Source organism: Myripristis murdjan, chromosome 14 (assembly GCF_902150065.1).
Source record: "Myripristis murdjan chromosome 14, fMyrMur1.1, whole genome shotgun sequence".
NCBI classification, from domain to species: domain Eukaryota; kingdom Metazoa; phylum Chordata; class Actinopteri; order Holocentriformes; family Holocentridae; genus Myripristis; species Myripristis murdjan.
This window is the reverse complement of record NC_043993.1, coordinates 204,812-276,900: the sequence shown is the minus strand read 5'-3', so window position 1 is coordinate 276,900 and position 72,089 is coordinate 204,812. Positions and strand designations below refer to the sequence as shown.

At 42.3% G+C, this 72,089-nt stretch overlaps 1 protein-coding gene across 1 annotated transcript; it reads left to right on the top strand.

Moving 5' to 3' along the window:
• Positions 1–21,201: 21,201 nt before the first annotated feature.
• Positions 21,202–66,403, top strand: LOC115371560 (alpha-1B adrenergic receptor-like). Its single transcript, XM_030069002.1, has 5 exons — positions 21,202–21,868; positions 42,682–43,072; positions 58,635–58,770; positions 65,309–65,498; positions 66,323–66,403. The coding sequence occupies exons 1-5, from the start codon at positions 21,269–21,271 to the stop codon at positions 66,401–66,403; spliced, it is 1,398 nt and encodes a 465-aa protein (XP_029924862.1). The 5' UTR covers positions 21,202–21,268.
• Positions 66,404–72,089: the final 5,686 nt, after the last annotated feature.

The window sequence follows — 72,089 nt, the reverse complement described above, 5'->3', positions numbered from 1 at the left end:
CTGCAGGAGCCCAAGGGCCACCGGGATATAATGTCTTAAGTGTTAAGAGGGAAAATCTTTAGTGGAAACTTAAAAAATGCTTTAGTGCAAACTAGTTTCATCATGTAAGTTTGGACAGTTGCAAAAGCACCAGTTTTTTTACACTGATTTTGGGAGGGCAGGGGATCTTCAGGGGAAGATAAAAGGTAGAAGAGCAGTAGAAGTCAAATAGAAATGGTAAACATCATCTCAAAGCTATCAACCTGAATATTAATTTGAGATGTAGCTCAGCTCTGTGTATAAAGTTATTAGCCATGAATTTATAATGAATGTTTTTAGGTGCCTTTTTATTTTTTAAATTTATTTAGTGTATAAAAGTTAGAACATTATGATGCAAGTACAGTGCAGGCCAAAAGTTTGGACACACCTTCTCATTCAATGCGTTTTCTTTATTTTGATGACTATTTACATTGTAGATTCTCACTGAAGGCATCAAACCTATGAATGAACACATGTGGAGTTATGTACTTAACAAAAAAAGGTGAAATAACTGAAAACATGTCTTATATTCTAGTTTCTTCAAAATAGCCACCCTTTGCTCTGATTACTGCTTTGCACACTCTTGGCATTCTCTCCATGAGCTTCAAGAGGTAGTCACCTGAAATGGTTTTCACTTCACAGGTGTGCCTTATCAGGGTTAATTAGTGGAATTTCTTGCTTTATCAATGGGTTGGGACCATCAGTTGTGTTGTGCAGAAGTCAGGTTACTACACAGCCGACAACCCTATTGGACAACTGTTAAAATTCATATTATGGCAAGAACCAATCAGCTAACTAAAGAAAAACGAGTGGCCATCATTACTTTAAGAAATGAAGGTCAGTCAGTCCGGAAAATTGCAAAAACTTTAAATGTGTCCCCAAGTGGAGTCGCAAAAACCATCAACCGTTACAACGAAACTGGCACACATGAGGACCGACCCAGGAAAGGAAGACCAAGAGTCACCTCTGCTTCTGAGGATAAGTTCCTCCGAGTCACCAGCCTCAGAAATGGCAAGTTAACAGCAGCTCAGATCAGAGACCAGATAAATGCCACACAGAGTTCTAGCAGCAGACCCATCTCTAGAACAACTGTTAAGAGGAGACTGCGTGAATCAGGCCTTCATGGTCAAATAGCTGCTAGGAAACCACTGCTAAGGAGAGGCAACAAGCAGAAGAGATTTGTTTGGGCCAAGAAACACAAGGAATGGACATTAGACCAGTGGAAATCTGTGCTTTGGTCTGGTGAGTCCAAATTTGAGATCTTTGGTTCCAACCGCCGTGTCTTTGTGAGACGCAGAAAAGGTGAACGGATGGATTCCACATGCCTGGTTCCCACTGTGAAGCATGGAGGAGGAGGTGTGATCGTGTGGGGGTGTTTTGCTGGTGACACTGTTGGGGATTTATTCAAAATTGAAGGCACACTGAACCTGCATGGCTACCACAGCATCCTGCAGCGACATGCCATCCCATCCGGTTTGCGTTTAGTTGGACCATCATTTATTTTTCAACAGGACAATGACCCCAAACACACCTCCAGGCTGTGAAAGGGCTATTTGACCAAGAAGGAGAGTGATGGAGTGCTGCGGCAGATGACCTGGTCTCCACAGTCACCGGACCTGAACCCAATCGAGATGGTTTGGTGTGAGCTGGACCGCAGAGTGAAGGCAAAGGGGCCAACAAGTGCTAAACAACCTCTGGGAACTCCTTCAAGACTGTTGGAAAACCATTTCAGGTGACTACCTCTTGAAGCTCATGGAGAGAATGCCAAGAGTGTGCAAAGCAGTAATCAGAGCAAAGGGTGGCTATTTTTTGAAGAAACTAGAATATAAGATAGATAGATAGATAGATATACTTTATTGATCCCAACCAGGGAAATTCTGGTGTTCCAGCAGCAACAGTAGAAACATACAATAAAGTTAACTAAGAAAAAGAATAAAGGCTAAAAATATACAATAGAGACTATAAAGACTAAAGACTCAAAAAATACAATAAGGGCTAACCTAAGGAAAGGAGATACGAGATGTGAAAATATACATATGGAATGAGTATGACAATATACAGATGGCGCTGAAGTATATACATGATTGTATAGATTGTATAGATAAGGAGAGTTAGTATGAAACCAGGAGACTAAGAACCAAGTGGCAGAACCTGACGCCCGGGACTGGGACAAGGAACTAACTGCCTTGATTCAGCCTCTTAAGGAATCCACTTCCCCTCCAGTCTGAAAAACAGTGTGAGTGTATATTAACTTAGGCTGTAATATACAGATAATAAATAATAAATAAAAAATAAACAGTTAAGGTGCTGAGTGATGGATAATAAATACACAGTTAAGGTGCTGGGTGATGCACAATAAGTACAGAAACAGTTAAGGTGCTGGGTGATGGATAGTAAATACACAAGTTAAGGTGCTGGTAATGCAGTGTTAAGAACAGAACTATACAGCAGACAGTTGCAAGTCTCTGTCTGACAGATGTGATTTGTTGTACAGTGTGATGGCTTGTGGTAGGAATGATTTCCTGTATCTGTCCCTTCGACAGCGGAGCTGTAACAATCTGTTGGAGAAGGAGCTCCGCTGTCTGTCCAGTGTGTGGTGGAGAGGGTGGTCAGGGTTATCCATGATGGTTAACAGTTTGTTCAGTGTCCTCCTCTCCACCACAGCCTCCAAAGTGTCCAGTTTGCAGCCAATCACGGAGCCAGCCCTCCTGATCAGTTTATTGAGTCTGTTGGTGTCGCTGGCTCCGATGCTGCTCCCCCAACAAACCACGGCGAAGAGCTGCTCCCCCAACAAACCACGGCGAAGATGTCCGAAGAAATCCGACCGAGGAAGAGAGGTAGAGAGGTTGTGCCTCCAGGCCCAAATAACGAGTTGGCATAATGGATAGCGGGTAGCGTGGGCGCAAGATACCGTTTAGGGATAGCAGAAGTTCCTAAATCCGCAATTTGCGGGTAATGGGTAGTGGCAGCGGGTAGCGGGTGGCACAAGATAGGGCCTCCAGAGTCTGAGGGGACGCTTGGTCAGAGGATGCCATTATACAATTGCAGGGTTCACTTGGTTGCACAGATTGGGATGTTTTTCAGGCTGATCTGGATCACAGGGTGTCATTGATCACAGACTACATTAATTTTTGCATTTCATGCACCAACTCCAAACCCTGGATCACCTACCATATCAAAAACAGTTTGAGGGAAAAGCACAAGGCTTTTCAATGCAAGGACTGTACTGCTGTCAACCTACTCAACAGACAAATAAAAATTGACATCATCAAGGCCAAACACAAATACAAGGACAGACTGGAGCAGGAATTCAGCACTATGAACACTAAACAAGCCTTCCATAAAGTAAAGATTCTCACCAGTCAATTACCCAGTCAGGCTCGCTCCACAATCAGAGATCCCACCACCTTTGCTGCCACCTTGAACTCCTTCTTCACACGGTTTGACACCCAAAACCACTCTGTCACATGTGAGGAGCTGCTCGATGGCTTAACCCTAACCCTAATCCACACTGTCATGACCTCCTGATGGCAAAGGCAAAAAAGCTTTCTTGTTAATCACCTCAAAAATTCGTTTTGGCATGCTTTGATGCTTGATGCAGAAACCTTCTTAACCTTTTTATTTACACCTAAACTTAAACCATTGATTGCTGAGCTGGACAGCCATTTTGTCTGCTCAAAAAATCCCCCCCTTCCCCCCTTCGGTGGCCATTTTGAGCACCCGGTGGCCATTTTGTGCATTTGGACGGCAGCCATTTTGTTTTTTGTAAAACAGCACCCCCACCCCTTGCGCGTATAGCATGGAGGACACAACTCCCCCCATTCCTGCCATTATTATAACACAAACAGTTACCGGACCTTTGCGATAGCTGGGGAATTTGGAGGGACAGGAGCCTGTAACAACAGGACCCATCCCCCAACTGACCCCATGAAGCGCTCCTAGCCGTAGATTTATTATTAGGACTAGGGCCCCAATTTGTTGCAACACGTAACGATTTGAGGGGAAGGGGTGACTCCATAAGGCTGGACCAAGTCTGACAGTTCCTGAATCCCAGTACCAGGCGTCAGGTTCTGCCACATGGTTTCACACTAACCCTGAACCTCAGTCAAGGCGAGTTGTTCTTCAGGGTTTTGGCAGTTCAGTAACAGACGTGGGTCAGTGCCTTTTCACGCGAAAACTCATAACCAAAGCCGCTCGTACTACCGAAATTGGAGATGGAGTGTGCGTGAGATATCGAGTGTATTGTTCCCCTAACCTAACCCTGCCAGAGCCCCGGAATTCTGGCTGCCGTCTAAGCCCAGTGAAGAAGAAATTCACTCCCAGGTCCGGTAACAAAGCAGGGATAAATTGCAAAATTATTATTATTATTATTATCATTATTATTATTATTATTAATATCAGTACTAGTATTAATATTTAGCCAAAGTCTCCCAGTTTGCAGATGATTTATGTTACTGGTCCAGCTCCAAAACCCCACAACTCGCAGCCAAAAAACTTCAAACATGCATCACCGAAATAGAAGACGGGTCAAACCTCTGGAGAATCAAACTCAACCCCGCCAAGACACAATGCATCCTCTTCACCAAAAACCAACACCTGCAGCCCAACATCACCCTGCAACTATACAACCAACATCCCCCCTTCTTCATCAGTAACCACTACATCCACACAATAACAGGCATCCAGACCATAAAACAACGACACAAAGCCATAGCCCTGAAATACCTCCAGACTGCATCAACCAACCCCGCCCTGCAGAAGACCATCAAGGAAGCCCAGGACACAATCAACACTCCCCTGTCATTCATCGTCCACCTGGTAACCCACCCATCACCCTAATCCTGAGTAATTAAGCACACAACACAAACACAAACACTCACATGAACACACATCACTTATGACACACTAACACACAAGCTTGCACTAGACACACGTAGCACTTTTAATTTATTATTCCTATTTATTTTATGACACACAAACACACAAGTCTACACTACACACACATAGCACTTTATTTATTCCTCATTAACACAAATAAATCACGTATGAAACACACACCACGTATGACACAAACACACAAGCCTGCACCAGACACACATAGCACTGTTTTTTTTCTCTCTCTCTCTCTCTCTCTCTCTCTCTCTCTCTCTCTCACTCTCTCTCTCTCTCTCTCCCCTGCCTTGGTCCACTCACGTCCTCCTCCAGAGTCCTGCTCCTCCCACCCTCTTGTCGCTCCACCCACCCACAACAACCAGGCACAAGATCTCTCGTACTCGTACCCAAAAATCACTTCTCTCCTGAAGACCCTACCAGCAAGAGCTCTCCACCTGAAGAACTGAAGACCACTAGAACTGAAGAAGAAGAAGAAGAAGAAGAAGCCTAGAAGAAATCTCCTAGACCTTCAACCTCAATTTAAAACAACAGTAATTTTAATTGCTAAATAAAAGCGAAATCCTTTGCTCTCTTTCTCCCTGCACCTTCCCTCCAGGGTGACCACTGTCCACCAGGGGAGAACAGCCGGAGCAGACAAAAAACAACGGAGGACCCGCAAAATAGTTCTGGGTAGACTCTGGAATACTTCACGGTGACAACAAGAGTCCTACTTGTGCTATAACCAGTAAGTATACAACCCCCCTGGGTCTCACTTGGAGACAGTACGCAGGAAGGGCGGCCTCAGGGTGTCAAAGGCCTTAATTGTGACCCAGTGTTTTACCGGAGGTTAGCTCCAACACACACCACAGACCATATTGCACCACACACGTCTAATCTGACCTACCCCCTAACCAATTGGGCTCTTTCAACCGATCACCTCCCCCCAAATTAACAACCTCTAGTCCAAACTTAGAGGACTAGCAAGGTTGCACCGGGACCACAGGCGTTTCACCTCCCAAAACTTTTTCAATTAAAACCTAAAACCAAATCAAATTTGTAAAAATGGCGACGGACAAGTTCAAAACCCTTAGCAAAAATCTGAAAAAGTATCTGAAGTACTTGCACCACCAGGGTGAAGTACAGCAGGCAGAGTACCGGGACCTTCTCCGGAGTAACCCCAAGCAAATTGCAGGATTACTGCAACCTTTTGGCCTCCAGTTGTCTGACACGGCAACAACAAATTGGCTCCAAACCTCTCTCCTTAAAATTTCTAACCACTTCCTCCAATTGGCCCAAGAAACAGAATGGGAAATCACCCAGACTAATACAACTAGATGGAGAGAGGCCTGGACTGTAGCAGTCCGTTGGGTACAAAAAGAAATTAAAAAGCTGGACAGCTCGACCATCATCAAGGCACAGCAAAGACTTACTGCTTTATTAGAGACCAACACGGTGCCGACCACAATTGGGAACCAAAAGAGTCTCCTTAAGAGGCATGAACATCATGGCAATAAATTACAAAATTGGCAACTCAATCCGAGCTGTCCCTTATTAATTATTGGAGATTCAAACATCTCCAGACTAACAAACAATTTGGGCCCCCAAATTCAAATGGATTCCTATCCAGGAGCCAAGATTTTCCACGCCATAAACATTCTTAAAAGGAAAACCCCCACAACGAAGAAGGTCAACAAAGTAATCTTATCCTTTGACATAAATGACAAAAACACAGCGGTCCCACGGCAAACAATTGAAGAAGTGGGACAGCTGTATGAAATTGCGCAAAGTACGTTCCCGCGAGCAGAAATTAAATGGGCACTAATCAACTATAGTGACTAACCATTCAGGAGAGAGACATGCTCAAAAGTATTAACCTAGAAATCAAAAAATACCCGCATGTCATCCCTCTAAAACAAACAGAGTTTCAGACAGGGGCAGACAAAGTACACTAAACACCCAACACGGTGCAAAAAAGAGCAAAACATTGGCAAGACATCTTAAAGTAACTTAAAACCTGGAACATTAGCTGGGACTTGATCACCCCAGCTGGCCTCCACGGAGGAGAGGGTCTAGTGTGTAAACAGCTGAAACCCTCGATGATTCTGTGGTGACACTACTGATGAAATGTTCCATAGTCAACCCAAATTTAGGAACTAAAATGAGAGGAAGTATGGGTGCATTGATGTCACACATATACACAAACACAGACTTATGTGTGAGTGGGGGTGTGTGCGTGGGTACAAACATACAGCCCCCTACTTAAAAGCAAGCGTCAAAATACTCTGCCAACCAAAACTAAATCCGGCCCAAAACAAACCAAAAGCAATTTAGTCCAAATTTTGACCGTGTCCGGAGTAGCCTGAATCCCAGTACCGGGCGTCAGGCGCTGACACATGGTCTAACCTTAACCTTTTAAACTACACCTAAACCTAACCTTATCCTGACCCTAACCTTAACCTTTTAAACTACACCTAAACCCAACCAACTCCTATCCTAAACCTAACCTTAACCTTTTAAACTACACCTAAACCTAACCTTATCCTAAACCTAACCATAACCTTTTAGACTACACCTAAACCTAAACTTATCCTAAACCTAACCTTAACCTTTTTATTTACACCTAAACTTAAACCATTGATTACTGAGCTGGACAGCCACTTTGTCTGCAGAAAAAATCCCCCCCTTCCCCCCTTCGACGGCCATTTTGAGCACCTGGCGGCCATTTTGTGCATTTGGACGGCAGCCGTTTTGTTTTTTGTAAAACAGTGTGCATGAGATATCGAGTGTATTGTTCCCCTAACATAACCCTAATCCACACTGTCATGACCTCCTGATGGCAAAGGCAAAAAAGCTTTCTTGTTAATCACCTCAAAAATTCGTTTTGGCATGCTTGATCCTTGATGCAGAAACCTTCTTAAGATCCAACAGTGCAAAATGTAAATTCTTGCAATTTCTCAACTAGTCTTAAAATTATGATCAGGAGTGTATGTCCCATTTGGTGCGTGCGAAGCAGTCCTGTAGCTATGCAAGAGCCCCCCACTGGCCAGGTTTTAACAGTCTTTACATCACGCCTTATTCTCCTCCTGAGGGGAGTGTATGCTGGAACAAGGAGCAATGAGAGATGGTCTGATGCCCCTTTTCCACCAAAAAGAACCTGGTGCTAGTTTGGTGCTGGTGCTAGAGCCAGTGCTTAACTGGTTCCAACAAAGAGCCGGTTTGCTTTTCCATCGTCCAAGAGCCAAGCAGAGCCAAGTCAGACCCACGTCATTACGTCAGCATAAAGCATGAGCATGTGACTGTATGTGTGGGTGTGGGTGTGCATGCGAGGCCGGTGCTTGTGTGGTGGAAAAACAAAGAAGCGGTTCTAAGTCAGGCACTGGCTCCGAACCAGCCCTAGAACCTCTTTGGTGGAAAAGGGGTATGAGAATCCCAGGTGTGGAAGGGGAACTGCTCTGTATGCATGCTTAATGATTGAATAAACATGGTCCAGTGTATAGCCTCTTATGACCAAGATGGTGGCGCATGGAGACGCAGCGACTCGGCGCTCTTCCTTAGTTAGCAACTACTCAGTGAGAAGGACTTACACCTGAACCGAAATGATCAGCCTGGAACAACACTGGACCGGCTGGACCCCGGAAGGGTTCGACTCGTTCCTGGTGAGCATACGCCGACAAGAACGGACCGAGAGGAGGCGACAATGCTGCTGCGAAAGACACCAGAAGCGGGGAAAGTGTGCCAGCATCAGAGCTAGGCTAACCGCAGCCCCGCATAATCCCTGTTGTGAATTCCCTGCTGTGAGGAGAGCACGTTACAGCAGGCTGCTACGTGCAGAGACTGAGAGACTGTTTGCGCATGCGCAGTATGTTCAGTGATAAAGTTTTGTGCAGTTGACTGGAAGTTTCCACCGATCGTCAGCATCATTATTTTTGTACAAAGTGTGCGTCGGTGATGATGTAAGTTTTCTGATTGATGGATGAATGTTACTAGTTATAATTCTGTTATGTCAGCTGTTAATACTACTTAATAATATGTTCATTTGCCTCAGCTAGCTTACCGTATAGCATAATTATCCAGGTGAAATGTGATTAACACGATGTGTAACTTTGTTAATCATAGATTTTATTATTTCACTCATTATGTGCTTGCCTTGAAAAGGCAACACATCTTAAAATCTTGCATATTTCTTCTTTTTATTATTATGTGCTTGCCTTGAAAAGGCAACACATCTTATTATCCTGCATACTTATTATTATGTGCTTGCCTTGAAAAGGCAACACATCTTAAAATCTTGCATACTTTTTATTATGTGCTTGCCTTGAAAAGGCAACACATCTTAAAATCTTGCATACTTTTTATTATGTGCTTGCCTTGAAAAGGCAACACATCTTAAAATCTTGCATATTTATGTGCTTGCCTTGAAAAGGCAACACATCTTAAAATCCTGCATACTTATTATTATGTGCTTGCCTTGAAAAGGCAACACATCTTAAAATCTTGCATATTTAATCTTTTTAATATTATTATTATTCCACCTTTTTTTCGGCGCGCTACTCCTCCTACAGCTTTGGTTTTAGGCCCCCACAATGAATTGGGAAAATGTGCGGCCCCATTGGGAGAAGTGTGCTATTACTTTTATAAGGAATCCGACCCACGGAATTCTCAAAATTCCAATTTTCCTGAAAATTTCGGCCATCCGAAATGAATGGCCAAAACTTCAGAAGGCTCCAGGGCCCAGAGCTTTGGACCTGCGTCCACGCACCAAATACGAAAAATGTGCGTCTTGTGGAGAAGAAGAGGTGTGTCAATTTTCAAACCGATCGGACCTTGCGATTTCTCATAATTCAATTTTAAAATCGCGATTTTGCCCTCATAGAAAAATAATGGGAAATCGGCAGACACTCATGCATTTTCAAAGCCTCACAGCTCCCTCATTCTTTGGCTCACAGACTCCATTCAAAGCTTAAATGACTCAGCAGATGTTCAACTTTATGTGTGTCACCTTCAATTTATCATGTCTGCTTTAGTTTGCCATAAAACACAGTTTAAGTTTGGAGTTATTTTTGAGCCGCCTCTGACTTTTGAATGAGTGTGTATTGCGTGAGCTAGAGTGGCATTCCTGAGGGCTAGAGTGGAGCAGCCCTGAAAAAACGCCTAAAACTTTTGTCTTAAACTTGCTCTCCTGGCCACAATTTTCACTGCACATGCATAATTTTTTGGAAGGTAGTAGGAAAACTAGTTCTGCTTTGAAAAATGTAAATACAAAAGCAAAGTACCTTCAACTTTTTAAACTGTGACCCTTAACGAGGCAGGAGTGCCAGCTCTCTCCCCCATAGACTCCCATTATATCTGGAATGCAAAGTCTCGGGAGAGAAGCAGAAAGACACACTTTTCCAACTCGCTCTAGGGTGGGCATTTTTGGGAGTTGGAAAATAATTTTGACACAGTTTGAAAGCCCAAAGCCTTACCTTTCTCATGGTACATTTTATTTTCTGCTCGGACTTACTATCATTGACAAAAAAGCATTTTGTTTGACCACTACGTTTAGGTGATTTTTCACAGAAGCAGCACTGTCACTCATGCTGTGTGCTTCATAGAGCCTCATTTCTGGCTCCGCCCACACAAGCCCCAGTGGCACAGTGGATAGTGTCTCTGCCTGCCATGCAGGAGACCAGGGTTCAACTCCCCGCCTGGGCAAGAGCGACAACACTACACAACCCACAAACAGCATAGGGCTGGCGGTTTAGCGCATGTCCAGGCGGTCGCAAGGCAAGCACATCAAAGTTTCTTCAGAAACTTTATAAAGTCTAGTTTTTATTATTATTATGTGCTTGCCTTGAAAAGGCAACACATCTTATTATCTTGCATACTTATTATTATGTGCTTGCCTTGAAAAGGCAACACATCTTATTATCTTGCATACTTATTATTTTTCTTTTTATTATAGTTTATTTTTCTGCAAATCCTTCGGCGTGCTACTCCTCCTACAGCTTTCATTTTAGACCCACACAATGAATTGGGAAAATGTGCGGCCCCATTGGGAGAAGTGTGCTATTACTTTTATAAGGAATCCGACTTACGGAATTCTCAAAATTCCAATTTTCCCGAAAATTTCGGCCATAGGAAATGAATGGGCAAAACTTCAGAAGGCTCCAGAGCTCAGAGCTTTGGACCTGCGTCCACGCACCAAATACGAAAAATGTGCATCATGTGGAGAAGAAGCTGCTTGCGAATTTTCAAACCAATCCGACATTCAGTTTTTTCGCAATTTTGACGAAATACAAAAAACGGCAAAAGGCTCCGGGAGGTACGTAGGAAACTAGAGGATTGTGCAGTTTCTGGGGAAACTGCGTGGGCAAGCTGGAAGAGTAACCGCGGCGTGCGGTTTCCGAGCAGAAAATAAAATGTATCATGAGAAAGGTAACGCTTTCGGCTTTCAAATGGTGTCCAAATTATTTTCCAACTCCCAAAAATGCCCACCCTGGAGCGAGTTGAAAAAGTGTGTGAGCACACAGCATGAGTAACAGTGGCACTTGCTAGGCTAAGGAAACAACTGCACAAACCACCGCTACCAAGCATATTCCTCTCCAGTGCCAGGTCCCTTTTCAAAAAAATGGACGAGATGGAACTGCAGCTGGCAAAAAACAACTGTGTGCTAGTAATAAACTAGACTTTGTAAAGTTTCTGAAGAAACTTTGATGTGTTTGCCACCCTTGCGACCGTCTGGACATGTGCTTAAACCACCAGGCCTATGCTGTTGTGTCGCTCTTGCCCTGGTGGGGAGTTGAACCGTGGTCTCCTGCATGGCAGGCAGAGACACTATCCACTGTGCCATTGGGGCTTGTGTGACCTGAGTCAGAAATGAGGCTCTATAAAGCACACTGCATGAGTGACAGTGGTGCTTGGGAAAGAATCGCCTAAAAGTAGTGGTCAAACTCCTGCTTTTTTCTCAATGACAGTAAGTCCGAGCGGAAAATAAAAGATATCATGAGAAAGGTAAGGCTTTGGGCTTTCAAACTGTGTCAAAATTATTTTCCAACTCCCAAAAATGCCCACCCTGGAGCGAGTTGAAAAAGTGTGTGAGCACACTGCATGAGTGACAGTGGCACTTGGCAGAAAATCGCCTAAAAGTAGTGGTCAAACTAATGCATTTTAATCAATGACAGGAAGTCCGACTGGAAAGTGAAAATTGTGGCCAGCAGAGCAAGTTTAAGACAAAAGTTTTTGGCGATTTTTCAGGGCTGCTCCACTCTAGCCGCTCAGGAATGCCAAGAATGCCACTCTAGCTCAACTCCATTAGTGTGTATTGCATCTGGAATTCCGACTTCAAACTGGAATTGCAGAAAAACGGAATGTCGGATCGGTCTGCTTCTTCTCCACAAGACACACGTTTTTCGTATTTGGTGCGTGGACGCAGGTCCAAAGCTCTGAGCTCTGGAGCCTTCCGAAATTTTGGCCATTCATTTCCTATGGCCGAAATTTTCAGGAAAATTGGAATTTTGAGAATTCCATGAGTCGGATTCCTTATAAAAGTAATAGCACACTATTCCCAATGGGGCCGCACATTTTCCCAATTCATTGTGTGGGCCTAAAACGAAAGCTGTAGGAGGAGTTACGGTCCAAAAAAACGGACCTATAAATAAAGAAATAAAGAAAAAATAAAGAAAGAAATAGTAGGAAGAACATGAGTGTGCAAGCTGCAGCTTGCCCACTAATAACAAGCTGCAGCTTGCCCACTAATAACAAGCTGCAGCTTGCCCACTAACTACAGTGGCATTCCTGAGCGACTAGAGTGAAGCAGCCCTGAAAATTCACCTACAAATTTAACTTGCTCTCCTGGCCACAATTTTCACTCCACATAAATTTGGGATCAAATTGTAGGAAAAATAGTTGTGCTTTGAAAAATGTAAATACAAAAGCAAAGTAGCTTCAACTTTTTTAATTGTGACTCTTAACGAGGCGGGAGTGCCAGCTTTCTCCCCCATTCACTCCCATTATATCTGGAATGCAAAGTCGCAGGAGAAAAGCAGAAACACACACTTTTTCAACTCGCCGTATGGGCATTTGGAAAATGCCCAAGATACGGGAGTTGGAAAATAATTTCACCATGGCTTAAAAGCCCAAAGCCTTACCTTTGTCATGGTGCAATCCATTTTCTGCTCGGACTTAGTATCGCGGAGATAAAAGCGGTTGTTTGACCAGTAGTTTTAGGCGATCTTCTCCACAGCTCCAGTGTCACTGCTGCTGTGTGCTTCATAGAGACTAATTTCTGGCTCCACCTGCAGCAGCCTCCGTAGTCTAGCGGTAAGTGAGGCTGCCTGTGATGCAGGAGAGCGGTGGTTCAAATCCCGGGCTAGGCATGAGCCATGACTTTTCACAACCCACAAACAGCATTGGGCTGGCGATTTCGCGTGGAACCCAACGTGTGCAAGGCAAGCACATCAAAGTTTCTTCAGAAACTTTTTATCCTCTAGTTATTATTAATATTATTTGATTATTGTTGTGTTCACAGATATCACAAACCACATACTGTGCCGAAGTACAATTCCATTGATGTGCTGAAATAAATATCATCAAAGAGAGAAGTTGCTGTGTCTTCTCTGACCGGAGGATTAGGCCAGTTACAGACAGCCAGCGTATCATCACCGAGCTGTTCCCTCACACAGCGGTTCCAAGCGTTTTTCTCGCCAACATCCGTTCCCTGATCAACAAGATGGACGAGATGAAACTTTGGGACGTTAACAACCGGATGGACAGCTGTATCATGGTGATAACGGAGACCTGGCTGCACGAAAACATCCCGGACCTAGCTGTGGAGCTGGCAGGCCGTACGATCTTCTGGACAGACCGCACATCAGACTCCGGTAAGACGAGAGGAGGGGGTGTGTGCATCTACATTAACAATAATTGGTGCACGGATACTGCCGTTACTGCTGTCCAGACCTGGAGTTTCTGCCCAGGGAAATCACACAAGTGTTTGTAGCTGCTGTGTACATCCACCCACGGGCTAATGCTAATGTAGCTATAAGCAGGCCGCATGACAGCATCAGCAAGCAACGGAGAAATGTTAAATAGCTGGGACTTTCTCTAACGGGGGGAGGGAGGCTGTTCCATAACGTACTACCTCTGTACGATAGAACATTTTGGCCAAACGTGGTTCGTCTAAAAGGCACCTCACAGTCCCCTCTATTGGTGGCTCTGGTGGCTTGGGAGATGGAGTGGCTGACTGCCCTCTGTTTGATGAAGTCATTTAGTGGCGGCGGTGCCAACCCATGCAAGATTTTAAACATCAAACAGGCTAATTTAAAATTCCTAAAATTTTCAAAACGTAACAACTTATACTTAGGGAGAATACTACAGTAATGATATGAAATTTTTTTTTTTATCTAGGATTTTAACCGCTTTTTTATACAGTGATTCAATTGATTTGAGTGCCATGACTCCAGTAAAGGACCAGCTAGTTATACAGTAATCTATGTGTGAGAATATCATTGAGTGAAGGAACATTAAAGCAGCACTATTATTAAAAGATGTCCTTATCTGTTTAAAATGACTCAGGTTAAATTTAATAGTATTCAGTATTTTTTTGGTGTGGCTCCTGAAAGATAGTGTCGAGTCCAAGGTGACCCCAAGGTATTTGAACTCGTTTTAGCACTGTGCTAATGTTAGCATCTGAGAGCATGTATACAGTTGTAACAGTCACCACAGTTAGCTCTCTAGGTAGATTAAATGGTCTGCACATGACTGACAGGGCCTCTATGTTAGGAGAACAGTGACTGTGTATAATCCTGCTGTTTAAACACCAGATGTTGTGCACATATACACAAAGTCCTCCACCCCAGGTCTTACCGAGTCTTTGCTGTAGTCCTGTCAGTGAATGGTGTGGCCTGCTAGCTGTACTGTAGTGTAAGGAATAGCCAGCTGAAGCCAGGTTTCATTATGTGCTTGCCTTGAAAAGGCAACACATCTTATTATCTTGCATATTTCTTCTTATTATTATTATTTGCTTGCCTTGAAAAGGCAACACATCTTAATGTTGTGCATATTTAGTGGGCAAGCTGGCAGCTTGCACACTCATGTTCTTCCTATTATTTCTTTGTTTGTTTCTTTCTTTATTAGTGGGAAAGCTGGCAGCTTGCACACTCACGTTCTTCCTACTATTTCTTTCTTTGTTTCTTTCTTTCTTTATTAGTGGGCAAGCTGGCAGCTTGCACACTCACGTTCTTCCTACTATTTCTATTTCTTTCTTTCTTTCTTTCTTTATTCCGTACGTTTTTTTGGACCGTAACTCCTCCTACAGCTTTCAGTTTAGGCCTACACAATGAATTGGGAAAATGTGCGTCCATTTTCAAGGCACTCCGACTTTCCGTTTTTCCCCCAATTCCAGTTTGAAGTCGGAATTTCAAACGCAATACACACTAATGGTGGAATGTTTGGAGTGCCAGAGTGAGTGACATCACGGCTAGAGTGCGGCAGCCCTGAAAATTCGTCTAAAAATTTTGTCTTTTACTTGCTCCCTCGGCCACAATTTTCACTCCACATGCATAAATTCAGGTAAAGTAGTAAGAAAACTAGTTTTGCTTTGAAAAATGTGAATACAAACGCAAAGTAGCTTCAATTTTTTAAACGCTGACTCTTAACGAGGCAGAAGTGCCAGCTCTCTCCCCCATAGACTCCCATTATATCTGGAACCCGAATTCTGCGGAGAGAAACACACACTTTTTAAACTCACTCTATGGCAGGAATTTTTGGGAGTTGGAAAATAATAAGTTTGAAAGCCCAAAGCCTTACCTTTCTCATGATACCTTATATTTTCCGCTCTGACTTACTATCACTGAGAAAAAAAGGCATTTGTTTGACCACTACTTTTAGGCGATTCTTTCCCAAGCACCACTGTCACTCATGCAGTGTGCTTTATAGAGCCTCATTTCTGACTCAGGTCACACAAGCCCCAATGGCACAGTGGACAGTGTCTCTGCCTGCCATGCAGGAGACCACGGTTCAACTCCCCACCAGGGCAAGAGCGACACAACAGCATAGGCCTGGTGGTTTAAGCACATGTCCAGACGGTCGCAAGGGTGGCAAACACATCAAAGTTTCTTCAGAAACTTTACAAAGTCTAGTTTATTACTAGCACACAGTTGTTTTTTGCCAGCTGCAGTTCCATCTCGTCCATTTTTTTGAAAAGGGACCTGGCACTGGAGAGGAATATGCTTGGTAGCGGTGGTTTGTGCAGTTGTTTCCTTAGCCTAGCAAGTAAGCCCGTTCTGCAGCCCCACTTCTGCTTCCTCTCTCTGTGCCGCCTCCGCCAACAGCAATCCAAGGAGAGCCCGGGGTCTCGCTATGGCTGCGGGATGTTATTAGCCCAGTGGAAGTACTCAATTACAGCTCCACTGAACAGCAATCCACAATTTATAAACTCTTGTCGGCTGTAGACTGTTACGGGTGTGGTTATGACCCAATAGCAGCACAGCAGACCACAGGTATTGTTGGAAGTGACTTTTAATCAAGGTTGTAGTTGTTACAGATAAATGCAGAGACAAAGTAAACAGTTCAGTGTACAAGGAACGTTTCTGATGTGGAAGTGAGTCCAGAGCCAGGCGAGGGATCAGGAAACCAGCCAGTAAAAAATCCATACAGTGCACACTCCGAGAAAAGTGTGGCCACACAATCAAAGTCACAGTCCAGGGAGTAACAGGCAAGTCAAACAGAAAACTCACACTGTTGCAATGAAGCAGAAACTTGCCCAATAGCCACAGGGACAGGCAGACAGAGGCCAGGAGGGCGAAGGCAGAACTTGTGGTCAGAGACAGAAGGCTAAGACAGTTTCCAGGGTTCAGGCACGGTAGGCTGGTGAAAGGCAGGCAAGGTCGGCAACAGGTAATCAGTCCGGGGAAAAGTGCTGGAGAGTCTTGCATGTGGAGAGCGAAGAACAATCTGGCAGTGAGTGTGTGGAAAGCAGGAGTCTTTATACTGAGCCAGTCAGTGACTGAAAGCAGGTGAGTGCAGTTGGGCTGATGAGGTGGCAGGCTGAGTGGAGCAGGTGAGCAGAGTTGCCTTGATGAGATGGGTGTGGCTGGCAGTCAGAGTGGAGCAGAGGTGCGGTGAGTGGAAAAGTACTGCATGAGATGAGCAGAGGAGTAGAACTGTAACAGTAGACATGCCTTGCCTGTCAAGTCTCCAGCAATTGTTTTTATTGAGCAATGATTTTACTATGCAATTAATTATTACATGCCCATGTGCGTTATTGTTTCCTTGACAGTGATGGTTGTATGAGCTGCATGTAGAAAAACTGCATATGAATTTCCCTGTTGGCATAAATAAAGTTTTCTGAACTGAGCTGAACTGAGCAAATATACCACAAGAAACAAGAAAAAACACCATACTAAACAAAACATTCAACATTGGCTCATCCTCCCTGGCTATGCTAACCATCAACAGCCAGTTTTCATTTTCTAGAAAAGCAATGGAATGAAATGTAGAACATTCAGTTACTGCCCTAGGAAAAAAATTTGGCCCACCAGCACTAGGGGTGGGTACGATTACTCGAGTACTCGTTGTTGGCGTTAATATTCGAGTAACGTCTATTCAAGCACCTGCGTAGTGTGTTGGTATTGGCTACAATTCATTTGACGTTAAATGCACCATGTCAGCCGTGACCAGGAAGAGTGATGTCTGGAAATACTTTGACAAAAAGGACAATGATAACGTGCAGTTCAACATAAATGGTTAAGTTTGATGTAAGAATGTTCTCTGACAGCCATAAACCTGCTGTTTAGTAAACAACAGGCCATGTTGTTGCAACACTAGTGGAACCAATGTTAAGTACGGACCTCCCGTGTTTATTTTTTACAGTAAAATATATTATTCGCAAGTAATCGATTACTCGTACATAATGTAATTGCGGTACTCAAATATTGAAATCACTGAAGATGCCCATCCCTAACCAGCACCTCCTTTTCCAACAGACAACAGGAACTTCAGCACGTCGCTCTTCTTCCTCATCCTCTCCCTCAGTGTTCACCAGGAGGTGAGCGCCAACCCTAGATTCAGTCTTGTGGAACAAGCCTAGTCCACTTGTTTCTCCTCGTTAGATTTCCTTTTTCATGCGTCTGTAATTTTTGCAGCTTCCTATCAGATGTGGAATAAATGCCAGAACAGATATTTAAACAGTGAATTAAACGGTTACTATATATATCGTAACCTTGAATTAAAAGGTTACTATATAACAATTAATTAGTGCATATCAAATCAGATAATGTGTGATATGCATGTGTAAACAGAATAATTCAAAGAACTTGTAATTGACTTTTTTTCTTGTCTTTTTGTGTGTAATCAACTTGTGAATTTTTATAGTGATATCTGAAAGTAAAATTTTGAACCCCTTTCACCTGTGTGTTAAAAAGGGTGTTTTTTGGTATTATATGGTTATATGGTTACTTTCCACCAATGCGATTCCTTGGGACTTTTTTCCCCTTCACTCAGGACAAACTGAGGATCCAAAATCAATTGAGTTTGCTTCTCTTGTAATTTGTCCTAGGTTTTCTCATAAAATGACTGGACTAATTAGTGTCTGGGCCCCCATTTCTCCAGATTTCTCATCATCATCATCATCATCATCATCAGCTTTATTTATATAGCACATTTAAAAAATCACAGGGGTAGCCAAAGTGCTGTACATTGAGACATAAACAATAGTTAAAAGCAAAAAACACAAGCATAAAACACTTAGGAAGAAAAAAGAAGAACAAAGCAATGAGCTCACAGCAAGTGTTTTTTATTTTTATTTTATTTTATTTTTTTTTAGAGAATGCCAAACAAAGTGAAAATAAGTTATATTAAGCTTCACATTCACATATTCACGATTGGCCATGATTGGTTTTACATGACTATACTTGTATTTTTAACTCAAACACAATGAGTCAGTCCCATCTCAACCCCTACATGAATAACTGAAGCTAACAAGGCCATCATTTTTTTACAGCTCTAAAAAAGCAGATAGGTCCAGAAAATATATAGCAGCTCCTGAGACAGAAGCAGATATTGAGAGGGATTAATTAGGTGGTTAATTCTCCATCTCTCCCCCCTCCCACTCCCATCTCTCTTTCTCTCTTTCTCTCTTTCCACACACACACACACACACACTCATACCCACACACACCCACACATAGTCTCAAAAAACAGTTGCTGGCATCAGAGTTCCCAAAAAACTCGATATCCTTGGCACAAAAGCCAGCTGAAGCTGAAGTTACATAAGCTGTCGTGAGGCCCTTGCTTACAAAACAGTGAACATTTCAGGGGATGCAGCAATCTGCAGTTTGGAGGTAGCTGAGGAAAAGTTGTGTTGTGGCATTTTAATACAACATTTCTCTCAGTTTCACCTCAAGGCCATGGTCTTACTTAATGCACGTGAATCAGTGCTTTGTTTAGCTGTCAGCCAGGCTACTGAGTCAATACAACATCACAAGTTATTGTTGCGGCCCGCCGGCCGCATGGTGCACATTTCCTATGGATCTGAAAATAGATCAGAGTGGGTGTGATGTGTCCCCTGCACGCATCTGCCCCTGCTGGGTCGCTTTTATGCTGCCTGAAACTGGCCAACCCTGGCCAGCAACAGCTTTATAACCACTTCAGTCTCTCTTTCTCTCATGCTCCCCCTCTCTCTGTCTGTCTGTCTGTCTCTCTCTCTCTCTCTCTCTCTCACTCTCTCTCTCTCACTCACACACACACACACTCACACACACACACACACACACACACACACACACACACACTTTATTAACCATACACGCACGCACGCACCCATGCTCCTTTAATTCTGTCTCCCTCACATATAAATACACACACAAACATGCATTTAATTCTCTCCCTCTCTTTCTGTGTCCCCCTCCCCTCTCTCTCCAGTACACACAGAGGTCTACAGTCACCTGGAAAAATGAAAATGTGCAGTATTTTGATAGCTGGTGACAGGTGTATGTTCATTTAAATCTGACTAATGTCAAGTAGAATAAAATAAAGACAATTTTCCACCTTGGTGGACAATAAAGATTTATTCTATTCTATTCTATTCTATTCTAATGTCAAGTAGCACACACACACACACACACACACACACACACACACACACACATACATACACATAGACACAGATTCAAAGGTAAGAGCAGGGATTAACTGTTCCATTATTATGCTGTATCTTTTATTATACTGTCCACAATTATACTGTTTTTTTTTTATCTTATCATATCTATCTGTCTATCTATCTATCTAGATAGATAGATAACAGCAATTCTTCTGTTTAATGTTATTTTAATGTTTTGTTTATTGTTTTTATTTCACACTTGCTTTGGCAATGTAAACGTCTGTTTCCCCAAGTCCCTTTGAATTGAATTCAACAGACAGACAGACAGAGAGATAGATAGATAGATAGATAGAGATCAAGAGACAGACAGGCATGAACTGGGAGAGGGGGATAGATAGAGAGGGGGGAATAGGTAGAGAGGGGGAGAGAGAGAAGGAGAGAGAGGGAGGGGGAACTCACGGTCTCAGTAGGAGTAATGAGTGGGACTCTGAAAGAAAGATGTCTCTCTTTCTCTCTCTCTCTCGCTCTCTCTCCCTCCCTCTCTCTCTTTCTTTCTCTCTCTCTCTGTCTCTGTGTTTTTTTTTCCTCTTTACTCTGAACTTTCCCAGCTAAAGACATGGACCAAACCATAAAAGGACATGGCGGTTTTTTCTCACAGTCCTTGATGCACATTATGACTACTGGACGTCTAATTTTAAGCCCATGGACCTACTGCAAAGTGTGCTGCTCTCTCTCTCTCTCTCTCTCTCTCTCTCTCTCTCTCTCTCTCTCTCTCTCTCTCTCTCTCTCTCTCTCTCTCACTGTATGTGTGTCTCTCTTTCTCTCTCACTGTGTGTGTGTGTGTGTGTGTGTGTGTGTGTACGTGTTTGTGTTGTTGACCTACTGCTACTGATGATCACCGAGCCGGCAATTCCTGCTGTGTAGTCTGATCTGTTGCGGAGGACAAAACAGGTACGGCTGTGGCGAAGTGCCTGCATCTGGCATCATTCACTAGCAAAACTTATACCCTGCTTCCATTCGATCACTTTATGCGGACAAACACTGACTGCACTCGGTATCGGGTCAGAGTGATTTATTATTATAGTATAAGAGTAGAGGATTGGTCCTGAATGCTCCCTGCTGTGATTTATCTTAGATAAAGCTTCCAAATATATATTTATGGCATTGTATTGTTTTATTTATTTTTACCTTGATGTTTGCGTTGCATTATAGTGCTAAAAAGCAAACAAACTAGACCTAACAAGACTCACTTAGGCTAAATCATGGCAAGTATTCTCCACAGCTGACAACCTTCTCAATATGAGTTTTGACGCCGCGGATGTTGTGTGGACTAACGGGAGCTCCCCGACTCTTTACGCGGAGACTCCGCCGTCGCGTGCTGGCTTCAACTCCTCTAACCTCACGGCCGTCCCGGACAACCACACGCACACCAACCACACCGCCCCTCTGGACCTGAGCCGGGCGGTGCCGGTGGGCATGGTACTGGCGTTCTTCATCATGTTCGCCATCGTCGGGAACATCCTAGTCATTCTGTCAGTGGTGTGCAACCGGCACCTGCGCATCCCGACCAACTACTTCATCATCAACCTGGCCATCGCAGACCTGTTGCTGGGCACGACGGTGCTGCCGGTGTCGGCCACCCTTGAGGTTCTGGACTACTGGGTGTTCGGGAGGATCTTCTGTGACATCTGGGCGGCCGTAGACGTCCTGTGTTGTACGGCGTCCATCATGTCCCTGTGCGTCATCTCCATCGACCGCTATATTGGTGTGCGCTACCCGCTGCAGTACCCGATGATCGTCACGGAGAAGCGGGCCCTCCTGGCCATGCTGGGCGTCTGGATACTGGCAATAGTCATATCCATCGGCCCGCTCCTCGGATGGAAGCAGCCCCCATCTCAGGTACATCTGTTAGAATAATCACCCAATATGTTGTTTTTTAAACGATTTTTAAACATATATATATATATATGTGTGTGTGTGTGTGTGTGTGTGTGTGTGTGTGTCTAAAAATTATTGTCCAGTAGGGCAACAGAAAGACATAACATCTGTTATTACAAATCTAATACATTTATGTGACCCCCACCTCCCCCCATCATTATGTCCTCAGTTGGAAAAAAAAATGTAATACTGTAAAACAAATAAATAAATTAAACAAATGATTAAATGAAAAGTAAAATTAAAAGAAAAGCCCCGGCATGTCTCCCTTAATAAACATAAATAAAATGCACCATTTCCAAGGAAGAAAAAAAAAATCAGTCAATATAGATTTTTTCACACAGCCTACTTTTTTTACTTTTTAAAATTATTGCCCAGTAGGGCAACAGAAAGACATCTGTCATCTTATCACAGACCTGATACATATATCAACATTTTCTTATTGTACTAAGTTATCCTCTTCATGCCTGAGATTGACCCCCTACCCTAACCATTCCCCCTCTATTACTCTCAGTTGAAAGAACATTTAATATTGTACATACATGAGTAATTAAATTTCTAAATAAATAAATAAAAATCAATAATACTGCAAAAGTAAAATTAGAAAAGAATTCTGTCATGTCTACCATAATAAACATAAATAAAATATTTCATTCCCAGTGAAGAAAACAAATGAGCCAGTATGTTTAAAATAAATCCAATTTTATACCCAGTGCATTTGCTGTACCACAGGGTAGGGGCTCTGTATGGTATCTTTTTTTCATTTCTTCAGTTTATCTCCCAGGGACAGTGCAAATTAATAAATATTACTGTAAATATGTCAGAATCAGCCATTATGCCAGTGTTTTAGGGGTTTGTTTGCTATTGTGCTTTGGTCATTGTGTAATTTACACGTGGGTTGTTTTTGCTGTTAATGCCTTGTTAACTAGAGAGACTGTAAACTTCGGTTTACTCGTTTTGTTGAGGGATTGTTTGTCAATGGACATTTAAGAGGATGCCTTTGTTTTGTTAGTTTTCGAACTTTTTGGCATCAGAGTTTATTTGTTTTTTTGGCCACTAATCTTGTATTTTATTTGGCTGTATCACGGTTTTGAGTGGTGGCCTATTGTAAATTTGTTTTATGCAGGTAAGTGTAGAGTAGCCTAGGTAGGCTCTTTTTGTTTGGACCGGGTGGGGTAGTATTTCTTTTTGTTATAGAGCAGGCTAGTGTTGTGTGTGTATTTTGCACTGTGTTGTGTATCCACTGCCTTGTTTTTCATTTTTGTGGTTTTTTATTACCCCAACTCACTACAAATAAACGGCTGTACATGCCTGTACAACCATTTTTGTTGCGTCCCTGATATCCCTAGATATTTCCCATCTTTAGGGTTGTAACAGCAGAAATTCATCCTTTGCTTTTCCTCTTGTCATCTATAAAATCAAAAGATATTGACCTGACCCCCTGGCACAAGGTAGTGCTTATCACACAGGGCACATAAAATGTTTATTAAATGTCAAAACAAAACAACATATATATATATATATATATATATATATATATATACACACACAAATATTACTTCCATGCATACTATCCTACATGTATGCACTTTAGTTAATGGTAAGCAAATGTTTAGTTAGTTAGTTAATAAAAGAACAATCATATCCATCTGGAAGTGATTTGGGCCTAAATGAGATGGCGTAGATATTTCTGAGGGAGATAGCGCAAGCAACAGAGAGATAGAGATAAGTGTGTTTGTGTGTGTGTGTGTGTGTGTGTGTGTGTGTGTCTTCTTATGTGCTGACCAAAGTGGAAATCAAACCAGTCATGTAAGAGAGAGAGGAAGATGCAGAAAAAGATGAGAAGTGGAAATGCAGGGAGTCACACTTTCATCTCGCATTAATAATATCTAAAAATAGTGATATTCTGATATTTTATTGAAGCTTCTGGTGATATAGTCTTTCAGTGCAGTGAGAGGTCAGGTTCAGGTGCACAGCAGCATCCCTGGAACTTAGCAGGGATTCAGTGTTTTGCTGAAAGATACTTGAGGAGGGTGGGATAGGGGTTTGATTCCAGGTTCTTTATCCACCCAGTTACCATCTAGATTGTGTCCAGTTGTTAATTATCTGTATTTCATATAGCTGATGTAATAAATGTGTCTGTTATACCTTTATCTGGATAAAATCTGTGCCCTTGGCGCATATAAATGTCAGAGAGAAAATGGTAATAATGAGAGAGACAGAAGAGGGGAAAGAGACAGGATGTGTATGATTTATAGAGACATTTTGTTGTGCCAGTGGACTAGACTGCATCACAGTATACAAAAAGCCCTCATGTGGTTTGGTGAAAGTTTTATGTTTCATTCTCATTGCACTGTGTTGATCTGAGCATTTTCATAACAGTGTTTCACTATGTTATGTTCTGTTTCCTGTCAGTCATCTGATGCCCACGGAGACAAGTCCACTCCAGGAAAAAAATACCTCAAAAACAAAACATGTTGCCTCATACAGTTTACTATATATATATATATGTATATACACTACTCACAAAAAGTTAGGGATATTTGGCTTTCGGGTGAAATTTACGGAAAATGTCAAAAGTTCACGCTACAGTGATATTATATCATGAAAGTAGGGCATTTAAGTAGAAGCATGCACTGGTGATTTCCTCATCTCAAACAATTTCTTGAAACAAAAGCCAACAACAGTGGTGGGTATACCACAACAAAAAATGTCAGTGTCTCAATAACTTGTCATGTGCCCTTGAGCATCGATTACAGCTTGACAGCGACGTCTCATGCTGTTCACGACTTATTGACTTAAGTCGACTTATTGTCTGCTGAGGCATGGCATCCCACTCTTCTTGAAGGGTGGCCCTCAGGACATTGAGGTTCTGGGGTACAGAGCTCCGAGCCTCTACACAGCGACACAGCTGATCCCATAGGTTTTCTATGGGATTCAGGTCTAGAGAAAGTGCAGGCCACTCCATTTGAGGTACCCCAGTCTCCAGCAGCCGTTCCCTAATGATGTGACCTCAATGAGCTGGAGCATTGTCGTCCATGAAGATGAAATTAGGCCTGTGTTGTTCATGCAGGGGCACAATGACTGGATTAATGATGTTATTCAGGTAGTATGGGCTTGTCACTGTACCATTCACAAAGTGTAGAGCAGTTCTGTACTGACTAGACACACCTGCCCACACTGTAACACCACCACCACCAAAGGCTCGTCTGGTGACAACAGTGGCTGATGCATAGGGCTCTCCTTGACGTCTCCAACATCGTTGGCGGCCATCATTTCTGCTCAACATGAATCGGCTTTCATCAGAGAACAGCACTGAGGCCCACTGGTCCCTCGTCCAGCGTAAATGCTCTCTGGCCCATGCAAGACGATGACACCAGTGCCTGGTGGTGTGGTCAGGTACCCTTGCAGGTCGTCTAGCACGCAGACCATGCTGATGTAAACGGTTTCGAATGGTCTGACGTGACACTTGGGTGCCTCTCACCTCCCTTAAACGTGCCTAGAGTTGAGTGGCATTCATCATCCGGTTCCGTAGGGCACTGTTCACAATGAAGCGGTCATCAGTGTGGGATGTGGCCAAAGGATGTCCACTTCTATGCCTTTCTGTGACTCTTCCAGTCTCTTTGTATCTCTGTTGCAACCTGCTGATGACACTCTGTGACACTCTAAGCTCAGTGGCCACTTCCGTCTGAGAACATCCTGTTTGAAGCCTCGCAATGGCGAGGTGCTGCTGATCAATTGTTAGGTGTCGTCTTGGTCTCATGATGTCAAAATGTGAACAGCATAATGAGGAGGACTGTTTAAATACCAATTCTAATTGAACCAGGAAATCTATTGGTCGATTCATGGATCAAACACCTGATGTGAATTTTGTTTGGTTAAACTCCTTGTTAGAGAACAGCAACTTGTGCAAAAAGTACTGAAACACTGAACAGTTGGACATGTGCATTCAAAAGTTTACAGAAGGTCACATTAAGTTCACCTGTAAAGGTTATAATGCATTTTAGGTTCATCCAGAAATTTAACCTGAAAGCCGAATATCCCTAACTTTTTGTGAGTAGTGTATAGATATATATATATATACAGTACAGGCCAAAAGTTTGGACACACCTTCTCATTCAATGCGTTTTCTTTATTTTCATGACTATTTACATTGTAGATTCTCACTGAAGGAATCAAAACTATGAATGAACACATGTGGTGTTATGTACTTAACAAAAAAAGGTGAAATAACTGACAACATGTTTTATATTCTAGTTTCTTCAAAATAGCCACCCTTTGCTCTGATTACTGCTTTGCACACTCTTGGCATTCTCTCCATGAGCTTCAAGAGGCAGTCACCTGAAATGGTTTTCCAACAGTCTTAAAGGAGTTCCCAGAGGTGTTTAGCACTTGTTGGCCCCTTTGCCTTCACTCTGCGGTCCAGCTCACCCCAAACCGTCTCGATTGGGTTCAGGTCCGGTGACTGTGGAGGCCAGGTCATCTGCCGCAGCACTCCATCACTCTCCTTCTTGGTCAAATAGCCCTTACACAGCCTGGAGGTGTGTTCGGGGTCATTGTCCTGTTGAAAAATAAATGATGGTCCAACTAAACGCAAACCGGATGGGATGGCATGTCACGGCAGGATGCTGTGGTAGCCATGCTGGTTCAGTGTGCCTTCAATTTTGAATAAATCCCCAACAGTGTCACCAGCAAAACACCCCGACACCATCACACCTCCTCCTCCATGCTTCACAGTTGGAACCAGGCATGTGGAATCCATCCGTTCACCTTTTCTGCGTCTCACAAAGACACGGCGGTTGGAACCAAAGATCTCAAATTTGGACTCATCAGACCAAAGCACAGATTTCCACTGGTCTAATGTCCATTCCTTGTGTTTCTTGGCTCAAACAAATCTCTTCTGCTTGTTGCCTCTCCTTAGCAGTGGTTTCCTAGCAGCTATTTGACCATGAAGGCCTGATTGGCGCCGTCTCCTCTTAACAGTTGTTCTAGAGATGGGTCTGCTGCTAGAACTCTGTGTGACATTTATCTGGTCTCTGATCTGAGCTGCTGTTAACTTGCGATTTTCTGAAGCTGGTGACTCGGATGAACTTGTCCTGAGAAGCAGAGGTGACTCTTGGTCTTCCTTTCCTGGGTCGGTCCTCATGTATGCCAGTTTCGTTGTAGCGCTTGATGGTTTTTGCGACTCCACTTGGGGACACATTTAAAGTTTTTGCAATTTTCCGGACTGACTGACCTTCATTTCTTAAAGTAATGATGGCCACTCGTTTTTCTTTACTTAGCTGATTGGTTCTTGCCATAATTTGAATTTTAACAGTTGTCCAATAGGGCTGTCGGCTGTGTAGTAACCTGACTTCTGCACAACACAACTGATGGTCCCAACCCCATTGATAAAGCAAGAAATTCCACTAATTAACCCTGATTAGGCACACCTGTGAAGTGAAAACCATTTCAGGTGACTACCTCTTGAAGCTCATCAAGAGAATGCCAAGAGTGTGCAAAGCAGTAATCAGACCAAATGGTGGCTATTTTGAAGAAACTAGAATATAAAACATGTTTTCAGTTATTTCACCTTTTTTTGTTAAGTACGTAACTCCACATGTGTTCATTCATAGTTTTGATTCCTTCAGTGAGAATCTACAATGTAAATAGTCATGAAAATAAAGAAAATGCATTGAATGAGAAGGTGTGTCCAAACTTTTGGCCTGTACTGTATATATATATATATGTGTGTGTGTGTGTGTGTGTGTGTGTGTGTGTGTGTGTGTGTGTGTGTGTGTGTATACACACACAGTCAGGTCCATCGGTATTTGGACAGTGACACAATATTCATAATTTTGTCCTTGTACACCACCACAGTGGATTTGAAATGGAGTAATCAATATCACCTTTAATTCAAGGGGTTGAACAAAAATATGGCATTAACCTTTTAGGAATTACTGCCAGTTTTATACATTGTCACCCCTTTTTCAGAGGCTCAAAAGTAATTGGACAAACTATACATAACATATGTCACTATAATTATAAGGATTATATTCAATATTTGGAGGAAAATCCTTTGCAGTCTATGACTGCCTGAAGTCTGGAGCCCATGGACAACATCACCAGATTCTGAGTTTCCACCCTTGAGATGCTCTGCCTTTACTGCCTTTACTGCAGCCTTTACAAGCTGCTGCTTGTTTGTGGGTCTTTAAGACTTCAGTTTGGTCTTCAGCAGGTGAAAAGCAGCTCAGTTTGTCATGTCCAAAAAATTATGTTGAGTTTTGTTCTTGTGTATGTTGTCTCGTGGCTTCCTGTTTTATTTTGAAATCCTACTCTCCTCTCATTTCTGGTCACTTGCCCTTCCTCTCGTGTGTTTCCCTCTGGTCTGATTGTCTGCACCGCCCTGATTGTTTCCACCTGTTTCTCATTACTTTGTGTATTTAAGTTCCGTGTTCAGTTCTGTTGGTTGTCTGTTCATTGTGTTGTATCTTGTTGTTGCTGCATGTCATGTTTGGAGTTTCCTGTGTTTGTAGAGATCCCTGTGTTTCTGTGTTATTATTAAATGTTTTGGTTTTCCGTTGAGCATATTTGCCTGCATGATCCTGCATTTGGGTCCTCTACCAACCACCTGCCGTGACACAGTCGGGTTGAGATCTGGGCACTGACTTGGCCGTTGAAGAATATTCCACTTCACTGCTTTCAGTAACTCTTGAGTTGCTTTTGTAGTATGTTTTGTGTCATTGTCCATCTGCACTGTGAAGCACTGTCCTATTAGTTTTGTGGCATTTGGCTGAATCTGAGCAGATAGCATAGCCCTATAAACATCAGAATTCATCCTGCTACTTCCACCAGCAGTCACATCATCAACAAACACACTGGTTTCTGAATGTTGAGGACTTTGTTAGCACAGCAGCAGAACATTATAAAATGGCTGTTTCAACTCAAAATTCACATTTTGATTATATGTTGTGGAATCTTTGCACTGTACAAAAACATTTTCGTTTCAACAAGTTAGTGTCTGGGCTGCCTTAAATTTTTAAGGTGACTGAATTTTAGAAAAGTTTGAGTGTTTTTTTTAATGACTCAAAACAGGTTTTACTTTATAGTTAAATAAATAAGTGCAAATAAATACTTGTTAGTGTGTAATGAACCTAGAATATATGAAAGTTTCACTTTCTGAAGTAAATTATGGAAAAAAGGAACTTTTCCATGATATTTAAATTTTTTGAGATGCACCTGTGGATGCATTTATGACTCACTTTTAGATGAGTCGATATGTCATCAAATAAAGCACCAAGCCAACTCATATCTTCTTTCGTCATGAAACAGCCTACCTAGCTGCTCCTTTCTTAATCGAATGTCACTGACTCATTCAGCATAAGGAAAAAAAAAATCAAGCTTACCTGTTATTCTGTCAAAGACACGATCATACCATTGACACTGCCCTAAAAAGTTCTTTATACACGCTGAGAGGTAATGCAAATGACATCTCACATGCTAGGATTTCTAGTGTAGTAATATCAGCTGTGGCATCGGCCAAACTAGACATCACCATTAACATAATTGAGAGAGTACTGGCCAAAATGTATCGCTGACTGATACTTTGGTGCATCCCTAAGCTAAGATATTTACATCATCATAAGCATGCCTTGGAGATTTTTCAGCTCTGGAAAGCTGCCTTTCCTGGCCCTGTAGAGCTGCAGTAATCGAGGCAAATGCTTGTCCAGCCTCGAAAAGCGTCCTCTCAGGTCAGATGAAGTGATTTGAGTGAATCCAGCTTGAATCTATAGGAAATGAAACAAAAAACAAAGGAAAAACTTCTTTCAGCTTCATCCATGCAGAAAGATGAGCCGCACAGCCATAGGAAATAACAGCATTTCGCGTGGCTCATTTCCCAGCCAAACTGCAGTTCTTCTTCACAACAGATGGCTTAATATTTTTGTTGTTATTGAGTAGGACTGAATGAATACATTATTTCAATATCATATTTAAAGAAAATTATATGTTTATAATGCTGTCTGTTGAGGGCCTTTGAAGGAGATTGCCATGAGTTTGACTACTCAACAAGTTGAACCTTCTTATACGTTCATTATACTTATTTAAGTGCATTCATAATCTGCTCTAAGACAAATTGGATTGGGACTCTGTATCAGCAGATATTAAATACTGAACATATGATCAGATCGAGGGCAAAAAAAAGGTGATCAGGATATCACTACCATTTGATCCCAGGCTTCAGTAACTTTGGTTTGGTTGCTTTTTAACATACTGAGTTTATTCTAGCTAGAACTTATTCTGCAATTAATAAAAAAGAATTTTGATTTAACTGACCATTGTATATTGAGGTCAGTTAAATCCTTTTTTTCTTCAGTCACGAATAAGGGTACATGAAGGTAACAGTTTCTCCTCTGTACTTGAGACCAGACATGTAAATTCTTTCAGGTCAGAAAGGTGACAGGGCAGATGGGTGTTCTGAGGGGATAATAATAAAAGTATTCACATATTTCTCTACCCATGCATTATTTTAATATACTGAAGAGCTGTTATTAATGCAAAGAGTGCTTTTATAATGGTTTATTTATTTATTTAACCAATAAACTCATATAAATAAACCCCCGCCACCCAGCCTGCACCCTTAACTTCAAATCCTTACCTGTTCCTTCGTTAACAAAGCTGGCCAACTGGTCATCACTGGTGCCACTGTCACAGGTGGCTCTTATTCCACAATTTGCTTTCATCTCAGGGAAAAGGTGCTGGCCATCATTTCACTTACTTTATTCATATCAGCTTTCTTCCTCTTCATCTCTCCAATAATGGCTAATTTCTCTTCTTCCATAACATTTTGAGTTCTTCCCTCCGGGAAGTCAGAAAGAAAAATGACTTCAGATATGTTAGCTTTCTTGAGCTTCTGTTTTGGTCCTATGGAGCAGCAATTAATTTGGAGTTCAGAGCTCACAAAGGTTGTTCCTGAAGCTTCCCATTTTGAATATTAAGCTGAATTTCCAGCAGAGCCAACCCTTAGGGGGGTAAGGATATTTCTTTATGAGACTGTGGGCCACAATGTCATATTCTTCTCATGATGGGTAGGCAGTGTATATGTACATTGCCACTGCAAATTTGTCAAGGATCTCAGATGTTGTTTCTTTTCTTACATTAGGCAAAGATCCATTCTCCTGGTAGGCTTCATTACTCCTTATAAGCTGCAACTCTCTCATACAAAAATGTAGGAAGCTCAAACGGGTCAGGCCAAGGCCAATGGTGAGTGGAAATGTCCTCACGAGAAGGCAAAGGGGTTGAGGAGTTCAAGTTGCAGAGCTCATCATCAAACTCTGGATCATACTGGACGACCAAGTCCCCTTCCATCCCAAGCTTACATTGCAAGAATGAATAAAAAATGAATATATTTGAATAAAAAGTGAATTGAAGCAAGATACTGAGGGGGTTGGGGCAAAAAAATCCCAAATGCCCTACAATGCAATCCATTCCAGTAGCCATACAGTTAAATAGTCATAATGTTGTGTGTTTAGGTGAAACTGTAGGAGAGGTACTGATTTCACTATGCTGTCAACCCATCTCAATGAAGCAGAAATGCTGTATGAGATCAGAAGTCTGTCTTGAACCATCTTTGCTAAAAGGGTGAAGAAGTCATTCAGCTCCTCTGGCTGGACTACAAGCAGTTTTGCAGAGTGATTTTTGCAGATCTCATAACAGTGCTCCATGTACCAAGCTTTGTTGTGGTTCCATAACAGAGCTTGTTTTCAACAAATAGGACATTAAGAATTTTCCCAAAATCAGGCAGTCCATTTGTGCTTTGAGTTGATAAAGACATTCCTTGTGTGTACCGAGTTCCATGTAAGAATACAGTTTTTGCAAGAGAAACTGCAGTCACACTTCTGAATTTTCCCTTGACAGTGTCTTTTACAGAGAGGCCCAAAATCACAGCTAGTGCTGGTTTGAAAACATTAGGCAATGCCAACATGAGTTGGTGCCTGGAGGCTAAAGTTAGTAGTATATTTTTAAAACTATTATCATCATTAACAACCCTCTTAAAAAATGTTTGGCCTCAAATCTAATGGTTCAAAAGTCCAGCAAAGGACCAAGACAACTATCTAGATAGGAATAATGCTCTAAATAATGATGTTTTGGTTTCAAGTTAAACTCGGGAAAAACCTCCTGCAGGAGTTGCCGGTGTTCAAAAATTCTTGCTGCAAGATAAAGCAGCTTTTCCTCACTTAAAGTGGGTGATGCTAGAATTTCTATAGTGTCTTTCATGTCTTTTTTTTTTTTTTTAGATTTTTTTTTTTTTGGCATTTCTGCTTTATTTGACAGTCAAAGTGGAGATAGACATGAAGGGCAGGGGAGAGAGGAGGGATAACATGCAGCAAAGGACCTGAGGTCGGATTTGAACCCTGGTTGCTGCGATCGGGCCCTTGCACATGGTACACGCTTTTAACCAGCGAGCCACCGGTGCGCCCCATGTCTTTCATATCTAATATGATACCCCAAGTCAGGTCATTTTCAGGTATTTCATTGCCAGTAAGCAAGGGCAACAGCCTCAAAAGTTAATGGCTGCTCCAACCAACCGTTCCTTTTAATCTGAAAGTGTTAGCTATTGTTTGTGGCCTATTTGTCCTATCTGAGAATTTATAGGGAAAATACTGAATGTCAGTATTAAGTTCCTCTAAGGAAAAGTCATTATTGTCAGTCAGTGTCTTTAAACACAAACAACTCCACAGGTACTGTTCCTTCAAAAAAGTCATGTAGGAAATCCAGTGGAAATAAGCTAATTTGTTTAGGACACAGTCCCTTTTTACTCCATCCACAACAAGAACCTCGTTCTCTTTTACTCTCTGAACAGGTTCAATGTGCAATATTTTTGTTTTGAGTTGAAACAAACCATCCCTCACAGAAACACTCTGGATAGCATCATGGCTGGCTAAGCAGAATCTACAAAATTTATCAACACGAAATTACTCTTGAAACCCAGCCAAAGAATGGGCTCCTAAATTGTTTGATGACACATACAGGACTGTGCCTTTGATGCAGATACCCAACCTATCAATGTAAAATCCCTGGTTTTCAAGTATACCCCTTCTGTCGTCTTCAGGTCAAAATGACCCACTACTACGTTTAACAGCAGAGAAAAATTCCCTAAATAATATTTTTTCAATAATTTGATAATAATAATTTGACGACTTTTCCTAGATTGATCCCTACAAAAAGTGAAGTGTTGTCTTTATTCATATTTCATCTATTTTTTAAAATTATTTTTATTGCTTTCATCAAGAAATAATACATATAGCATACTGTATACTTTTGTACTCAAAACAAAATACAATTCCTACCAGTAACAGTATTCCTCTACTCCACAGGATCAAAGACCATACTCACGCTCATACACATAAACATAGATTAGCCCATACATATACCAATCCCCATAGTCTCCACACTTCCACTCATCCACAAACCATTCGCTTCCACTCATCCACATATACCATTCACCCTTTCCCAGACACACATACACGATTACACACATACTTCCACACACACTTGATTCCCATTCTTTAGTCATCATATCCAGTCTTTATTCCACAGCCAATATGATCACAAGGCTTCATAGACATCCTGCCATAATTTGCTAAATTGTTGCCTTTTGTTCCGGTCTTTGTACATTGATTTTTCGGTAACACTTTACAATAAGAGTACAACAATTAACGTTAGTTAATGCCGTAATGGTTAATTAACTGTTAGTTAATAGTTATTATGGCATTTACTAATGTTAATAATATCTACAATAACCCTTAAATAACATAAATTAATACCTTAGCATGAACAGCATTAGTACATGATTCTCGGAGACAGTAGTTAACGGTTAGTTAACTGTTACTCAGTGTTTATTACCTGTTACTTAATGTTTATTACGACATTAACTAACGTTAATTGTTGTACTCTTAATGTAAAGTGTTACCAATTTTTCTATGTTTAAATAGTATTTCATTAGTCCCTTCCATTCTTGTAGTGATGGGGCCTGTGTATCCTTGCAATACTTTAAAATAATTTTTTTAGATACCAAAGAGGAGAAAAGGACCTTCTATCCTATAGGGTATTTCAGATTGTCTCTCCTTTGGAAGATACCGTTCAGGGCTGTCAATCTGATTCTGATTTTACAAGCATTGGTCATACATTTCTGAATTTCTAAACAGCCATTACAAACTTTCTCACATTCCCAGAAAGCAAGTATTATTGTCTCCTCTTGTGTGCCACATTTTACACAGTGGGGGGAGGAAGAGACATCAAATTTATTTATTTTAGATTTAGGGCCCTATCTTGTACCACCCGCTACCCATTGCCACTACCTGCTACCCGTGAATTGCGCATTTAGGAGCTTCCGCTATCCCTAAACGGTATTTTGCGCCCGCGCAACCCGCTATACATTATGCAGACTCCGTTATTTGCGCCTGGAGGTGTGTTCATGGGCGTGTTTTATGCGCTATCCCTAAAATTGCTATCTTAAGCACACACTTTTGGGCTTTTACAAAAGCCGGTGGCTTCAATGCGTGCCCCAACGGAGCCACACCACGCACACGGTCGGACTGATACCAGGACGCCGCCGGAATGGACTGAGTATATTACTCATATAGACTGTTTAGAGGAAAGACTGTTTTAACTTGGACACTTACACCAGTGTGTTTTATTGTTTTATCATAAGCCAGCAGCTGTGCTATATTTTTATTCTTAAAATTTTATTTGCCCAATCTACCTTGTCAATAAATGAGTTTACACGTAGTTACACCTCTGCCTCTTGTGTCTGTGTGGTGTGGCCCAGGGATTTTACTCAATCAGTACAACCTTGTGACACATCCACTTGGACACATGTGGACGTGCACATGCGGCTCCACCTCCCGAATTAACTCGCCTATAATATAATATATAATATATAAAAAAAGCCACCTTGCTTTAGCCTCAGTTGAACCCCTGAGAAAATCTACCTTCCTCTCTCCATCACGGGTTTCGGTTTGCAGATTTAGGATAGTGCAGCCTGCCCTTAAAGGCAATGGCACCTGGCACACTGATTGGTGTAATTGGCCCAAAACACGCCTATGCATAATATAGCAGGTAGCGCAAGTGTTTTACGGATAACGACAGGTGCGCAAGATAGCAACTTTTGCGGGGGAACGCCTCTTGCGCAATGCTAAATCCCTAAATAACGGGTTTAGGGACTCTGGCGCAAGATAGCGCCCTTAGTGTAGTATATTCTTGTCATGAGCTTGTATTGTATGAGGTGCAAATTCTCATTAGTGGTAATGGTGTTAGTTAAATTCATATTTCCATCTAAACTGTACTAATATTGTCTTCGCGTCAAAATGACCCAACAGTTGAAATCACAGTCACATAGTCAGTTACATACCACAAAAATGTGAGAATACTTCAGTTTTTATTGGGATAAATAAAAATGCTTCAAAAGTACTTGTGCACTTTTCTGCTACTTTCTTAGGCTATAGAAATACTATACAAATACTCCAGTAAAAAAAAATACTACAGTAAAAAATAACATACAGAGAAAACAGTTGACAGTGTCATAGAAATGCATGGTGTATCCTGAATAAATGCAGTCTTTCTGCCATGTGAAGAGGGAAAACTCAGATATTCACAAAATTTGTGGTGAATGACAAGTTGTTTCTTCAAGCAAAATGGATTTGGTGTTTAATGTGAAATGATACAGATGAAATCTGTTAAATATACACAAATTGAAAGTTTGACCTGATGGTGGCGCTAGATGAAAGGTCATGCGGTTACCGACTTTAGTAGGTTTTATCCAATAGGGGTCATTAATGTCTCCAGAAAATTCAAAAAGATTTGGATGAAAGCTGTCCAAGATACACTTATGCTAAGTTGAGACTTTGAGCTGGTGGTTGCACCGGAGGAAAGGTCACAGGGCCACCAAAATCAATAGGGTTCATCCACGAGGTGTCATAAATGTGTCCAGAAATTTTTAAACGATTTGGATGAAAGCTGCCCAAGATACACGAATGCTAAGTTGAGACTTTGACCTGGTGGTGGCACTAGAGGAAAGGTCATAGGGCCATCAAAATTAATAGGGTTCATCCTCAAGGTGTCATTAATGTGTCCAGCAAATTTGAAAAAATTCAGATAAAAATTTTTCGAAATGCACTAATGCTAATTCAAAAGTTTGACCTAATGGTGGCGCTAGAGAGAACATCACATCATTAGTATTGCTCAGTACTGCAAGGTATATACTGGATAAGGCTGATCTGTATCTGACAAACAAATCTGCAAATACTCAACAAATAGCAGTAACTATGTTTTTTCCTTTTTTAACAATCAGCCTTATAATCAAAGCCTAGTTGGCGCACGCTCTGCTGCGACAGCACACACTGTACTGTTAGACACCATGTTTTGCTTGTGTTTTTGTCTAATTTGTGGGTTCGGTTTGTCTCCGTTAAGTGTCTTATGTCAAGCGTAACACTCGGCTGACCTAATATGATCAGAAACTACAAAGCGATCATCATTGTATTCACCATCTTATGGCTGATCTGCGACACCTCTGCACTGCTGTTGAACACCGGCAACAGCTTACTCACCTATGGCCGTGATGAACTCCTGCTCCACCGAACCTCGCCGCTGAGTAACATCAAGCCTGAGGTGGATCTACCTCCAGAGCTCCGGCCAAGAAAAAGGGGAAGACGCGGCGGCATCCGCAGCAGAGTAAGGAAGCGTCCATTTAAGCCACCTCTTCCCTCCATTATCCTGTCCAATGTCCGCTCACTCCGGAATAAAATGGACCTACTTCACGCCCGTTGCCGACTGGAAAGGGCCTTCAGGGACACCTGTATCATCGCTTTGACCGAGACCTGGCTCGACGGGTCGGTACCTGATGCCGATGTCATCCTGGACAACTTTACCATCGTCAGGTCTGACAGGACACGCCAGTCGGGGAAGACGCGGGGCGGGGCGGCGGAGTCTGTCTCTACATCAATAACAGGTGGTGTAACAACATCAAGGTGCACCGAAAGGTGTGCACACCCAACCTTGAGATGCTGACCGTGTCCCTGCGTCCATATTATCTCCCACGGGAATTCCCAACTGTTGTGGTCAGCTGTGTTTACATCGCCCCCAGTGCAAACGACAAGGCAGCCGCGGAGCTTGTAGCCGAGGAGGCTAACACGATGCTAGCCAAATACCCGGGAGCTCCGGTGTTCTTCTTGGGGGACTTCAACACCTGTAAACTTGACAGCGTACTGCCATCATTCCAGCAGTACGTGGATATTCCCACCAGGCGAGGAAACATTCTGGACATTCTGTACAAACAAGTACTGAAGAGTCACAAGCCACAACGCTACAGCGTCGCACAGTGGTCGGAGGCTGCCATCACTCAACTCCAAGGCTCCCTGGCATGCACCATCTGGAGTGTTTTTGATGGGCAGCTGAATGACAAGGTTGATGTCATCACAGACTACATCAAATTCTGTATGCACACCTCCATTCCAGTTAAGGTAATAAAAAAAATACCCCAACTCTAAACCCTGGATCACACCCCAAATTAAACAGTGCCTGAGGGAAAAACACATAGCCTTCAGCCTCAGAGACTGGACTGGCCTCAAATTGGCAAACCGAAAGGTTAAAAACGAGGTGTTTAAGGCTAAACTGGCATTCAGGAATAAAATGGAGCAGGAGTTCAGCAACATGAACACTAGGCAGGCATTCCAGAAAGTCAAAACTTCTCTGCAGCAAGTGAGAAATGGCTGAGAAGTCTTCCTCCTCTAGATCCTGCGGAGCCGGACCCCTTCTCAGTGGAGGAGGTACAGCAACAACTCAACCGGTGTAAAGCAGGCAAAGCCCCAGGTCCTGACGGCATCCCAGCCAGGGTGGTAAAGTCCTGCGCGATGGAACTTGCCCCCATTCTTCACTCACTCTTCTGTGAATCTTATCACACAGCCACAATACCCACCCTCTGAAAAACTGCCACAATCATCCCAGTACCCAAAAAACCCCGACCTAAGGAACCCAACCACTACCGCCCTGTTGCCCTCACCTCTATAATAATGAAGTGCCTAGAGAAACTACTGCTCACCATCCTTCTCCCAGTTGTCACCCCACAACTGGACCCCCTCCAATTTGCTTACAAAGCTAAGAGGGGCACTGAGGACGCTGTGGCCTGCCTGCTGCACCTCCTCCTACAGCACCTAGACTCTCCAGGCACCTTCGCCAGGATCCTGTTCGTGGACTTCAGCAGTGCCTTTAACACCATCCAGAGGCACCTAATGATCAAGAAATTACACCACCTGAACATTCCATCACATCTGATCCGTCTCCTGCACAGCTTCCTCAGCGACAGACGGCAAGCTGTGCGGGTGGGCAACATCACATCACCCACACTCACCATCAACACCGGAGCACCGCAAGGTTGTGTACTGAGCCCATTCCTATACACACTCTACACTAATGACTGCACCAGCCCTTCACCCTCCATCACTTACCTCAAGTACTCAGATGACACAGCTATTCTTGCCCTCCTCACAGACAGCCACTCCATCATGGACTACCACAGCACCATCACACACTTCACCAAGTGGGGGGAGGACAATCATCTCCACCTCAATGTCTCCAAGACAAAAGTACTCATCATTGGCCCACCCACACCCCAGCACCCCGTCACCATCAATAACCAAACTGTTGAAATAGTTGACAGTTTTAAGTACCTTGGCGTAACTCTGGACAACAAACTCAGTTTCGACCAACACACCACTGACATCTTCAAAAGGGGCCAGCAGAGACTGTCTGTCATCCGGAAACTTAAAGGACTTTATGTTTCACCCCATCTCCTCCTGCTACTGTACCAAAGCATCATCCAGCCCATCCTCATGTACTGCTCCTGCTGCTTTTTCAACATTTTGACTGTTGCCAACCGGGCCAAACTCACTCGCATCACCAACACCGCTGCCAAAATAATCGGTCTCCCTACATCCCACCTGTCTGCACTCAACAACAGGGCCATCTCACGCATGGCAAACACAATAGAACAGGACATTACTCACCCACTTAATCAGTACCTCATCCCACTGCCTTCAGGGCGGAGGTACAGGACATTACAGTGCAAAAAAGCTCGCCTTGGAAAAAGCCTGATCCCTGCGGCCATTGCTGCCTTAAACAGCTGGCCACGCTGAGAGCACAAGCTTTACACACCTGTCCTGTGTTACTGTGTGATGTGATGTGCTGTGGTGATGGGATGCTGTTGCCTAAGTGTGATGTATTGCTGTTGGTGTATATATGTATTGTATTGCTGTTGTGTACATATGTACAGTGTTGTGAAAAGGAATTTCCCCTGGGGGACAATAAATCTAAATCTAATCTAATCTAGTTCCACAAAAGTTCAGGACACAACTATAAATTTCTAGTGTTAGGTTAAAAGACTAGATCATATGTTCACTCTCAATCTTAATGCACTAAAAGATTTGCTTTTAATAAACAGATTTATTAAATCAATGGGACCAGTTTGCACTTAATTAAATTTTTAGTGTTTCTCATAATGTCCATAATGTCCATAAAGAAACTGAAATATTCACATCCATCTCAAAAATCCTTTATATCAGTCCCCAGGCAAAAATCCCTTTCCAAATGCAAAAATATAACTCAAAAACAGCAATGCATTGCACAAAAGGAAAGCAAATAAAAAAAGTCTCAATCTCACCAGCAGATATCCAGGGAATAGAGGAGTGGGTGAAAGTCCATACAGATGCTGAAGAATGCAGCTTTTGTTCTTACTTTGAGGTATTCAACACAGGGGAACCTTTCCCTTGGACATGGCTGGTCTTCTCAGACTAAGAGTCATTCTATTAATGTAACATTTTTAAATCAGATCTCCTCTCTCTGCTCCCTCTTTTTCCTTCTCTCATGCCCCAAACATTTCATACCTCCCTCTCTTTGTTCATCTGGCCCCACCCACATAGGAAACTACCAATAATCACTTGCACGACCATATATGAACAGTAGGTATACCTTCTCTGTGGGCCAGGATTACACGAGACTCACACCAGTTAGATCTAACCCTGCAAAGCTTTATCATTTAGATTAACCCATTAAACAACTGATCTCATGCCGGTGGTGATGCCACAGGTCAGTGATTTGCATTTAAAGCAAATCTTTTGGTCCATTAGGTTTTGAGAGTGAACATATGATTTAGTCTTTTAATCTAACACTGACAGTCAAGAAATTTACAGTAATGTCCCGAACCTTTATGGAACTAGGCTTTGAATATAAGGCTGACTGTTACATCTTCAAGTTCCCAAAGGGTTGCATATTTCTCATTCATCAACATATAATCCTGGGGAAATACCTAACTCTTTCCCTGAAAGAAGTGAAATATCTTTGAAATATAGCCCATTATGAAATGATTTGTACTGACCCGACTGAGAATTTACATTCGACTGTTCTAGGATTTTGTCAATCATGTCATCCCTATTCAATATTTTTGGCAATGCAATTGAAATTGGGACATACAGTGGTGGAAAAAAGTTTTCGGACACCCTTAAAATTTTACACAATCTCAAATATTATCATGAAATATTTGTGGAAAAATCTTGTTGGTGTTTCAAAAAGTGTGGTTGCATTAGACAGATACAAACAAATACAAATTATAATTTTTGTTTATTGTTTACAAGAAAAACTAACAAAACGTTGGAAACGTACAGTGCGGGTGGAACACTGGACACCAGTTTGGTTTGACCACCGCTGCTGAAGCTCCTGTGATGTCATTCGGCGGTTTTGCCTGCACATGCTGATCAGGATGTGGTCATTTTTTGCTGAAGAAACCCTTGGACGCCCAGATCTTGGTTTGTCTTCCAAGCTGTTGGTTCGTCTGTATTTCTGCAGAGTGTATCCAACCACTGAAGGACTGCATCTGCACTTCCTGGCTATCTGGCGGCAGCTGTACCCTTCCTGGCTGAGAATCTTTATCTTCAGGCATGTTTCCTGCGTTAGATTCCTTGTTTTAGCCATTTTTGTGTCTGAAGAACTTTCAAATGTGCTGGTTTTATATCGGCATGAAGCTTGGTAACAAAAATTGTCTTTTAATAAAAAGAACGACCTTCATCACTGGTACCAAAATTACCCAATACTCAAAATTTCTTATGTATTTTTATGGCTTTTTTAGGATTTGTTTAGTATTTTGGTTGTGACTGTTCTTATGTATTTTTATGGCTTTTTTAGGATTTGTTTAGTATTTTGGCTGTGACTGTACTAAAAGAAATTGCACTTGAGTGATTCTTAATGCAATATTTCACAAATGCATGGGGTGTCCGGAAACTTTTTTCCACCACTGTATACAAACGTTTCTAGTGCAGACCATCTATGACATATTCAACTGGCTCAATAACGAATAATGAATTTTTACTTGTAAAATGACAGTTTTTTGTATTCAGTTCCAAGAGGACCATTCTCTGAACGACAGCTAGATTAGAAATTAGAATATCTGTAATTTCTCTTAAATAGACAGAGATTGGAGTGATTACCTGAAGCCGTCAGTACAGTCACCCACCTCATCAGCTTGTGATGCTATTCTCCCTCTTGTCTCTTTTTTTTAACGTCTGATGGCAGACTCCTAGCAGGCGAACTGAAAGGTGTTGTTAGGCATGCAGTGTACACCTGTTCAAATATTCAAATAGCAGCAGTGTGTGTGAGCAGTTTTCAGCAGTGTGTACAGACGTTTAAAAAAACTCACGTTACTGTGCTAAGGAGGAATTCACAGTACAAATATACAAAAAACGGGACTTAAGGTCCCTGATTGCTGGACAAAACTTATGAGGAAACCCCCATCTTTTAAAATCTGTATACATGTTTCTATTCAAATGAGATTACACTTAGCAGTGGACCTTTGAGTTTGAGGAAAAAAATGTTTGTGTCTTGCTCTGTAATTATCACCGAACCAATCGCAAAAAACACACGATCAATTCAGACTGGATCAAAATCACAGGCGACGTCTGTGATGCACAAAATTATTTGATGCCCTCCTGCCCATGTTAATGCTAACTTGGTAAGTTAGAAAAGAAAGACAGAAGTCAATTTCAGATTATTTAGCCTAAAACCTCAATTAAAAGCACACTCCCAGTCGAGTCAGTCTCTTGTATTGGCCAGGTATGGGTACACATGTTGATAATTAAATGTAGAACCCTAAGAGATTAAAACATTCACATCAAAACTTGAGATGGGTTTTCCCGTCACATCCAGTTCATTTACCGGGTACACAAACAACACACCAGCTAAAGTACCAGTGTGTTTAAGAGTTTACACTTTTGAGACCAGGCCATATCAACCTCTTGATATGTAGGCTTATTTATTCCGGAAGGTACGGATAGTAGGCAGCTCATCCTCAGTGGTGCAGACAGGCAGGCAGGCAGTTTCCAAAGTTTGAAAACTTTTCATTAGTTGAGACAACAAGAATACAAATTATTTAGCTGTCACAGCAACGTCAATAATTTGTAGTCATACTGATACTAAATTCTAAGTTATGACTTTTTCCCCTGCATGATTTGATAAATGGTTTGTTGACATGGAAAAAATGTCAGATGTGTGGAGATTGTAGTCCAGGGGCCAAGCATTCAAAATCACTGCGATAGTGCTTTAACAGGTGCCTCGCTTTTGCAGAAGTGTTACACCTTCATTTCCCCATAATTTTGTTGTGCTGACCTGTAATTACCCCATAATTACCAAATAGTTACACAGTAATTTAAATAAAGTGCTACCCTAAATTGACCTGGCCATAACTCTGTCCCATGCAGGATGACACAGAGTGCCTTATCACTGAGGAGCCCTTCTATGCTCTCTTCTCCTCGCTCGGCTCCTTCTACATCCCTCTGGCGGTGATCCTGGCCATGTACTGCCGGGTCTACGTCGTGGCCAAGCGCACCACTAAGAACTTGGAGGCCGGCGTGATGAAGGAGCGTGTGGAGGACTCCAATGAGCTTACCATGAGGATCCACTGCAAGAACCAAGATATGTCTGCCTCTGGAGGTGGGGGGTCGAAGGGTGGAGGAGGTGCAGCAGGTCGCAGCACATTAACAGTGAAGCTGCTGAAGTTTTCCCGAGAGAAGAAAGCGGCCAAGACACTAGGCGTGGTGGTGGGCATGTTCATCCTCTGCTGGCTGCCCTTCTTCCTGGCGCTGCCCATTGGTAAGTGTGAAGAGCTCTTAATGCTTAGATCACACTACAGGCGCACAACAAGGGAGTACTTTTTATTACGGATCTTTTGTAGCACAGAGGAGATATGTTGCTCAAACACTCGGTATGTAGTGTTAGTGTATGTTTATGAGTTGTAGAACATAATAAATTATCTTGAAGGAGTAGATGTTTACCAGTAAGCTCGACTCCAATAATTTAACAATATGTTAAATTATTATTTGTTTTAAAAATGTAAATTACTTATCAAACAGACCTAACAATTCAACTATCAATGCATGAGCAGGAGTATGCCTGAAAAATAAGCCGAAGTGATACCGCTTCTCTGAATAGACAAGCTAAGCTGTCAGTGTGCTGCTGTTAGCCAGTGAAAATAGAGCGGAGTGGCAACTCTTCACTTTGTTAGAGAATCCATGTCAGTGCGCTGCTGTAGCCTGGAAAATGTCTTTGCATTTTGGACTCGTACGGTGCTGGTGCAGTTGTTTTTTTTCTTGGTGGTGCAGGTGCAGGTGAAACGACTGGAGGGGTTGTGCCACCCAGATTTGCTTCCCTCCATGTAATTTTTCCCAGACATACATTCATTTTCCACACAAAAACAGCATTTCATTCAAATTATGTCAAATTTCGCGTTAAAAATAGATTCTGTTTTATTTGGCTAATTCTGCGATTCCGTCCGCGATTCTGTGTTCGCGGAAATTATAGGGCCCTAGTTAAATTGAGAGAGTTTCACTGTTTGCATCCCTGATCCTAATTCTCCTAAATATCAAACATGTTTGAAAAAGATCAGAGCCTCAATGAGTCTGCAATCTGTTGGCAGATGTAAAATTAGATCTGTAAACCCCTAACATTATCAGATAATCTGGATCTGTAAACCCCTCACATTACCAGATGATCTGGATCTGTATACCCCTTCACATTACCAGATAATCTGGGCCAAACACTGGTCCCAACCAAGGTCCCAGACCAGGTTTTTGTTCTGATTGTCAGGAGGGTTGAATTGGGGTTAAAATGGCCCAAAACTCCTGTAGTCTGACTGATATTACTGTGTGGGTGCTTTCTTGTATTTATGTATTCATGGGGTCCATACAAATAATGAAAGATGTTCTCTGTAAATGGATGTGATTTAAAATGTGGTGAAGTAAAATAAATAAATAAATAAATAAAGCAAAAATGTACTCTCAAAAGTCCTGATTAAACAAAAACAAAAACAAAAAACTCAAAAGCACAATTACACAAAAAAGCTACTAAATTACTGTAACTTTCTCTACTACAGGACAGGAAAATAAAAGTGAACATAAAATTAAGACAATAAAAATGTCTGTCAAGCTGCCTTGTGGAAGAAGTCCACATGTGAGAATCCGTCCAAAAATCAGAGGCACTCTTATTGCAAAAAAGTAAAATAATAATAATAATAATAATTAATTAATTAATAAATAAAATTATATGTGTGTGTGTGTGTGAGTGTGCATATATTTATTTATTTATTTATCCAACATGTTTTGTCTATATCATCTTCATCAAACATGCTGGATAAAGGATTTTTACTCTCACAATCACAGTGCCTCAAATTTTTTGAATGTTTCTCCTCTTCCTGAAAGAGCAGCAGATTATTTTACTTTCCCTTAATTTTTTCAGTGCAGTACTCCGAATCACTTATTCATATAAATGTGTTTTAGAAAATTTTTATTTGTCATGTATTGTAGTCATTTACCTGACAGCCTTATCCCGGACGACTTATGAGTAGTAGAGGCTTCAAGTCCTAAATCACCAACCAGCCAAGTAGTAATGATTTCTGGGAACAAAGCCACAGCATCCAGAAAAAATCCTGTTTCACTGCTACATTCACAGTGATAATGAGGTGCAAGGCACAGAAATAACAGGCACGGAGTGAAAAAGTTTAATGTTTTTTTTTTATATTTTCCTGTGTGTTTCCCACAACATTGACCTCTCATGGAGCATCTGCAGACATTCTCACTTGGTGACATCAGAGATTAGAGCCAAGCATCCTTGAATTGTCAAGTCGAAAGGGGAATTGTTTATGTTTGTAAATACTGACTGGACTGTGTCAGAGCGCATGAATAACACAACACAGGTGTGAGGTAAATGTCCCTTTAAGGGGTCTGGGTCCTTAAGCCAAAAGTAACCAGAAGGAGATCCTAGCTTCAATAAGGCAAAATATACAGCTGGAGATAGATTTTTATCCTCAAAAAGACCAATGGAAACTTTTACACAAGAGAGGCCAGGAAGAGTACATTTGGTGTTTCTATGCTCAGAAAATTCTGCTTGTGTTTGTATATTTGTAAACATTTGTATTAATGTAGGCCCATATTTCCTGATGCAATACAGTGCTGCTGCTATGAAACAGAATACTCTTCCAGAGTCAGTGCATAGTTTAGGTTGTAATAGTAATTGCCATCATCATCATCATCATGAATTGTAAACAAAATCAGGATTCCCACACATCCTGGAAAAACTGAAAGTTTATGGATTGGTTTTCTGGTCATGGTAAAACACCTGGGAAACAGCAAAACTGATAAAAATGTCCTGGAAATATTAATGAAATCTTCTAAAATTGTTTGTGTGAGACTGACCAGGACTCCCTGGAAGAAGAGATCTTGTATCTCAATGGGACCTTCTTGACCAAACAAAGGATAAATAAAAAATAAGATAAAATAAATTACATACTCAGATGTTTTCCTTAGCTCAAGTACACATTTGTAGCTGCTGATGCCCTATGTCATGTGTGCATGGAAGGGAAAACAAATTAAAAACAGCTGACAGAACTGGCACTTTGATCAACATGGTGTTTGCTCATAAACATGTTTGCATGTTGTTAGTGTGTTGCTTATGTGTTAATTTTTTGATATATATATATATATATATATATATATATATATATATACAGTACAGGCCAAAAGTTTGGACACACATTGTAGATTCTCACTGAAGGCATCAAAACTATGAATGAACACATGTGGACTTATGTACTTAACAAAAAAAGGTGAAATAACTGAAAACATGTTTTATATTCTAGTTTCTTCAAAATAGCCACCCTTTGCTCTGATTACTGCTTTGCACACTCTTGGCATTCTCTCCATGAGCTTCAAGAGGTAGTCACCTGAAATGGTTTTCACTTCACAGGTGTGCCTTATCAGGGTTAATTAGTGGAATTTCTTGCTTTATCAGTGGGGTTGGGACCATCAGTTGTGTTGTGCAGAAGTCAGGTTACTACACAGCTGACAGCCCTATTGGACAACTGTTAAAATTCATATTATGGCAAGAACCAATCAGCTAACTAACGAAAAACGAGTCAGTCCGGAAAATTGCAAAAACTTTAAATGTGTCCCCAAGTGGAGTCGCAAAAACCATCAAGCGCTACAACGAAACTGGAACACATGAGGACCGACTCAGGAAAGGAAGACCAAGAGTCACCTCTGCTTCTGAGGACAAGTTCATCCGAGTCACCAGCCTCAGAAATCACAAGTTAACAGCAGCTCAGATCAGAGACCAGATAAATGCCACACAGAGTTCTAGCAGCAGACCCGTCTCTAGAACAACTGTTAAGAGGAGACTGCGCCAATCAGGCCTTCATGGTCAAATAGCTGCTAGGAAACCACTGCTAAGGAGAGGCAACAAGCAGAAGAGATCTGTTTGGGCCAAGAAACACAAGGAATGGACATTAGACCAGTGGAAATCTGTGTTTGGTCTGATGAGTCTTTGGTTCCAACCGCCATGTCTTTGTGAGACGCAGAAAAGGTGAACGGATGGATTCCACATGCCTGGTTCCCACTGTGAAGCATGGAGGAGGAGGTGTGATGGTGTGGGGGTGTTTTGCTGGTAACACTGTTGGGGATTTATTCAAAATTGAAGGCACACTGAACCAGCATGGCTACCACAGCATCCTGCAGCGACATGCCATCCCATCCGGTTTGCGTTTAGTTGGACCATCATTTATTTTTCAACAGGACAATGACCCCAAACACACCTCCAGGCTGTGTAAGGGCTATTTGACCAAGAAGGAGAGTGATGGAGTGCTGCGGCAGATGACCTGGCCTCCACAGTCACCGGACCTGAACCCAATCGAGATGGTTTGGGGTGAGCTGGACCGCAGAGTGAAGGCAAAGGGGCCAACAAGTGCTAAACACCTCTGGGAACTCCTTCAAGACTGTTGGAAAACCATTTCAGGTGACTACCTCTTGAAGCTCATGGAGAGAATGCCAAGAGTGTGCAAAGCAGTAATCAGAGCAAAGGGTGGCTATTTTGAAGAAACTAGAATATAAAACATGTTTTCAGTTATTTCACCTTTTTTTGTTAAGTACATAACTCCACATGTGTTCATTCATAGTTTTGATTCCCTCAGTGAGAATCTACAATGTAAATAGTCATGAAAATAAAGAAAACGCATTGAATGAGAAGGTGTGTCCAAACTTTTGGCCTGTACTGTACCTAAATAACCTGTTGTACAACACACAAACAGCATGTAAGCTGAGCAAGGTTATTATAGTTTTGCATTTTTCATTAGTTTTATTTTTATTTCCTTTTGACTTGTTTCAATTGCAGTCAGATTTAATTAGTTTTCAAAGTAGGTTTGCTAGTTTAATATTTTTTATTAGTTCCAGTGTTAGTTTTAGTGGAGAGGGTAATATGGGGTATTTGTTATGGGTGAGATTCAAAAAAGTCAGAAAATGTATTGTGTTGTAAACAGTAATTAACAATAATAACCTTGATTTTGCAATGTCAATTTCACACTGTTTTGAGCTCTTTGATCATTGAAAAATGATTTCTGTGACAAAGCAGGCGCCCTGAAAATTAAACACATGTAAGCTTCCTCTTCTTATATCTCTTGTGATTTGTACAACAACCCAAATAACTTGCCAAGACCTTAATAGTGCCAGTAGGGATACCAATACCATTATCAACCAATTCAGAAGTAATTAATGTTTCACATATGGGACTGACACTACTGATCCATATACCAATACATGACAGACATGCAAACAAATTGCTGCCCAGAATATTTCTGTAAGTAATGTACTGCTAGTGCCTCCACAATAGTCTGTTAGCCTGGCTGTAGTCAGTGAACACGGAGCTCTTCTTCTTCAGCAGTGTCTTCCCAGATGCTGTGCTGATTACAGTATTGTGCCACAGTGGATCAGTATTGCAGTCAGATTCAAAATTCTACTGCAATTGTCTAACAGCCAAATCTACTTACTTTTAGTTGTTGATAAGGCCAGACAAAAAAAAAATTCTGGGTTCCGGTTCCTGACCGAGTGTCCCATTTAAACCCCGAGTCAGGTCATTTTATTGGCCTCTGTGCAAAAATAAAATAATAAAATAAAGGCACTATGTGACCGAGTGTGACCTTGTTGGTCAAAAGTTAAGCAGGGCTTTTATTTTGATCTACGTTGCACTCGCCTTATTTGTGATGTTCTCGTGTAACTTCGGAAAATAACTTCATGGAATCACGCGCCACCGACAGCACTGGCTGGAAAGAATGGACTTCCGCACGGTGTGTGTGATTTGTCCTCGCAAACCACCAGCGAAAATAATCCGACTACAAGAGAAAACCTTGCCACTCCGCTCTATTTTCACTGGCTAACAGCAGCACACTGGCTTAGCTTGCCTATTCAGAGAAGAGGTATCACTTTGGCTTATTTTTTTTTTTTTGACTTATCTATGTTATCACATGCATACCACTGCTCATTCATTGGTAGTTGAATAGTTAGGTCTGTTTGATAAGTAATTTACATTTTTAAAACAAATAATACTTTAACATATTGTTAAATTATTTGACTCACACTTACTGGTAAACATCTACTCCTGCAAGATAATTTATTATGTTCTACAACTCATAAACATACTCTAACACAACATACCAAGTGTTTGAGCAACATATCTCCTCTGGGCTACAAAAGGTGGTCTTAGCCATTTTTACCAGTCTTACAGCCATTTTAATTATCAATACCTATATTAATTTGTTGTCAAATGACACAATATAATACAAGTATTAATGTGTTGCATAACTAGACAGGCATGTAATTCAGTAACAGCTCAAAATGCTTTTTAATAAAACTAACCAAATCAATATCGGATCGAATTGGATCGAATCGAATCGGATCGGCAATATCGGATCGAATCGAATCGGATTGAATCGTGATAATTGATTCTGAATCTTGTGAATCGCAATCGAATCGATTCTTGAAATTTGAATCGATACCCAGCACTAAATAACGCTGCTCCGTCCATTAAAAAGGTGGTAACTTATGCAAATATTGAATTCATTATATTTAAAAAGCAACCAATGCATTGCTTCCGAAAAAAAAAAATAAATAAATAAAATAAAATAAAATCCCTACCTACCCATCCTTCCCATGAATAAATAAAATAAAATAAATCCCCCCTACCTATCCTTAAAATGCTAAATAAAAAAAAATAATAAAATAAAATAAATTCCCTACCTATTCATGCCCTTAAATGACAAGGAACCGGAACCCATGCCATAGCAACTCCTACACCTGTTTCTGTGTGAAGCCTACCTAGGGCTCATTTATGCTCCATGTTAAACCCAGATACGGACATAGCCTTCTGTCCATACTCTTCTTTCATTTTGTGCATATTTGTGCATGTTTTCAGAAAGCTTGTGTTGAGTTGAGTTGAGTACTTTTATTGTCAGAATCTCTTCCGAAATTTTTCTTGCGTCCAAGACACTTGTTTCTCATGACAAAACAACAGATGCCAGATAACATACATACACACCCATACATATACATATACATATAACATAAGACACCCATCAGACATATAATGTGCTATACGCGTAAATTCCTCAAAGTGGCTGCAGTGCCTCCATGTTGTTACACTAACAGTAATTCAGTGTCCTGACGAGCCCAACTGATTCAACATTTTAACTGACTGAGGAATAAAAGAGTTCCTCAGTCTATTTAATCTGGCTATAGGGACTCTATATCTCCTGTTGGATGGCAGCAACTGGTATTCTTCAAAGAGAATATGTGTTGGGTCGGACAAAATGTTGTCTGCCAGGGATAGCATTCGTCTATTATATGCAGCTCTGAAAATTGGCTCAAGTATTTGGCCTACGATCTTTGAGCAGATGCTAAGCAGTCTCCCCAGTTGAGCTTTAAGTTGCACTTTAAGACAACTATACCATGCACTGACTCCATACTGCATAACACTGAGAACAATGGATTGAAAGAACAACAACAGAATAGGCTTACTAGTGCCAAAAGATCTTAGTCTCCTAAGGAAGTAGATACATTGCTGTATTTTGCTACAGATATAATCATTGTGTGCGCTCCATGACAGAACAGCGTCCACATAGATGCCTTAATATTTGTAGGAAAAGACTTGTTCAATGTTTGTGTTATTGATGGTGACAGGTGTAGGATATGAGTTCTCTGGAAGACCAAAAATAACTTATTTTGTCTTCTTTGCATTGATAATAAGTGACTTACACCACTCCACAAGACTATATGTGTGAACCTGATGAATACAGGGATCGTCTTCGGTCCCAAGCAAAGACAACTATACAGTATCATCAGAGAACCTCAAAATAAACGTATTTGGTCCATTGTTTCTACAATCATCTATGTACAGTGTAAAAATAAATGGAGAGCTTACACATCCCTGGGGCGCTCCAATATTAGTTACAATAGGAGCTGAATATGCCTGATTAACCTTGACCCTCTGTACTCTATTTCTGAAGAATGCGTTATAGCAGTGAATTAAATAGGGATTTACCTCCTTCTCAACCATCTTAGCCAATAGGAGCTCTGGCTGGGTTGTATTAAAGGCGAATGTAAAATCTAGGAAAAGAGCTCTAGCTATAGTTTTCGGCTTATCAAGATGCTTCAGAATGAGGTGCGTCAGTGTCACCACTGCATCTTCTGTGCTACGATTATGCTTATAAATTGCTGCCTATCAAGTTTGTCAGCTATGGACTCACTAAGCTCCTGAACTACAATTTTTTCCAAGGCCTTCATTACGACCGGAGTCAAGGCAACGGGACGATAATCACATGGTTGCTTTGGACATTTCACTTTGGAAACAGGTGTTATATGCGATGTCCTCCACATGAGAGGAATATTACCTGTGTCCATGAGCACTTGTAAATAGGCTGCCACACAGGAGCCAACTCATCAGCGAAAGTTTTCAAAATATATGCACTAAGGTTGTCCGGTCCTGTGGCCTTCCTCTGATTTGAACGTTTAAAGATATTTCTCACCTGCTCAACAGAAACATCAATCCTATCTGTCTCAGACAGTACAACTGTTTTAGTTATCTCAGCAACCCTATCTGTATCGATACCTTTTTCAAACCTAGCAAAGAACCCATTCAATTGGTTTGCAAATTCTAGATCATTGTCTACCACCAGAGCTTTTTGGGTGGTTGACAGCCCAGTCATAGCTTTCATTTTATCCCATAACTGTTGCTGCTCTTGTTTCTGTAGGCCTCCCCTAATTTAAGCCTGTGTTTCCTCTTTGCCTCCCGTAGTTTACTTTTTAAATCTTTTTCTGCCTGTTTTAGTCCTCCAATCCCCTTATTTTTGAAAGCAATCTTCTGCAGGTTTATAATGTGTTTAACCTCTTTTGTTATTAATGTCTTGTTATTGGGATATATTTTTATTTCCCTAGTTGGTATCACTGACTGTACACAGAAATCTATATAATCTTTTGTTACTGTTGTAGTTTCATCCAGGGAGTCATGGTGGAACTCTTCCCACATAGTACAGTCATATGATGCTTTTAGTTTTTCAATGTTATCAGGTGACCACACTAATTACTTTCTTCTCTGGTTTGGAGCGTTTCAATTTAGATTTATAGGCAGGTACGAGATGAACTACATGATGATCCGAAGTGCCTACTGATGGTCTTATCCTTGACACATATGCTCCCTCCACGTTCACAAAGCATTTGTCCAACAGTTACAGACAAGCTTACAGATATAGGGCCCTATCTTGCGCCAGACTCCCTAAACCCGCTATTTGCGGATTTAGGATTTAGGAAGAGGCGTTCCCCCGTAAAAGTTGCTATCTTGTGCACCTCCCGCTATCCGCAAAACACCTCCGCTACCCGCTATATTATGCATAGGTGTGTTTTGGGCGTTACGCCAGTTAAACCAATCAGTGTGCCAGGTGCCATTGCCTTTAAGGGCAGGATGCGCTATCCTAAATCCTAAATCCTAAACCCGCGAAGGAGAGAGGGAGGTAGATTTTCTCAGGGCTTCTACTGAGGCTAAAGCAAGTTGGCTTTATATACATATTATATATTATATTATAGGCGAGTTAATTCGGGAGGTGGAGCCACATGTGTCCAAGTGGACGTGTCACAAGGTTGTACTGATTGAGTAAAATCCCTGGGTCACACCACACACACACAAGAGGCAGAGGTGGAACTATGTGTAAACTAATTTATTGACGAGGTAGATTGGGCAAATAAAATATTAAAAATAAAAATATAGCACAGCTGCTGGCTTATGATAAAACAATAAAACGTGCTGGCGTAAGTGTCCAATTAAAACAGTCTTTCCCCTAAACAGTCTATATGAGTAATATACTCAGTCCATTCCGGCGGCGTCCCGGTATCAGTCCGACCGTGTGTGTGGCGAGGCTCCGTCGGGGCGTGCATTGAAGCCGCCTGGGCGCGCTCTCCTAACAGCCCAAACTTTAGGGATAGCGGATAGCGGGTGGTCAGGACCACCCGATGGTGAGCTCCACAGATCCTGTATGGAAATGGGACAAAGTTCCAGAAGGACAGCCATCACTGCAGCCCTCCATCCATCCAGGCTTTATGGCAGAGTGGCTAGGCGGAAACCTCTCCTTAGTGCAAAACACATGAAAGCTCGCTTGGAGTTTGCAAAAAAGCACCTGAAGGACTCTGAGACTGTGAGAAACAAGATTCTCTGCTCTGATGAGATTGAACTGTTTGGCCTCAATTCCAAACGATATGTTTGGAGGAAACCAGGCACTGCTCATCACCTGCCCAATAACATCCCAACAGTGAAGCATGGTGGTGGCAGAATCATGCTGTGGGGTGTTTTTCAGCAGCAGGGACTGGGAGACTGGTCAGGGTTGAGGGAACGCTGAATGGATCAAAGTACAGAGATATCCTCAATGAAACCTGTTCCACAGTGCTCAGGACCTCAGACTGGGCCGAGCGTTCACCTTCCAATGTGACAATGACCTAAGCACACAGCCAAGACAACACAGGAACGGCTTAGGGACAACTCTGTGAATGTCCTAGAGTGGCCCAGCCAGAGCCCTGATTTAATCCCTATCCAACATCTCTGGAGAGACCTGAAAATGGCTGTCCACCGATGGTCCCCATCCAACCTGTCCAAGCTTGAGAGGATTTGCAAAGAAGAATGGCAGAAAATCCCCCAATCCAGGTGTGCAAAGCTTGTTGTGTCATACCCCAAAAGACTTGAGGTTGTAATTGCTGCCAAAGGTGCTCAGCAACAATCAAGAAAAATGTAAATTTTAAAAAAATTACAAAAAAAATCTAAAATTCTGATTTTACTTTGTCATTATGGGATACTGAGTATAGATTAATGAGAGAAAAAATTAATGTAAACAATTGTAGCATCAGGCTGCAACTTAACAAAAGTGAAAAGAGTGAAGGGAGTCTTTCTGAATGCACTGTACATCACACAGTACTTGCTTTGCTTTTCAGAATGGTAAAACTGCACCTCCATGGGCTAAGCTGTCAAGTTAGGAAGAAAATGAGTTTTAAAAAAAAAATACATTTATATATATATATATATATGTGTGTGTGTGTGTATGTGTGTATATATATATATACACTATATTACCAAAAGTATTCGCTCACCTGCCTTTACTCATACTATGAACTGAAGTGCCATCCCATTCCTAACCCATAGAGTTCAATATGATGTCGGTCCACCTTTTGCAGCTATTACAGCTTCAACTCTTCTGGGAAGACTGTCCACAAGGTTGAGGAGAGTGTTTATAGGAATTTTTGACCATTCTTCCAAAAGCGCATTGGTGAGGTCACACACTGATGTTGGTCGAGAAGGCCTGGCTCTCAGTCTCCGCTCTAATTCATCCCAAAGGTGTTCTATCGGGTTCAGGTCAGGACTCTGTGCAGGCCAGTCAAGTTCATCCACACCAGACTCTGTCATCCATGTCTTTATGGACCTTGCTTTGTGCACTGGTGCACAGTCATGTTGGAAGAGGAAGGGGCCCGCTCCAAACTGTTCCCACAAGGTTGGGAGCATGGAATTGTCCAAAATGTTTTGGTATCCTGAAGCATTCAAAGTTCCTTTCACTGGAACTAAGGGGCCAAGCCCAGCTCCTGAAAAACAACCCCACACCATAATTCCTCCTCCACCAAATTTCATAGTCGGCACAATGCAGTCTGAAATGTACCGCTCTCCTGGCAACCTCCAAACCCAGACTCGTCCATCAGATTGCCAGATGGAAAAGCGTGATTCATCACTCCAGAGAACGCGTCTCCACTGCTCTAGAGGCCAGTGGCGGCGTGCTTTACACCATTGCATCCGACGCTTTGCATTGCACTTGGTGATGTGTGGCTTGGCTGCAGCTGCTCGGCCATGGAAACCCATTCCATGAAGCTCTCTGCGTACTGTACTTGGGCTAATCTGAAGGTCACATGAAGTTTGTAGCTCTGTAGCAATTGACTGTGCAGAAAGTCGGCGACCTCTTTGCACTATGCGCTTCAGCATCCGCTGACCCCTCTCTGTCACTTTACGTGGCCTACCACTTCGTGGCTGAGTTGCTGTTGTTCCCAAACGCTTCCATTTTGTTATAATAGAGCTGACAGTTGACTGTGGAATATTTAGGAGCGAGGAAATTTCACGACTGGATTTGTTGCACAGGTGGCATCCTATGACAGTTCCACGCTGGAATTCACTGAGCTCCTGAGAGCGGCCCATTCTTTCACAAATGTCTTGTTTCACAGTCTGCATGCCTGAGTGCTTGATTTTATACACCTGTGGCCAGACCAAGTGATTAGGACACCTGATTCTGATCATTTGAATGGGTGAGCGAATACTTTTGGTAATATAGTGTATATGTGTGTGTGTGTGTGTATGGGGTTGCCATGGCGGCGCGCATAGACGCAGCGGCTTACAGCTCTCCACTCTCGGTGCTGTATTATATGTTTTTGTATGTGTGAACGGTTGTGTTTTTAGCTGAAAACACCACGATATGTTGGGCAATGTACGCGTACAGTCATCAGAACCTTTTGAGCTTGGGATTACGCTGCAAAATACCAATTTCACTTTCATCGCTACGAGGACATTCCGGAGGACACCGTTAGAAGACCGGGGTCTCCCTTCTTCCCAGCGACAAGTTCAAGAGGAAACGTAAGCAAACAAAGGAAACAACAGTCGTCAGGACCTTTTGAGCTTGGGATTACGCTGTAAAATACCAATTTCATCGGACTTTCATTGCTACCAGGACATTCCGGAGGACACCAAAACAAAACAAAAGCGAGGCTGCAGGGCCGGTGCGTTAGCACGGCTGAAAAGACAATCCTTTAAGCTGCCGCCTCAAAACATTTTCCAACTCCAGGTCCATAACTAACAAAATCGATGAACTGCACCTGCACATCGCATCCAACAAGTGTTTCCGTGACTGTTGCATTTTTCTGATATCAGAGACATGGCTGCAGCCATCTATACCGGAGTCGGCTATTCAACTAGCAGGTTGCACGATGCTTTCTATTCTGACCTGCACCGAAAGTACTGAGCCCTAATTTCGTTGCATTATTATACCGTATATGATTGTACAATGACAATAAAGATCTATCTATCTATCTGTCTATCTATCTATCTATCTATCTATCTATCTATCTATCTATCTATCTATCTATCTATCTATCTATATATATATATATATATATATATAATGTGTGTGTGTGTGTGTGTGTGTGTATACATATACATATATATTAGGGCTGGGAAAGTTAATATGTTATTATTGCGTTAATCAATTAACACGGACAACTATTTTAACTCAACACATTTTAAAAAATTTTTTTTTGGAATGCCCTCTGTTATTCTTGCTGAGACAGGCCAGAGCAATTGTGGAGGTGAGAGGAGGGAACAGGAAGGGAAGGGAAGGGAAGGGAAGGGAAGGGGGGAGGGTGGCAATACTGGCATATGATTGGCTTAAACGCGCACCTCAACCAATAAGAGCATTGGTTTTGGTGCACATGAACCGGAAAAGAAAAGAACTGGGCTAAAAGTGATCTGTAACTACTGCAAAGCTGATTTTTCTTACTATCGAAGTACTTTGAGTTTAAAGTACCACTTAAACGCTCGGCACACTGCTGATGTCGACAAAGTACCCTCCCAAAACAGTGGCAGGAAGCTTCAACAGACTACGCTGGATGCAGCTTATGGGAGAAGTATAGATAAACAAAAATGTGACAAGCTAACAAATGCCATGGCGAAGTGGATAGCTAGAAACTGCAGGCCAATGAATATTGTGGAAACTGTCGGTCTGAGAGATATTCTTCAGATTGCAGCGAATGACTACACGTATGAGCTTCCTTCAAGACGCACCATCACAACAAGAATGCACGAGTTGTATGAAAAAGAGAGGGCTACAAAAGCGTCAGAATTGCAAAGCACGCCAACTGTTGCTGTTACTGGTGACTACTGGACCTCACTAGGTAACCACAATTACCTCAGAGTTATGGCGCATTATATTGATGAACAGTGGGAAATGCACTCACATGCTCTGACTGTAATGAAAACAGAAGAGAGACATTTTGCTGAAACATACTCCAAGCAGTGGAATGTTTCGAAGTCAGAACACTCAGCACAGATAGTGCAGGAAATATGATCGCTGTTGCCAGACATCTGCCTTTTGAACATGTCCCCTGCGTGGCGCATAGTCTCCAGTGCTCCAACCCAGTATCTTTGCAGGACAGTGCATTTGACAATGTCTTAGGCAAATACAGAAAAGTTGTGGGCCACTTCAAACACAGTCCAGCAAATGCAGCAGAGTTAGAGCAAAAAACAAATTCACCATGGTCAAAAGGAGTCGCTTATACAAGACGTTCCATCCAGATTGAAGTTAATTTTGTCATGGTATCACTACTTTTTGTCATGGTATCACTACTCACTACTCACTGATTCCTTAAAGGAAAACCTGTACATCAAACATGGACTTCACAGCCTAAAAAAATCCATGGCAAAGTAAATCCCAGCTGTGTACTTAATAAGTTTGTGCTAAATCACTTACACTTGATACTGAATATTGATTGTACCCAGTGGTCGAGTTGTAAAAAAAATTGAGGGGGGATGGTCAATTTTTTTCACTTGATGAAAAGGGAGGATGGCAGTTTTACAGGGTGGATGATTTTTTACCGTTGTTATTTCAGGGGGGATGCCATCCACCCTCATCCCCCCTCAACTTGAGTACTGATTGTACCTGCTGCTAGTTGATAAAAGAAAATATGTTTTTGTTGCTGCCTCATAAAGGGAAAATGTTTCTGTGTTTGTGTTATTGCACTTTGGATATTTATTTTAATTTCTTTAAAAAAAAGAAAAAAAACTCAATACATTACCTCTTAAGTCATTATTAAATTATGAGCATAAAAATGTCATTAAAAAATGCGATTAATCGCGATTAATTGTAGACAGATCTGTCATTGTTTGATGGTCATTGTTTACATTCCGCCCCGAGCCGACGCGGAAGTCGCGTGTGACGTCATCCACTCCGCTGTTGATAAACTCTCAACACAGCATCCCGAGGCGCTTGTGTTGATCTCCGGGGACTTCAATAATGTGACCCTGGACAAGACACTTCCTGCTTTTTTCCAGTATGTGGACTGTAACACCAGGGGAAATAAGACTATTGACCTGCTGTATGCAAATGTAAAGGATGCATACAGGGCCACCCCACTGCCTGCACTGGGAAAAGCTGACCATAACCTTGTTCTGCTTCAGCCTCACTACAAACCAAAGGTGAGGAGACTACCCACAACCACACGGTCATTCAGGAAGTGGTCTCCTGAGGCAGAGCACGCTCTGAGAGACTGTTTTGGCACTACTGACTGGGATGTACTGCAGGGGTCGCACAGCGGGAACATAGAGGGGGTTGTAGACTGCACCACTGACTACATTAACTTCTGTATGGATGTTGTTGTTCCTGTAAGAACGGTGCGCTGCTATGCAAACAACAAGCCCTGGATCACGAGTCACATTAAAGGCCTCCTGAACCAGAAGAAGAAGGCCTTCAAAGACGGTGATAAGCAGGAGCTAAAACGCATGCAGCGGGAACTCAGAGTCCAGCTCAGGGAAGCAAAGGAGCAGTACAGAAGGAAGTTGGAGCAGAAGATGCAGAACAACAGCATGAAGGAGGTGTGGGATGGGATGAAGATCATCACCGGCTGCAGATCCAGGCAGGGGGCCACCATTGAGGGGGATGGGGGGAGGGCGAACAAGTTGAACAACTTTTTCAACAGGTTTGACCACCCCATCTCACTCTCACCTCTGACCACCCTGCCCCCCACACCCCCATCTGCTCCCCTCCCCCCGCTACCAGTGGACAGATGCGATGAGGAGACCCCCTCCCTGCCTACAATCACAGCAGCCCAGGTGTGTGGAGAGCTGAGGAGGCTTCGCCCCAGCAAAACTGCAGGTCCGGATGGTGTATCCCCACGACTGCTGAAGGCCTGCGCGTCAGAGCTGGGAGACCCTCTGCAGCACATCTTCAATCTGAGCCTGGAGCAGGGGAGGGTCCCACTGCGGTGGAAAACATCATGCATCGTCCCAGTCCCAAAGAAGCCACGTCCTACAGAGCTGAATGACTTCAGGCCGGTCGCCCTGACGTCACATGTGATGAAGACCATGGAGCGGCTGCTGCTACACCATCTGAGACCGCAGGTGAGCCATGCCCTCGACCCTCTGCAGTTTGCGTACCAGGAGAAGGTGGAAGTGGAGGACGCCATTGTCTACATGCTACACCGATCCCTCTCTCACCTGGACAGGGGCAGTGGTGCTGTGAGAATCACATTTCTGGATTTCTCCAGTGCCTTCAATACCATCCAGCCCCAGCTGCTCGGTCACAAACTGACTGATATGGGAGTAGGCTCACACCTTACGGCATGGATCATGGACTATCTGACAGGCAGACCTCAGTATGTGCGACTGGGGGACTGCAGGTCAGACACTGTGATCAGCAGCACAGGAGCGCCGCAGGGGACTGTGCTCTCTCCAGTCCTGTTCACCCTGTACACGTCGGACTTCCAGTACAACTCAGAGTCCTGCCACGTGCAGAAGTTCGCGGACGACACAGCCATTGTGGGATGTATCAGCGGTGGACAGGAGGAGGAGTACAGGAAACACATCCAGGACTTCGTAGCATGGTGTGGTTCCAACCACCTCCACCTGAACACCTCCAAGACAAAAGAAATGGTGGTGGACTTCAGGTGGACCAGGCCTCACCCGGAGCCCATAAGCATCAACGGTGCCTGTGTGGAAATGGTGCGGACCTATAAATAGCAACGGGCGCTGAGCAGGCTCCTGTCAATCATGGACAATCCACTGCATCCACTGCACAGCACCATCACCAGGCAGAGGAGCAGCTTCAGTGACAGGCTGCTGTCACTGTCCTGCTCCACCGACAGACTGAGGAAATCATTCCTCCCCCACGCCATGCGGCTTTTTAACTCCACCCGGAGGAAATAACTCATTATACACACACTGCATTACTGGTAGATAAAATGCAAAGACTGGAGGGGAAGGGGTGATTCCATAAGGCTGGATCAAGTCTGACAGTTCCTGAATTCCCAGTACCGGGCGTCAGGTTCTGTCGACGGTCTTGGTCTCATGGTTTCACACTAACTCTGAACCTCGGTCGGGGCGTGTGTTCTTCAGGTTAGGTTATTTTCCACTGCTGTTTAACTGTTATTACTTCTGTTTAACTGTTAATACTTCTGTTGAAATTGTTCATATTCCTATCTTTTTATAATCCTTGTTTATAGTGTTTATATTGCTTACTGCTATTTATCATGTGTATACTGTATATTTCTTCTAAATTTGCACATTGACCTACCTCTATGCACATTTTATACACCCATGCACACGTTTTTTTCTGTTTTTTTGTTGCACATTGCTTTTTGCACACTGGATTGTACTTAGGTTATTCTGTTGTACTCAGATCTTATTCTGTTGTACTTCTTATTCTTTATTTCTATTTTTTTTTTTATTTACTTAATCTGTAATCTGTGGATACTGCTGAAAAAAATGTGAATTTCCTGCGGGATGAATAAAGTATCTATCTATCTATCTATCTATCTATCTATCTATTTTGCACTGTTGGATCTTAAGAAGGTTCTAAGTAGAGCTTCAAAATGCAAAAAGAAGAAATGGGAGTGAGACAAAAAAAAAAAATTGAGTAAGCAATTTATTGCAAACAACCATTAAACTGAAATAGACTGTTCATCAGCTGATCAAAAGTTTAAGACGACTGCCTTTAAAAGCCCAAATCTTCCCAAAAATGTGGATTCAGTGTCATTTTCTGTCAGGTATCCACACTGTCATGACCTCCTGATGGCAAAGGCAAAAAAGCTTTCTCTCTTTGAACGTGGTCGAATTGTTGAGCTGCATAAGCAAGGCCCAACAACAAGGCCCTCACAGTGTGCCATTGGTGCTGAGGTTGGATGCAGTAAGACAGTCATTTTTAACTTCCTAAAAGATCCTGAGGGTTATGGAACAAAAAAGTCAAGTCAAGTGGTAGTTGTGGTACACAATTAAAACCAGCCTGACCAAAACACAGTTTTTATTACAGATTCATGACTATAATAACTTGACACAGAGCTGAGCTGCAACTCAAATCGCAAATTAATCTTCAGGTTACCAGTTTTCAGATTATGTTTAACACTTCCATGTGACAAGGGGTTAAAGCCCAATATGTGCAGAATATTAACCTCAATAGATGCCATAATATAGGCTGCAGAAAAATGTGACCATGGCTGTGGATACTGGTTTATTGTAAATTTAATACTGTAGGAGGTGATTAGAACTAATAATTGCCCCGTAAGCACCCAGTGCACTCCTGGCCGGCCTGGAAGGGGCTTCTTTCTCTATTTGGGCCTTTCAAAGAAGGTTGTCTGTTATTTTGGGGCGTTTTCTCTTGCTTGTGTCATTTTCTTTTTGATTTTCTATCATTTGTGGACCTGTAACCTTTGAGTCTGTAACTACGATTAAAGGCTTGAAAAAAAAATGACTTTGAACATGAACTTGGGCAGCACCTTTATGTCAAAAAAACATGACTACAGCAATTTTCTTACTCGTTTCTTGTATTGGGACATTTAAAAAAAACTGGAATGAAAAAATGCAAATTACAGCAGGAAATTATGCATGTACATATTTGCTTGATATGGTAACTTCAAATAACATAAAAAACAAAAACATGCATATATGGGTAGGAGGCACCATCTTCAGTAGTAATGGAGTGTGACTGCTTAGGATGAGATAATCTTCTTATCTGATGATATATTACACATCATTGGGTTCAGGATTTAATGCAAACATGATACAGTAACAGTTCAATAACAAAGTACAACTGTGAAGGACTGTGTATTTAATTTTCACCCATAAAATCTTTCTGGCAGCGGCATCTAAAGTTTTTTTTTTTTTTTCCTACAAAGTGCAGATTATAGTATTTGCCATTATAGCACTTACATCTAAGAGAAAATGAAAAACTTTGGGAAAGACTGTACTGTATATTGATACATCTCTCCCTACACGTCCTGAATGTTGTCACTAAAAGGCTCTATGTCAAAATGGCCTCTCTAAACATGATACAATGCATGTATGAAGAAAGGCAAGGAATTAACAGTTTTGCTCATTTGGGTCCCTTTGGATTTTTGCATGAATCCCTTGTGCATTAACATAAATCCTTTCTGAGTCACTTTCTGTGCTGTGTCGCCATCTAAATCACCTGGAGACAATGCAACAAGGGCATACTGCCCTTCTGAGAAAAACTGCCTACCCTTTAAAGAATTTTAATTTTACGGTCTCTGCACTCTGAATCGAAGCTGCTATTCTCTCAAGTGAGAGGGAGTGTCTGTCTGACTGGTTTTATTTCCTGGATTGGATTATTGCCCTGGGCACAGGCCCTCTGCACAGAGTCAGATCAGATAGAAGTGACATTGCTGCTCCAGTCTACATTGTTCAAAGGTGATTTGGCAAGACATCTCATGATCTGCGATTCTGCAAGTAAGTTAGTAAGTCATCTTGTCAAGGGTCTGGATTTCGGCTTTGATTTGATAGGATTTACCTTGGAAAAATGTCCCTACGAACATTTTATTTTTTCTTCCACTGTTGTTCTCAATGTAAGAAAAAAATAACAGGTGCTTGGCGTACACCAAAAACCACTGTAACATTAAAAGTGAACAGGATGTACATGGCATCAGCCAAATTGTCCTAATACTGCTACAAAGAATAGGAAGTTTTGATTTTGTAGGAGTAGGCAGTTTCTCAGATTGATGGCAGCAGGGCAAAATGAGCCTTTCAGATTGGGGATTGTGCAGGACTTAACCCCTTATTATGATACAATACGATAAACTTTATTGTCAGCAGGTGCTGAAATTTATTTTGCGACACAGCAGTCTCATATACAAAACATAGTAAACACACACTTAACAGAAAAGAAAACAGACAAAACCAAAAACACACATGACAGATGTGTGACAAGAGCACTGGTCATTGTTCTACTGGCCCTCAGCAGAGGTGGGTAGAGTAGCCAAAAATTGTACTCAAGTAAAAGTACTGTTACTTCAGAATAATATGACTCAAGTAGAAGCAAAAAGTAGTCATCCAAATAATTACTTGAGTAAGAGTAAAAAAGTACTTGGTGGAAAAACTACTCAGGTAGTGAGTAACTGTTGAGTAACGTCTTTATTTTTTAACACAAGCATTCAATCAGACAGACAATACAAAATAATCATCCTCAGGCAAATTAAAGTTAATCCAATCAATAAAATTAATTGAATAAATAATTAAATTAAATTAAATAAAAGCTTAAATTAAAATAATCTTCAAGTAAAATAAATAATAAAAATAATAAATAAAAATAAAATAAATAAATAAAATGTCCAGGTTCTGGAGCATCTCCAAGGCAGCTGTCATATTTCTCTTCCCCCATTCACTGACATTGTTGAAAGTCTCCTGATAACTCCAGTGTCGATAAATACAATCACTTGAGACCGCCTAAACAATGCAGGGTTGCCAACTCTCACGCATTGGCCATGACAGTCACACATTCAGCCTCAATCTCACGCTCTTCACACTCAAGAGAGAAATCTCACGCCAAATCTGACTTGTTGTTTTTTTTCCACTCATCATCATTTTTTCCACTCATCATGTCAGTTATCCGATAACTGCTTGATATAAACAAAAGTCGGTTTATAATGAAAGTACGGCAGTCTGTACGTGCGGCACACCCGTTAGATCAGGCAGACCTGGTGCCGGCCAGCACTGGCCACAGCACCGCACAGTGTGCGCGGCCACCCGGTCAGGTTTGGTCTGCCGGATCTGACAGGTGCCACTCTGGCTGTCAGTTGGACGCTTTCTGAAGAAGGAGGAAGTTACCTCCAAAACTGTCAAGGTAAATAAACATCCCTATGTCTGATTAAAAGGAACGAAAACGTCTTTCAGTTAAAAGGAAGACATGATAAATGTATTTGGACTATATTGATTTATGATGACGTCGGGCCATGCGTGTGTCGTATTTCAACGTGATGATATGCATACCGGGGGCAATCTCGCTTGAGCGTGTTGTAACAGAGAATGTCTAATATAGCGTCGTAGACGGGCTCTGGTTGTAATGTGAAGTGCTGGCCTGCACCCAGGGCCGGCTCTTGGCATAGGCGGTATAGGTGGTCGCCTAGGGCGCCATCTGCTGGAGGAGCGCCACAAGCGGCAGTCACCCTCAGGAAAAAAAATAGTAATAATAATAATAATAATAATAATAATTTCCGATGCCCATTGGCGCCCTCTCAGGGTCAGAGGAGTCGGGGCTTTCACATAGCGCTCGCGCGGCGCAGCCCCGTGCACGTCGTGCCCAACTTGAAAATTTTTGTAACTTGGGCGTCCAATTGGACAGAATAGTGGAATCTGAAAAAAATCTGGTGGATTTTGGCAGAATGGCAAAACAACAATGGAGGAAAGCATCATTGTGGCTGTCTCTCTGTGTGCAGAGCTGTGGGAAACCAGACTACAGTCCTATCGGGATCTCATTAAAAAGCCCAATCATGAAGAGAGATATCCAACAATTTGGGAATACCAGGTGTGTTTAAAAACTGGCAGAGATATATGATGTTTTTGCTTTCCACAAGTGCAAATGCCCCTATATTGCAACACTTACGGTAACTCATACGTTAGGTAAAACACAGAGAGAGGCCACAGAGAGAAAGTTACAGCCAACAGCAGGCATTCACTGTCTGTGAGCTCCGGGTGACTCTCAGCCGTCTGGCTCTGTCCCACAGCCCCCAGCTGTAGCAGGAAGCCCTCACCCTGGCACCGGATTGTAAGGAGGACTACCGTTATACAAAATTAATTTAGTCAAAAATCGAGTCAAATTATATCTGGTTCACACTCAAACATTTCTAGCACACAACGTAGTAAAACATAGCATGGTGTGTTTTATTTTTCTCTCAATGGCCCCTCTGCGGCTCCATAGTACATAAACATAAAAACAAGAGAAGAAGAATATTTACATTTTTAATCCAACCAAAGAGGACGTCACACAATTCAAATACATACAGTGTACTGTACATCAGCCAATAAAACTGTTTCATTGCTTTGTGTTGTGTTGCCTGTTTGAACTGACCACGTGCATCTGCAAACATGTGAATAAGAAAAAAAATACTGCCAAACAAAACTGAACTTCATGAAGGATGTCGGGAATCCCGACAGGCCCTGAACCCCCCACAAGGTCTCGCGATGCTGTTGTCACCGGCGCGCAGTGCTTTTGGCTAGCAGCTAAGGTGGAGATTCCCCATGAAAAGACTTTCTAACTTGATATTTGAGGAAAAAAAACGTAATATTAACTGGGAAACCAACACCTGACCTCAAGGATTTAATCCAAAGGAAGGGACAAAAATTGTGAGGACTTTTTAAAAGGCTTGGTACAAAAAGAAAGACTGGGTTGTGTGAATGTAGTCAAGCTAGCAAGTTGTGCTTTCCGAGTCTCCTTTTCTCGGCGGGTAGCAGCAGCAGCAGCGTCTGGTTGACAGAGGCTGACTGCGACCTGCACAACTTGCCAAGGGCTTTGCTGAAGTACCAAACCTCCACAGCCCACATCCGCTCTCAGATCGCCCTGAGCACCTTTGGTAAGAGTTGGACAGACACAGCACTGGATGAGCAGCTCAGGCTCCACATCACTGCACATAATGAAAAGGTAGATTTAAAAGTGTCTCTCTCTCTCTCTCTGGTTATAAAGTCTTCCTATGTTGTGCTTGTATGTGAGTGACACAATAGCTTTTTAGGCTTTTCAGACTTAGTTGTGCTTGGAGGTTTAATGGTGTGTGATCAGGGCGGGCGGTGTTTATAATTTATTGTTGTTGCTCTTACAGACTACACTGGAGCTGGAAGTCCTGTGTTGCTGAGATACAGGTGATTTCTTGTTGTGATCTTGTCTTTGGGAGCTCCTGGGCTGTAAATCCTGCAGAAATGCAGGTGAATGTTTGTCTCAGATAATTGATTGACTTTTTAGTTTTTATACTGCAAGTGTTGCAATATATACACTTCTTCTTCGTGAATCTGGCGCTCCTGGTTGTCACCCAGTAGTGGGGTGGAGTGGCAGGATGGGGGCGCCAGGGAGTAATTTCGCCTAGGGCACCAACATGGCTAGAGCTGGCCCTGCCTGCATCATCCCCTCCCCCCACCCCTCCTCCCCGAGACTTTAGGGCAACAGACAAAGTCATACCAGGTGGTACTACAGTACTGTAAGACACTCATGATCACTGTGGTAAAAAATAAAAGCAGAATCTGTCCACTTGCGCCAAAGGACCTTAACTGGCGAAGAAAATAGAATCTTTGCTTTGTTTTCTTACACAGGGCCTCTATGTGATCTTTCCATGACAGTAGGTGGTCTATTATAACACCCAGATTTGTGTATGAACACACTTGACTGATCTGTTCACCATGAATGGTTACGGGGGAGCTGTGTGCTTCAGATGGAGTACCAAAAACAATTTCTGCTGTCTTTTTTGTGTTGATTAGGAGAGCATTGCTATCGCTCCACTCAACCACCTTATCTACTCTGTGCTGGTGCAGTCCAGGGTCACTAGAGCTTCCCAGTAAGGAGATCTAAACTGTATCATCAGCACACTTTAAGATATATTGATCTTGCGTTTTTGTATGACACTGTTGTACTGTTCTAGCCCTTTACTTAGACCAGTTTTAGTAAAGGAAAACGGATCTTCAGGGAGAGATAAAAGGTCAATAATAGAAGCCAAATAGAAGTGGTTAACATCTGAAAGCTGGGAACCTGAAGATTGATTTTAAATGCAGTTCAGCTCTGTGTCAAGTTATTATAGTGATAAATCTGTAATAAACATTGTGTTTTGGCTAGGCACCTGTTTATTAATTTTATTTTTTTATTGAGGGTGTATAAGGGTTAGAACATTATGATGGCATATGAAGCCATTCTGAAGTTCAATTATGTGTCATAAGTTCCATCCATCCATCCATCCATGTTCTGTTGCTTATCCGGAACCAGGTCACAGTGACAACAGGCTGAGGAGGTTAGCCCAGATGGTCTTTTCCACGGCCACATCCACCAGCTCCTCCTGGGGGATCTAGGGTGACCACCTGCTAATAAGCCCAATGGGGGCTGATTCTGAGGGACAATGTGGGACACCGCCCGGCGTGGCGGCGCCCCCACTTGGCGGGCAGACTCACCGATACCGGTTTACCGATTTCTAGCAGATACCACTTTACATGGTATATTAATGTTGCTCTGTTCCCCTAACATATGTAATTGCTGCTGTATGTTCATGAATAAGCCACCCTTGTTAATGAGCCCTTAGCTTTCAATGTGTTTTTTTTTTCTAAATAAAAGATATTCATAATATTTTAAACATTTCAATTAATTAACAGATGAACTTCCACTTAAGATTTACTTTTTATTTAAAGTGAATGAATTGCAATGGAAAATATAAATAAAATTAAATAGCTTAAAACAGTGTCAATTTCGTTGGCTATTTTTCAATTTAATTTTAGTCTTAGTCTTGTGTCAAATGCCCTTATTAGTTTTAGTCATATTTAGTCAACTTGAATTCTTTTTTGTTTAGTCACGTTTTAGTCAATGAAAAGTCTTGGCATTTTAGTCTAGTTTTAGACAAAGAAAATCCAAAGTATTTTAGTCTAGTTTTAGTTGCCCGTTCGCTCGTTCGCCCTATCCCCCGGGTGAACGAGCTTTTTTTTGAGAGTTGATTATGCGGGACACGGTCTCAATTTGCGGGACCCGTGAAATGGGCTTCAAACGCTGTACGTGCACGCGCTACGCAGGACAGGTGGTCACCCTAGGGGGATCTCAAGGTGCTCCCAGGCTAACCGGGAGACATAGTCCCCTCAGTGTGTCCTGGGTCTGCCCCGGGGCCTCTTCCCAGGTGGTCATGCCCAGAACACCTCCACCAGGAAGCAGCCAGGACGTATCCTGACTAGATGCCCAAACAACCTCAACTGGCTCCTTTCAATGTGGAGGAGCAGCGTCTCTAATCCGAGCTTCTCATGGATGGCTGAGCTCCTCAACCCATTTCCACCGCTTGTATCTACGAACTTGTTCTTTTGGTCACTACCCAGAGCTCGTGACCATGGGTGAGGATTGGAGCAAAGATTGACCGGTAAATTGAAAGCCTCGTTTTCTGGCTCAGCTCCTTCTTCACCACAACAGTCCGGCACAGTGACCGCATAACCAGAATATACACTCCTGATCAAAATCTTAAGAGCAGTTGAGAAATTGCAAGAATTTACATTTTGCACTGTTGGATCTTAAGAAGTAGAGCTTCAAAATGCAAAAAGAAGAAATGGGAGTGAGACAAAAAAAAAATTGAGTAAGCAATTTATTGCAAACAACCATTAAACTGAAATAGACTGTTCATCAAGGCAAAAAAGCTTTCTCTCCTTGAACGCAGTCGGATTGTTGAGCTGCATAAGCAAGGCCTCTCGGAGCGTGCCATTGCTGCTGAGGTTGGACACAGTAAGACAGTCATTTTTAACTTCCTAAAAGATCCTGAGGGTTATGGAACAAAAAAGTCAAGTGGTAGACCCAAAAAAATTTCACCGGCCCTGAGCCGGAGGATCCAATTGGCTGTCCGTCAAGACACGGGACGATCCTTGGCCCAAATTAAGCTTGTCACTGGTGCCAACTGCAGTCCCATAACCATCAAACGGCATCTGCGAGAGAAGGGTTTTAAGAACAAAAAACGTCTTCAAAGGCCTCGTCTCCTTCAACGGCCCAAAATTGCCCGTCTGGAGTTTGCATGAGAGCACCAAACATGGGACACTGAAAGGTGGAAGAAAGTTGTATTCTCTGATGAGAAAAAAATTAACCTTGACAGTCCTGATGGCTTCCAACATTACTGGCATGACAAGGAGATCCCACCTGAGATGTTTTCTACACGGCACAGTGGAGGGGGCGCCATCATGATCTGGGGGGCTTGTTCCTTCAGTGGAACAATGGAGCTTCAGGTTGTGCAGAGGCATCAAACAGCAGCTGGCTATGTGGAGATGTTGAAGGGGGCATTCCTCATGACTGAAGGCCATCGTCTGTGTGGTAATGACTGGGTTTTTCAACAGGACAACGCTGCAGTTCACAATGCCCGCCTAACAAAGGACTTCTTCCAGAGAAATAACATCACTCTTTTGAACCATCCTGCGTGTTCCCCTGATCTAAATCCAATTGAGAACATTTGGGATTGGATGGCAAGGGAAGTTTACAGAAATGGACACCAGTTCCAGAGAGTGGATGCCCTCCGTGAAGCCGTCTTCACCACTTGGAGCAACATTCCCACTAGCCTCCTGGAAATACTAGCATCAAGCATGCCGAAACAAATTTTTGAGGTGATTACCAAGAAAGCTTTTTTGCCTTTGCCATCAGGAGGTCATGACAGTGTGGATACCTGACAGAAAATGACACTGAATCCACATTTTTGCCAAGATTTGGGCTTTTAAAGACAGTGGTCTTAAACTTTTGATCAGCTGATGAACAGCCTATTTCAGTTTAATGGTTGTTTGCAATAAATTGCTTACTCAATTTTTTTTTTTTTTTTTGTCTCACTCCCATTTCTTCTTTTTGCATTTTGAAGCTCTACTTATAACCTTCCTGAGATCCAACAGTGCAAAATGTAAATTCTTGCAATTTCTCAAGTGGTCTTATGATTTTGATCAGGAGTGTATAAAATAAGAGCATATCATCACAGATCATCGACCACTGGCCTGAAAAGCTCTGGTACCAAGTACATTTATGAGCCTCCTTATGCTCTAACATAGTTTTCATTATGGACAATCCATGGCTTGCACAGAAGTCCAACAATAAAGCACTACTCGGGCAAGCCATTCTTCCCAATCACCCCCCTGCAAGTTTCCCCGTCATTGCCAACGTGAGCGTTGAAGTAGCCCAGCAATACCAGTCCCCAGATGGTGCCTTCGCTGGGACACTTCCCAGTGCTTCTAGGAAGGCGTGTAAGCCCTGCTACCCGAGGGTACAGGGAGGCAACCCTGTCGTCCACCAGGACAAACTCCAACACAGAGCAGCTTAGTCATGGGCTGACAAGTAGCCCCTCTCCTGCCCCGTCTCTCACTTTGGGCAACTCAGGAGAAGGGAGTCCAGAGAAGAGAGGTGACATTCCACATTCCAAAAGCCATTTTCTGCACCATGGTCCAATCCACTGGGGCTGAAAACTTTTGACTTTTGGAGATTTGTGTAAGACTTACATTTTTCAGCAATTGTATAATGAGCATTCTATTGTGGATGTTTCAGAAACTCGCCTTTATTGTCAGTATATCGGCCAAAACAGCATGGATGAGGCCCTGCCTGCCCCTCCTGAGACACCTAACTCAGACATCCTCTGAGTGTCCTCAATCTCTAGTTTATGGTTGTAAAGTTCTGATGATTCTGTTATTCTCATAGAGATCACTAAAGATCATTTTATAGAGTGATGTCAAGTTTCAAAAAATGGTCTCACCACAATGAAATGGCTCCTATGCGGGCGAACATCATCACACAGGAATTAAATATGGCTTATTCCACAAGAGTCTTGGTTTACCAGTCTAACGTAATTTATGCAACTCCAACAGTGTTTAGGCCCCAGTATGCAAAAAATACACCATTTTACAACAGGCCAAAAGAGCACATTTATACGCCATGCAAACAACTGCATGGTGTGTGACCCAAACTGCACGGGATTAGCATAAGGTGGGCATGTCTGCAAAGGGGAGACCCATAGTAAACAGTTGAGTGGGTATGCGGCAAAGCAGAAGGTTATTGAGGAAGCTGGCAGTGGATGAATGAAACGGCATGGGACAAATTGCGGCGATAAGGGAATAACAACCTTACTTTGTGAGCTAATTTCACATGAGTGTTTGCTACGACCGTGACTTCCTCTACCGGTGCTCTCCTTCCTCCCTGAAATACAATGGATTTGAATGAAGGTGCAAACTAGGGGCAAATCAGTAACAAAGTGGGTGTTACCAGGGAGTGTACACAAGTGATGTCATCCGCTTGTCACAGTGTGTGCCTATAGAATTCATTTTCATTGAGATATCTTGACATCAAGAGACTTTGCAGATATTTAGCCCACTAGTTTCATATGATACCAGTATAGCTCACTCTAGTTCTATATCTGAGCCCTCTATAGTCTCTGAAAGACAGTAAGTCAGCCAGGCCCACCAGCAGGCCAAAGTCCAGGAGCCGAGCTAGCAGTAGCATCCAGTGGTATATAAACAGCAGTTATGACATCATTAAACTCCCCAAGAAGATAAATGGGCCTGCATTTCACAGTCACGAACTCCAAGTCCAGGGAGCAGTGGCTGGCTATACTCTTGGTGTTGGTACACCAGCTGTTGTTGACATAAATGCATAATCCCCCTCCTCCGCTCTTACTGGAGCCCTTAGTCCTGTCATGCCAGTGTGCTGTACAGCCTGCTAGCTCTATAGCAGTGTCAGAATCTGCTTCCTGATTGATCAACAACTAAGAAAAATATTTGATCACTCATTAGTTGTAACAGTTTTTGGACACATTTCATGTCTTCATTCAAAACAGTAATGTTAGCTAGGAAGTGGCTGAATGTAAGCAGATGTCTAACTGTAGCCAATGGGTAATCAAATCTGTTGTTTTACCTTGAAATATGGCCCAATGTCCCTCTGCATTTTCAAGGATACAAGGATACAAGGAAGTTTATTGGTCATTATACAACAGGTTGTATAATGAAATTGATTAATTGATTGTATAAAAAAATAAAATTATTAAACATGGAGGAGTGTAGATGGTGCATTTAGTAGTCTCACAGCCTGTGGGAAGAAGCTGCTCTGTAGTCTGGTGGTACCAGACTTCTGTATCAGACTTCTGTATCTTTTGCCTGACGGCAGCAGGGTGAACAGGCTGTGGCTGGGGTGGCTGTTGTCTTTTAGGATCCTTTTGGCTCTGCGCAGGCACCTCACCTCCCCGATATCACTGATGCTTGGTAGATGGGTATCAGTGATGTTTTGGGCAGTTTTAATCACTCGCTGCAGAGTCTTCCTGTCCTGGGCCGTGCACATCCCATGCCAGTTTGTGATGTTTCCAGTCAGGATGCTTTCAATCGCTCCTTTGTAGAAGTTGACAAGTTTCACTGTCCACTGTTTTCTCAGTTGCTGGTCAGTCAGGAAGTGGTGAAGCATTTTGTCAGATTCCCTGAATTTCTAAAAGACGCAACCTAGAGCACAGCAGTACAACATGATTACAGCATTTCAGCTTCCTACCCTGAGGAAATGGCCACCGTGTGA

What these genes read in the sequence shown, in the direction of transcription:
- LOC115371560 (XM_030069002.1), top strand. Translation starts at nt 21,269, where the DNA reads ATGAGTTTTGACGCCGCGGATGTTGTGTGGACTAACGGGAGCTCCCCG. An exon ending in GGAAGCAGCCCCCATCTCAG is followed by an intron (nt 21,869 to 42,681) that starts GTACATCTGTTA and finishes TGTCCCATGCAG; the next exon opens with GATGACACAGAGTGCCTTAT. An exon ending in CTTCCTGGCGCTGCCCATTG is followed by an intron (nt 43,073 to 58,634) that starts GTAAGTGTGAAG and finishes CCCCGCTACCAG; the next exon opens with TGGACAGATGCGATGAGGAG.